At 35.7% G+C, this 72,089-nt stretch overlaps 1 long non-coding RNA gene across 1 annotated transcript; it reads right to left on the bottom strand.

The window, feature by feature from the left end:
* Positions 1 to 29,136: 29,136 nt before the first annotated feature.
* LOC140712484 (uncharacterized) lies at positions 29,137 to 53,125 on the bottom strand. The gene is made up of 3 exons (XR_012094090.1): positions 52,773 to 53,125; positions 30,109 to 30,246; positions 29,137 to 29,876 (listed from the first exon to the last, which is right to left on the bottom strand). It is a non-coding gene; the product is annotated as an uncharacterized lncRNA (long non-coding RNA).
* Between the last annotated feature and the right edge of the window lie 18,964 nt (positions 53,126 to 72,089).

Genomic DNA, 72,089 nt, shown 5'->3' on the forward strand with positions numbered 1-72,089 from the left:
TAGAATATTTAAAAATCATAAAAGCAGTTTGTTCCAGTTTGATCTTTAAAAAACAATTAGTGGGATTGTGAGTTAAGGTGAGAGTAGTAGGAGGTAAGATTAGAGAAGGAAGCAGAGAAACAAACCATGCAGAGACATATAGGTTTTTACGGTGAGGGTGATGAGAAGCCATTGAAGTGCTCTCAACAGAGGAATAAGGTGATGTGATATACTTTCAATAAGATTCCATTGGCTGCTCTACTGACAATAAACTGAAAAGGAGAAGGCGGGAGCAGAGAGATTAGTTAGGAGACTATTGATTATAACTATCCAGATTAAGAAATGATGATAGTTTGAACCATTCTTGGTCATGGAGGTGGGGAAAAGCGATTGGATTTAGAATGTATTTTGAAAAATAGAGCTGCCATGATTTGCTGGACAGTTGGATCTGGGGATGAGAGAATCATCAACAACGACTCCAAAATGTTTGTCCAGAGTGAGTAGAAACAAAGAGTTACCAGTCACAGTGCTTGAGATGCTTATTAGACATCTAAGAGATGATATCAATAAACAGTGGGATTTTCATTCTGTAGTTTAGGTTACAGGTCTAGGCTGGAAGTTTAGTTTTAAGGATCCCTATTACCTAGAAGGTACTTAAAACAGCGAGTCTAGAGAGGATATATAGACACCAACTACACATGGAAAATAGAAGAGACCAAAGGACTTACCCCTGGAATATGTCCAAGTTTAAAGTTAGGGAGATGAAGAAACAACATCAATGGAGCCTGACAAGGAATGATTAGAATAATAACCAGGTAAAAAATTTAAGAGTGACTCTTCCAAACTGGGAAATTTCAAAACAAAATAAGCCTGAAGAACTGTTAGAAGAATATAGTCAGTAAAAATGAAATAAAGAGTATTTTCAAAAATGCTTTATAGCACATCTATAATGGAAAAACAAACCCCCATGTCCAACTGTTCTCCTCACAGTGGGTCACCCAAAAAATATAAAGGGAGTGGAGAAGAACCGGAAATGAGAAGAAGACAAGTCCTAAAAGGTAGGTAAGTGGAGAATTAGGTAATTGTGTCTCGTTTCACAGGAAACAAGAAACCACGCAAGGGACAAGAATCTAATGAAGGATGGGTATGTACAATACAACTGTTTCCTATGTAAATCATTTTTAATAAAATCTCTCTATAGATCTTACTCAAGTTATGAACCTTTCAACTTCAAATAGTGAAGATATATACACATTCACAAGCTGTTTTATTTACAAACCTATGACATCTGCAGAACTTTTAAACAAAGGACTCCAGGGTAATAACACCTGGATTATGACTGGCTCATCAGCTCCGCTGCTTCAAGAGAGGAAATACCTCAGAGAATTAAGGGAACTCCTCGCCTTGGGTTCTAAGCAGTTCTGTCCCAGGTGTCTGGTTGTAGCATGAGATTCTTACTGGTAGAGCTTAGTACCCATCTGCTAATAAAGAGACAAACAAGAATCATCCCCGATGCCTGTGCCAACTGAACATTTCACCAAAAACAATTAAATCAAATTTTTGTTGCGAATTGTTAAAGTAGCTTGAGGCAGTGTCACTTACATGGCCTCAAATAATGTCTCCAGTGTTGCAGAAACAACTATTTTCTCTCTGCACTAGATGAAGAAGGGCTGGGTTTATTTTTTCCCCTTCTCTTCCCTGAGCAAATCCCCATAACAAATAAAGTTACACTTCAAGACCGGATTACTCAGACTATTGGCTTTGCATGCCAATGTTTAAGTAAAAATGATACTTCTGAGAATTCAAATAATGTTTAAGTATTTCCAGGCTACAGTTCTACTTGCATTTGTCTTGGCACCAGCTCACCATGAATGTGTCAGGCTTTCAAAAAGATGACTTTAGTCATAGTTGGACGTCTTCATCCAATGTCTCACACGTGCTGAACATGTTTCCATCGACTACTTGCCTACTGTCATCTGGTGAAGAGTTCACTGCACCTCTAGCTGTACAGTTTTTTTGATAGGAGCCTGCAGTCTCTTCTAGAAATGGTCTTATTTTGTTTAAGAGAGAAATATTTAAAAAGAGAATGAATGATAGAGACAAAAAGAGAAAGTTTAAAAATTCAACAAAATATATAAGATGTTACAAAATGTATGATAATGTAAATAATCGATCATTAATCAACTAACTCCCAAAAGCTTCAGCCCTGGGCTAGTTTTCATTTCAAGTGTGTTCATTTTACAAGTATCAGAAAATAACATTTTGTAAATGACATAGTAAATTACATTATCTTAAAGATTACACTCTTAATTTTTTTAAACTCTCAAAAACCATTCCTTCTTTTCTCCCCTCCACCCCAATTCTATGTCTTCTAAGGTGTATTATCAGATGAGCAGAAAAGTTCACATTCTTGTAGATAATCTTTTTTTACTTTTTGATGATTACCTACCTGAAGAAACGTATTATAGTCCACACATCTATCATCTAAGAACATATAAGAGGAGACACTGGTAACACACAAACTACCCTAGCATTATCTGAAGCTCAAACATTTCTTTTTTCATAAAAAAAAAACTATTTCAGGCCTTGTGGTCAAGACAGTATACTAGATATTTTAGGGCACTCAAAGGTGTCTTTAAATTTCATCACTCATTTCATGGTTTGGGAGCTACTGGTGCTAAGATTCTCTGTGATGGCGGGTATGGATTCAGTGGTGCATGGTTGCTGTCTCCTACCTGACAAGATTTCCAGCTATAAAATATGTGTGTAAATGACGTTGGATATTATACAATGGATATTAAAAAACTGGAAGGGAACTCTGATTTGAGATGTGTTTATTTTTCAGCCTTTAAAAAAACATAACTAACATTTTTTTTCCCTTTTTTTTCCCCCTCCCAGGTTCAAGCAATTCTCCTGTCTCAGCTTCCTAAATAGCTGGGACTACAGGCATGCACCACCATGCACCGCTAGTTTTTGTACTTCTTTTAGTAGAGTCGGGGTTTCACCATATTGGCCAGGCTGGTCTCAAACTCCTGACCTCATGATCCACCCTCCTCGGCATCCCAAATGCTGGGATTACAGATGTGAGCCACCGCGCCCGGCCTACTGACATATTTTTAATAAAAGATTTCTTAATTATCTTATATAATGCTCTAAACTATTTCACTAGGGATTAGGAAGTTATTTTTGTGTAACTAAAATTCTTCCTGGATAAATATATTTCTTATTATTTTGCCCTCAGTTGATATTGGGGACAACAATTTACTGTAGTTTTGAAATACAGGTTTATAAATTTTAGGGATACATTATTTTGTTTTTATATGCACAGGGGATGCCAAGATATTTAAAATTCCTGGAACAAAGCAATATTATAGATACAGAAAGCAGATCAGTGACTGCCTAGGCGTATCAGTATGTTTTCACACTGCTGATAAAGATGTACCTGAGACTGGGCAATTTACCAAAGAAAGAGTTTTATTGGACTCACAGTTCCACATGGCTGGGGAAGCCTCATAATCATGGTGAAAGACAAGTAGGAGCAAGTCACATCTTATATGGATGTCAGTAGTCAAACAGAGAGTTTGTGCAGGGAAACCTCCTTTTTAAAAACCATCAGATCTCACGAGACTCATTCATTATCACGAGAACAGAGCAGGAAAGACCCGCTCCCATATTTCAATCACCTACCACTAGGTTCCTCCTATGACACATGGGAATTGTGGGAATTATAATTCAAGGTGAGATTTGGGTGGGGACACATCCAAACCATATCACCAGGGCCATGGGTAGCAGCAGAAAAAGACTGTGAAGTGTCATGTGAAACTTCGTAAGGTTATAGAAGTGCTCTAAGACTGAATTGTGCTGATGCTTAAACAGCTGAATAAACTTAGTAAACAATCATTACTCTATATAGTTACATGGGGGGATTTTACAGTGTATATTCCTTAATCAAGCTGTACATGCATATATATAGATATATACATACATATATGTATTTATGTGTTTTATATATATATACAAGATGTGTGTGTGTATATATATATATACACATATATGTATTAAGCATAAACTCTATGAAGTTGAGTTTAACCTCTATGATTGAGCTGTCATATAATTACGACACCATTGGCGTACTATACGGCATACACTACAATCTGCTTCATGGTGAACCCGCTTATCCTTCTGAGCACTTTTATTAATCTGCAGTAAGTGCATGTTTTCGGAAATACATACAACTTTGTGATAGGTTAGGTATAGCTTACCCTGAAGTATTGTAAAACCTTAGATTAATTCTATACTTTTCAAAAATAATATTGCTTTTTTTTTTTTCAGTAGAATTTAGCTACCTTCACATAACCTTACAAGTTAACAAAATCTATTGCTTTTTGATGGCTTGTAAGTGCATTTCTTGGGACAATATATTAACCTGTTCATAATGGATTTACGTATTGGTAAAAGTTTAAAATAGTTTCAAGGTTACTTGTTTATGGCCAAAGAGCAATTCACCTTTTTCTTTGGTTAAGTTTAAAATGGGAACTTTTTCATCGAAGGCTTACGGCTCTCTGTCTTCTAGGCACATGCCAGGATGGCACATCCTGGATTCCACATGCTTGGATAGAGTCAGGTGATTGAAAACAGAGTCATGTCTGTCACCTGTCTGCTGGAGGATTTAATCTCTGTTGTGAGATTTGCTAAAACTCTCTTTGACATAGAGACTAGTTATACAGGAGGTTGTGGCTGCTCCAGCAGCTTGGATTCAGAGTGAGAAGGCATAAAGGAGAATCCCCAGCTGGCTTGTGCAGTGGTTACTTGAAAATATTCAGGCAAGAGATGATGGTGTCTTGGACCAGGTTGGTAACAAGGGAGGTGGTGAGGACGGGTCAGACATGGGATATGATTTGATGGTAAAGTTGACAAGATCTACTGATGAGTTGGATATACTTTATGAAAGAAGATGTAAACCAAGGATGAAGTAAAAACGTTTGGTAGGGCAATTGGAAGATTAAAGTTGCCATATACTGAGATGAAGAGGACTTGTAAAGAAACAAGTTTAGAGTGAAAGACAGAAAATTAGGTTTTGACACTATTAATTTTGAGAAGTCTATTAAAAATCCAAGTAGAAATGTCCATTAGCAGCTATATACATAAGTTTGTAGTTAAAGGGTGATGCCAGCATTGATCTGTGAATTTATAGTCTAAAATTTCTCCTTATTTCAGTATAATTCAACTTTTATCATGTAAATGTGATTATGAGTCTTTTAGAAAATGGAAAGTTTCTGAATGCAGTAAATACTTTCATGGAATAAAAATCTATCATATATGTGTAAAGGAACTATCTACATAATGAAGTATACAAATTAAACTCTTCATGTGGGTCTTATTCTGTCTTAAATAATGAATGAAAGGAAAAGTTGGTTAAGTTAATTAACACTTCGTTAAAGAATAAAAAGGCATGACGATAGTTTTAGGAATGGCGTGACACTGAGATAAAGCAGTAAGTTATCTTGTGGAGACCATGGGGAGAGTCCTCGCAAGGTTACTGTGACTTTGACAATGACCATGGTTGTACTTCACTCAGAAACTTTAAGGGGGAAAAAATATAAAGGAAGAGGGAGATAAGAAAATCGGATAGGTAATTATGCAAAGGTCTTCAGTGAGGGTCATGTGGTTTCCAGAAGGTCAAAAGGAGAATTGTGTAATCAAAATGGCTAAAATAATAGTTAACCCTAAATGTATTGTCACTTTTCAAACTAACATAAAAGAAAATTTAAAAGGCTGATAATGGTTGTGAGAAGATAATTAGAAGGATAGCCATAGACCATATTAAAGGTAGCTAGATAGCAACGCTAATTAAAAATGTTTACAATCTCGGAATACAAATGCCTCAAAGTAAGAACTACACTAAAACAAATGCAAAAAAAAAAAAAAAAAAAAAAGAAAAAGAAAGAAAGAAAGAAAGAAAGAAAGAAAGAAAAAAGAAAAGAAAAGAAAGAAAATCTAAAAGTAGTTATAATGAACATAATTTGAGCTTCTTGTACTACAAGTCAATATAAACATCACAATTTAAAATCTTTGGAAATAGTATATTTCTTAAACTGGCATCCTTCATTTTCTCACAAAAACTTTCTTAAGTTTTTAACATGAACATTCTTTGGTATTAGTTGAATTTTAGGATTGTTTAATGGGTTCTAGGCTCTGTTGTCACTACACAGAACGTTGGAAGATACTTTTGATGTATGAAAGACTAGCATAAACTTGTACCTGAAAACGGTGTTTTACTGTCTGAACTTCTAAGATGATGAACTGCAAGAGCTATCATCATGTTTATTAAATCAATGGTGCTACTTATTTGCCAAACCAATAATATAAAAGCAAATATGCTTGAGGCACTTGAGTAATTAAATCTGTTGGGAAAAAGTCCAAACGGAATGGCATACCCTACAATCTGCTTCATGGTGAACCCACTTATCCTTCTGAGCACTTTTATTAATCTGCAGGAAGTGCATGTTTTGGGAAATACGTACAACTCTGCGAGACGTTAGGTATAGCTTACCTTAAAATAGAGTAATTGACTAGTCCTTTTCCATATTTATAAAACATAGCACAAAAATAACTACCTGGAACGTTTTACATACTGGGGACAATCTTGAATTTTCTAAGCTTGCTGGAAATCTTAAAATGTGATTCCCTGTAACTTTAAGTTAAGAAAGACTTTTGTTTTGAGAATTTTAAAAATAATTTTTAACAGTTTTATGTAGTCATTTATATTGAAGTTTTCACATCCAATTACATTTAGGAATCAGCTGACATATTTTTACTTTTTCCTTAGCTTATTTCTATATCCTAGATGTTTAATTTTATTCTATGATAAAATAATTTGTACATTGATTTCATGCCATGATGAAATGAATTTTATATCTAGTCTCTTAAATATCATTATACCAAATTAAAATTTAGAGAGGGTAGTCGGCAAAAGGTCCTTCTTGAAAAACATTACTTTCACATTTTTAATGATGTTTTTGATCTCCAAAATAAACTTTTGGAAAGCATTTGCATGTACTCACAAATCCCCTTAATTTCAGGAATTGACTAGATCATGATAAGTCCATTGTGTTGTTTTCTGTTTATAGGTAAACACTTAAGAGCCTATTTTTCAAAAATAAATGTTTTCATGATAAAATGCATGGAAAGTATTATTTCTAGGTAATAATGAAATCTCTTGTCAAGCACTGGTTTCTACAGGAGTCTACGTCACTTATGATAAAAATGTTTAAAGATACTTAAATTGACAAACTGTAGGTTTCTATTCTAGAAATAGATTATTGGTCTTTACATTTTAAAGGCTCAACAGCAAACAACAACCTATAAAGTTAGCGTTACCAGTATTTTTTCCTAATTCTTGAATTACAATTAGAATTGGGCAACTGAGAAATCGGATACATTCAGAAATAAAGACAAGAATAATAATACTGGTTTTCTTAGTCACCTATCCTTATCCCTTCTTCCCATTTCTGCCCAAAGATTCGAGATCCTTCTATTAAAGCAATATATTCTTATATATTCTGATGTTGTCATTTCTACTTCAGGGGATGAAGAAGGCTACAAAATGTGTCTACTTGTATTCTGTGAGGAGAGTTTCTTCCCTGGCTTTAGATGCTGTGAAGATGGATCAGGAGAGAGTTTATCTAGACTGTCTGAGAAAGATGTTGTGATTCCTTCAGCTACATAGGATTGAAAGGAGACATTTCTGAAGGGGAAAAAGAAAATGAAAGAAAAGGTGTTTCAAATTGAGGATATGCTGTGTGGTGAACTTGTTCTTCACTCTAGCGTTCACAGATGACTCTTCACGGCCCTCTTGGATGAAATAAACTGGTTCCCATAGAAACGGACCATCTCTGATTTCACAGTCTAGGGCACACAAAGAACTCAACTTTCTGGAAGCAAGGGTGATGACTCGTGAGAGCTCAAGGACAAGTAGGAGTCTATAGAAGCACACCTGGACTCAGAGAAATTATTGACCTCTCATCCTGAATTAAGTAGCGCTTGAAAAGACTGTCTTTGAATCAGAAAAATAATGTGAGCACCTATCAAACTATCTTACGCAGCCAATTGAGTGATCATAGGCTTGGGTGGAAAAATGCAATTTATAGAACCTTTTAAGAGCTAAGATTCCTTAATCAACATGGATGCTGTCTTATTGAATGAGACTGAACTGTGCTGCACAGGATTCAGTTGCATGGGAGCTGGAGCTGCCTCTCTGGGACCCAAATCTCAGACCTGCTGCAAAGTCACTATATGATCTGCAAGTTGCTAACCCTTCTAGGCTTCTGTTTCATTATTTACGTAACGAAGCGAGGGAAATATGTTCCTTGTAAATTTGTTAAGAGGATTAAATTAGTTCATGTCAAATGATTTAGAACACTGTCTGCCACATATTAAGAACTCAACAAATACTACCTAGTATTAATAATGTGCCCCAAATCTGTGAATCACTCAGTAATACATGGTATTAGGCTAAATAGGGAAAACAGAAGGAAATAAATTGTCCAGAAGCTAAAAATGTGAAAGACTCTTCATATATTTAAAATATTTTCTCTTTTTCTTTTTCTTTTTCTTTTTTGAGACAGAGTCTTGCTCTGTCACTGAGGCTGGAGTCCAATGGCATGATCTTGACTTGCTGCAGCCTTCACTTCCTGGGTTCAAGTGATTCTCCTTCCTCAGCCTCCTAAGTAGCTGGAATTACAGGCGTGTGCCAACACACCCAGTTAATTTCTTTATTTTTAGTAGAAATGGGGTTTCACCATGTTGCCCAGACTGGTTTCAAACACGTGACCTCAAGTGAGCCACCCACCTTGGCCTCCCAAAGTGTTGAGATTACAGGCATGAGCCACCGTGCTCAGCCTGAAATATCTTCTTCACATCTCTTCATATGCATATTTGTTTTTATAGATACATAAATATACGTTTTTGATATAACTTGGAATCTTGCATTTTCTCACTCAATGTAAGTATTTTTCTTATCTTTTACCTATATAAATCTAAATATATACATATATATGCTTAGATGATATATTTATATACTTATTTTACTTAAGTATTTTTCTATTATCAATAGCTAAAATTCCACTAGGGTTTATGCCATTTATTGTCACTTTCCCTTCTCAGAAAAGTATCATACTGCTTAAAAACATTAAATTGTGTGTGTGTGTGTGTTAAAAACATTAAATTTTGTGTGTGTGTGTGTGTGTGTGTGTGTGTCTGCTTGGCATTCTCTTTGATTCCATTGATCTACCTCTTTAGTCTTGCAAGAAAATCTTCCTATTTTAGTGACTATAGCTTTGGTGCATTTGTTCACGTTTTATATTATTGGACTCTTGGACTCTATCACTTGATAACCATAATTTAGCTGTTCTCTTTTTATTTTATCTCTAGATGATTCATAAACAAATTTATGTAAGTTCTACAAACTAAACAAAAGCTCAAACAAAAAACAGAATACCACTATTGGAATTTTATTCCAGATTGAATTGGCATGTATTCATTTGTGAAGAAAATATAGTAACTATATTGAGTGCTGCCACCCAGAAACAACATATTATCTTCTTCTTCTTATCATTATTATTATTATCATCATTATTTTTAGTTTTGATCTTGCTCTGTTGCCTAGACTGGAGTGCAGTGCCAGGATCTCAGTTCACTGCAACCTCCACCTCTCAGGTTCAAGTGATTCTCCTGCCTCAGCCTCCCGAGTAGCTAGGATTACAGGCTTGTGCCACCACGCCTGGCTAATTTTTGTATTTTTAGTAGTGATGGGGTTTTGCCATGTTGGCCAGACTGGTCTCAAACTCCTGACCTCAAGTGATCCACCCACCTTGGCCTTCCAAGGTGCTGGGACTACAGGTGTGACCCACCACACCTGGCAATATGTATCTTAATTTCTTAAAATCTGTTTTCATGAATCCCTATAAACATTCCAGTAGTGTTTTCTATTTATTTATAGCTCCTTATTTTTATGTGTATAAGAAAAAATAATAAAGATAAGGTGGGGAGGGGTTTGTTTTTATTTATCTTCTGTGATCTTTTAAAAATTTATCATTTTTAGCTGGGTATTTTTGATGTACAGTCCTGCTGATGTTTTCACAAATTCATCTCATCCTCAGTTTATTCTCTGAACTCATTAGTCAATTTTAAGAACATCTGTCAGTGTTTTTAAAATACGTTTTTAATAGGCTTTTTCTTGTAGAGTAGTTTTAGGGTCACAGCAAAATGAATGAAAGGTACAGAAAGTTCCCATAGACTCCTGCTCCCCCCCCCCCCCACACACACACAGACTCTCCTAGAATATTGTAAAAGGATCTATCAGTCATTTTCCTCACGTCTCTTATAGATGTCTCTCTTCAACAATGAGGAGGTTTTTTCCATAAGTCTCTGTGGCAGGACTGGGCTTGTTTGCACTCAAATCCATGACTCATTGTTTCTGTGCCTTTCTGTGTGTTACAGGTGCGCTGATCCCCCTGCAGCCAGTTTCTCATAAGCCACTGACTTCCAACTGGGAATGTCTTGGGGGATACTGGGAGTGAAGATATGGAAGTATAGAGAAAGCATAAGAAAATACTGGGTGTATACACCTTTCCCTCTCTGAGTACGATGACAATGTGATAGTCAATGTTGCATCTGTGACTCCAGCTCGTGCCTGGCAGGTACACTCTAGCTCCAGCTTCTCCTGGAAGAACGTGCATTTCCTGGCTCCACTAACACCACCTTCTTCTGCCCTTCCAGCCTAGAGATGATGACCCTGCCAGTCTTGATGGGCTCTGGGTTGTCTCCCTATTCCTGTTTGCTTTGTAGCTTTTCCATTATGCGGTCACCCAACTCCCCAGCCTAAGCCCTCTCTATTTTCAGTTCTCAAGTGTGTTCTGTTCCTGATTAGTGTCCGACTGATATACCACTCTCCTCCTGATCTCTGATTAGTTTTCCTATTAGGTTGTTTCAGTTAAAAAAAAAAAAAGTTTTTTGCCAGGCGCGGTGGCTCATGCCTGTAATCCCAGCAATTTGGGAGGCCGAGGTGGGTGGATCACCTGAGGTCGGGAGTTCGAAACCAGCCTGACCAACATGGAGAAACCCTGTCTCTACTAAAAATACAAAAAATTAGCCGGGCGTGGTGGCACATGCCTATAATCCCAGCTACTATGGAGGCTGAGGCAGGAGAATTGCTTGAACCTGGGAGGCAGAGGTTGCGGTGAGCCAAGATCGTGCCATTGCACTCCAGCCTGGGCAACAAGAGTGAAACTCCGTCTCAAAAAAAAAAAAAAAAAGTTTTCAAACCAACTACCACCTACAAATAATTTACTGTGATCACCTAGAAAGATTTTCACAAAAGCCCTGCCAAGTGCAATGGTGAAGGAAGTTGTGGGTACCTTGGTGGAAGGGGTCATAGACATGACTTTTCATTGTAACATCATCTTTTTTCTCGAAGAGTGCCACTGTATGGCGATGACACAGAGTGATGTAGAGGGATAGATCTCGGACAATTTGATAAAATAATTTCCATTTTTTACAGGACTGAAAGGATGGCACTTAAAAATAGGAGGAATCATTTATTCACTGGTAAATTTGCTTCTGCCAATGCTCTATTGATTGTCCTTACAGGACAATATGAGATGCAAAGCATCACTCACTAGAGCATTTCCCTAATGTTGAACTGAAGACCTGGTCTACTAAACTTGTTATCAAAGCCAGTTTGTTGAGATTCAATGTGTCACTGATATGCCATCCTAGATACACAGAGTAAGAGCGGCTATGTTTCTGGGTGTACAAATCGTTCTATCTAAATGCCACATTACACAACAGACGATCAACTCCATAAAGCAAAGGCTGTGTTTGTGCTGTTAGCCACTGCATACCAGCCCTTCAAGGACCGCCTCATGTGGAAGAGATTCTCAAATATTTGTTGAACAAAAATGGATGAATACAAGAGTGGCCTTGAAGAACCCTACTTTGAAAATTATCTCATGACGGATGCTGGGGATATGGGAGGAGGGGGACACTTACCTGGTTGCCAGTGTGGAAGTTGTCTTTTTTCACCTTCTCACATTTAAAAGGAGTAGCTAGGCCATGCACAGTGGCTCACATCTGTAGTCCCAGAGCTTTGGAAGACCAAGGCGGGAGGAACATTTGAGCCTAGGAGTTGGAGGTTGCATGCCGTGGGCTGTGATTCCCGCCAATCACTCTAGCCTGGGCTACAGAGCCAAACTCTATCTCAAAAACTAGGCCACTTTAACTCTGCATGGTGACTCCTCACCAACTTCGCACACCCACAGTAATGTAATGATGAATTGTGCATTTGCAACAGAAGTTTCAGAAAGGATTCCATTTTGTAAGTTAAAAAACAAAACAAACTAAATAGTAATTAAAGCACTTAAACCTACTCCCAAAAGAGTGGTTTCTTATTTAATGGCTGGCACGAAGTAAAGTATTTGTTGAATAGAAAATGATACAAATTCTCTCAGAGTAGGAAAAAAAACATTTTTTCTCTTTTTCTTAAGAAACTTCAGAGCCAGTTGAAGTATTCATGAACAGAATAACTGATTTTCTACATGTGGGTAACACCTTTCAGTAGGCTAAAACTCAAATTTGGGTTTTATGAAAATACAGCAATTCTTTGTTGATTTATATGCATTAAAGCTTAGGAATATCTACAGCAGTTCAATTATTTACATCTTGGTTCTTCGGGTTTTTATTTTTTTGTTTAAAAGAAAGACTTAGACTTTGGGTTTTCCAACATGGAAGTTCCAACTTTTGAGCTGGACAGTTGCTTTGGAAATTCAGCCACAGACACGCTGGTGCCTCAATGCACAGTTTTTGTAATGACTTTCTCTGTTCTGTCTTCATTGTCCCATTTTCCATCATCTCCTTGGTGACCAGTAGAGACCTACTGTTGCTTTCCTTAGGTCTAACTAAGCAGCAGAACAGGATGTCGAATCCAGCACACTGCAATACTTGCCTATCAACAGAGGACGTGGCGAGTTTCCTCATCCATAAAACAGAGTTAATTAAACCTGTGTGTGCCCTTGCTAATCACAGGGATGCCTTTTGAATTAAAATAATCATATTTTTTTTAAAAAAAAATTGGGCTTCATAAAGAAAGAACTTGCATAAACACAAGCTATTATCATTATGAGTGGGTTGATTTATTACTGAAACCACACCTGCATCACTATAAACAACCCACCTGCTTGTTTTTGTTAATTTTTAAATTTTTTTGCGCAATACCAGCTTTCACCATGTCCTCTGCACTGCTTAGCCTTGGCTCTGCTGAGTTGCATAACACATTCTGAGAGATGCCATGCAATGCTCCAGGCAAACTTATAGAAAAACAGGAATGAGTGATTTTATACGGGATGTGTTTCAGCTGTCCAATTCAAAGTAAGTCACATCCAGGTGCATTCTTTCCTAACTTGTGAACCAAACTGCTTGCACTTTATACATTAACGAATTATTTTTTCAAAAGAAATTAGCTCTATCATGAAGACAATGCTATCTAACCCTTTGTGGTCTGTTTTTCTCCCTTAAACAGCAATTGTTGCCATTTTATAGGTGTTAGGTTTAATCTACATATTTGAATGGAGCTGCAAATGAACTAACGTATGTGAATCAGTAAAAGCAGCGCACTTAATGCTTCCATGAAAATATACATTGTGCATATGTAGGCTCTTTTTGGCATTACCAAATTTGCTAAGAATTTTCTTCTATAAATTAAATTCATTATCAAAAATACTTAGTGAGCCAGCCTTTAAAATTCCCATTAATTTTTTTGAACAACTTTAATTAAAATCTTCTGAATTCCTAGTGTGTTTCTCTTTCAATTTATGAAGAAAATACTTTAGTCTAAACCCACAGGATTACAAGCCTATGACACCATTTATAATCACAGGGCTTGAGATAGCTGTCACAGTTTTAAAGTCATCTCATCTTTAATGCAATGTTTTAAGCTGACAAAAATGGAAATGGTTCCAATCAGGAAAATAATATTTCATAGAAACGATGACTTATTCTTCCCTCCAATAGTGTTAATCAGATTTCATTTATTTTTATAGCATGCCAGGCATTAGTATTACCCTCTAGACACAGCCCCCTTTCTATTTGTCCTTGGATAAGTTATCTGCTGTATTAGGATAACTTTCTTCCTCAAGATAAATGTTTCCTGATAAAACATTATTATTAACCTGTAGCAATTGCAATGTGAAATAAATGCAGTTGTCAAGTCAACTTTGAAGTGGGGGAAGAACAGTGACAGATTTAAAAACCACAGTATTGTTCTCTGCTTTTCTTGAGTTCATTTGTCTTTCCAACTATCGTACATGATTGAATAGTAGAGAAGGCACCTGCAAGTAGAAGCCAATGGCAGAAGATTGATAAGCATCTTTCCGGGACTCTGGTGCTTTGGGGGTGCCAATAACTGCACTCTGAATAATCCTGGTCACTTTACTTTATTAGTTGAGAGAGTTTAAGTCAGGGGACTTAGGATTTCTTTCTCAACAAGACCGAGTGAATGTGTTTTTGCAGTTCTAACTATTATTTGCAAATTAAATAGTCATATATCTCTAAAGCTTCCTGAGCAACAACCAGAGGTACCCCTCTTGTTCCCTTTCAGTGTTATCCATGCTACATTGCGTTCACATCTCCCATCTGAATGTCCGTCACATCATAACATCATATCATTGTTGAGAGCTAATTACATGCTAATTGCATAAGCTCATTGAATTTTCACAACCAACACACAAGATACATATGGACTGATCACCTGCATTACACTTATGGTACAGATACAGCTAGTAAGCAGGGATCAATTATTTAGCTATTGGACTGCATTCTACTCTTTTGCCTGTGTCTGCCTTCACCAGTCTGTGAACTCCCAGAGTAGAGGAATTGTGCCTTATATGTTGCTGGCTTTGAATTTTTTCATCCCTGTTTTTTTTTTTGCACAGTGACCAGTGAATGCAAGGTGTACAGTGAAAGTTAGCTGAACTGATGGAAAGATGGGCTATCAGAATAGCACCTATTTTTCACTTTTGAGAAAGCCATTCAGTGTCCAGGCTCTTTAGAAAGCAGCTCTTACATAAAACAATTGCAACTCTCTGGGTGTGTGGGAGCAGGAATGGGACCTGGAGCATGACGGAGTGATGCTCCCACTAGATGAGGAAGCTCTTTCTTTTTTTAGCCAAAAAAAAAAAAAAAAAAGTAGATGGATACCATGTCAGCAATGCCCTCCTTATGTAAGTATTCTCAACTTGATTAAGAAAGCGATGACTTCAAAGAAGCAAAAGGGTGGGGTTGAAAAAGACAAAAGCCAAGAGGAAAAGCCAAGTTTGTGCAAGCGTAAGCAAACTAGCATCGTGATCTGTGAACACATTGCACAACCTGAAAACATGTCAGTAAATTAAAGTCCTTTTATATTAATTGGATAAAGCATAGATTATGCAAAGGTAGAACAGCAGTGTTCCTAGGTCTGTCTTATTTCATAGTACTGTACTTTTGGGGCCATTTTAATATAACAAATGGAATATCAATAACTCCATAGTTATCAGAAATGACTCCAATATACTAAGTAAATAAATGTATTCAATAAAATTACTCCAGAAATCCATACTAAGATCAAATAACATAACTTTCTACAACACAGAAAATGTTTATGTGACCTAAGATGAAGATGGTCAGATTGATGTATGAGAGTTTTTAAAAATAATTCTGACCTTGCCTTACAGCGCTCATAAACTAGACCCTTCAATGGTCTGATCCATGGACATCCTACTATGTGACCCACCTAAAGAAAATGGCCCCAGAAGGAAGTTTGGTCAGTGTCACAGGCCTCACTTTTCAGAACTTTATTCTAACCTGTTTCTTTTTCTTCCATGATCCCTTTCTCCGTTTTGAAGCGAGAAAGCCTGAGTTAGACACGTCATCATTTTAACATTGACAAGAATGTTAAATGGGAGTGAAGGACTGTATCCGTTCTGAAACTCCACACACATTTTCCCTATTGTGTTGTATTTTATTTATTGTGTGTTAACATCGACATTGTTGGGTAGACAGATATAGATATAAATGTACACAGATAATCTCCAAGTAAAAGAAAAAGACAATGAAGTTACTTGGGAGGCTGAAGTGAGAGGATTGCTTGAGGCCAAGATTTCCAGACAAGTCTTGGCAACGTAGTGAGACTCTGTCTTTAAAAATTGAAATAAAATAAAATAGCCGGGTTTGGTGGCAGCATATCATTGTAGTCCTAGCCTAATTAGGAGGCTGAGGTGCACATTATTCAGTTCAAACTTCCCTGTTTTAAATGATTGTGAATATAAATTTAGCCATTTCTTGCGCTGACATGTCCCTTCGAGTGGGAAACCATGGTGAGAGCCTGATTCCCTTCTGTGTCGTATTTTCCAAGCTAAGAAATGTGTGAGGTCTGTTACTAATGAAGTCACCAAAACACAGAGATTGTTAAAATTCTCAAACGTTTGAGCTGGTACTCAGTTTTCTTAGTATCCTCATACCTCTCAAAACTACCTAATTCTTTGCATAAGAAATTTATGTGTGTTTTTTCCCCATGTTTATCTTCTGTTTGTGGGTTTTGATTTTTTGTGTAAATTTTTTTTTTTTTTTTTTTTTTGAGGCGGAGTTTCACTCTTGTTGCCCAGACTGGAGTGCAATGGCACGATCTCGGCTCACTGCAACCTCCGCCTCCCAGGTTCAAGCAATTCTCCTGCCTCAGCCTCCCTAGTAGCTGGGATTACAGGCATGTGCCACCAGGCCCAGCTAATTTTGTGTTTTTAGTAGAGACGGGGTTTCTCCGTGTTGGTCAGGCTGGTCTCGAACTCTTGACCTCAGGTGATCCACCTGCCTCGGCCTCCCAAAGTGCTGAGATTACAGGCGTGAGCCACTGCGCCCGGCCTCTTTGTGTAAATTTTTACAATGAGATACACACAGGGAAAAGAAGTTCTGCTATTACTCGATAAATGATGTACCTACCGTTAAACGTTTTCAGAAGATAGTATACAAACTTTTTATGATTTTGTACATTCTACCAAATGATAGAATGATTTTAACCCAGTTCTTTGTAATATACCTGCTCCACAGTAAGTGCCCAGTAATCATTTACTAATTTTCCCTTGGAGGCACCTCCTGAAATATTTGTGTGATACCAGGTTTTTAAATATCGAACTCTCAAATACAAAAAATAAAAGAGAATGTATTTTTAACACAGTCTTTTTGTGTGAATGTATGTATTTGTGTTCAGTCTAGACTCACTTGACGCAAGAAAACAATGTCATTGCCTGATATTTGCTACTGAAATTTACTTCCTTCAGTTTCCCTTTGTTTTCTATGTGTATGTGGGAAAACTTGTTTTGAGCCATTTATTATTATTCAGTGTGCGCAGCTTTTGAGCTCTCAGCTTTTTAATATACTTGGAATTGAATTCAAAATTAAGAGAAAATGTTTTCACACCTTATTTTCAAAACGTAAGAACTGCGTTAAGACATCATATTGGATTAAACATTGTAATATTATTACTCCTAAATGATATAATTTTATGTTATGTTGAACTAGGTGATAGTTCACAGATAGATAGATAGATAGATAGATAGATAGATATACACACACACATATATCCCTCTATAGCTCAGTGAAAACTTTAAGGAGATATATTTGAGGACTGAAAATTATAATAATAATGAAAAATATGCCAAATGATCCAAATAAATCGGTTAAAAATTATTGGTTCAGAGAAATATGTAGTATGGAAATAAAGAACTTGCAAATCAACTGGAAGAAACATCTTCTAGAGCTTCGACTTTGGTGGTTTGCTTTTTTTTTTTTTTTTGAGACGGAGTCTTGCACTGTCACCCAGGCTGGAGTCCAATGGCATAATCTCAGCTCACTGCAACCTCCACCTCCCGGGTTCAAGTGATTCTCCTGTCTCAGCCTCCCTAGTAGTTGGGTTTACAGGTGCCCACCACCATGCCCAGCTCATTTTTTGTATTTTTAGTAGAGATGAGGTTTCACTCTGTTGGCCAGGCTGGTCTTGAACTCCTGACCTCGCGATCTGCCCACCTTGGCCTCCCAAAGTGCTGAGATTACAGGCGGGAACCACTGCACCTGGCCTGGTTTGGTTTACTTTAATGAATGACTATTTGGCACACACTTTTCTTCTGGTAAATTTGCTTTGATTTTCTCCTGAAACAACTTTGAATACCAGTCCAGGCTCTACTAAATCCACCAAAATAAATAAGAACACGTAAGGATATAAGCGCCCAGATAGATTTTGCTTTCTTGAAAGTAAGAAGACAATACACTTAGAAAACTCTTGATATACCTAAGAATGACTTAATTTTATGTTAATCCCTGGAATTGGATGGCTCAGCTAAAATTGGATTACTTCCAAATTAATAGGAGGCTGGCTGAGTTGACATGGCTATTTTGATTTTTTATTTTATAAGTTGAATTCTTTCTTTTCTCATCCTCGCTCTCCTTTACTGGGCTTTCAAATAATATTAGCGTTTACCCATCAATGCAGAGTATACCATAGATCCAATTATTTTCATTTTATTCATACGTACTCCACTTAACCCCCCTCAATACATCCTCCCACTGGAGCAAGCAAAAGGTAGTTTATTGGCAACACAGAGGAACATACTCTGGACCAATTCTCTCTTTTGTATGTTACAGCATAAGGTCACTGGAGCTAACCATCTTCCCAAGAAGGACATCTTTCTGAGGGTATCAAGGAAGTGTGCTCGTCAGGATTTCACGCTTCCTGTCACTCTTCACATCTTTGTTATCCTGTACTGCTGAAGCAGGTACAGTTTTTCATCCAGGAGCTCATCAACAGCTTATTCCTTTTAATCAAACAATGAAAGAAGAAAAGATAAATGAGTGAAGAAGCTAGCATTTCTCTATGCACATTGGGGCAATCTATAACGTTTCCTCTTTCTTTTTTAAAAATAATATATTTATAATTTTATTATCTATATTATATAGATTATCTCTCTCTCTATATATATGTATATATGTATGAAAAATATGCCAAATGATCCATATAAATTGGTTAAAAATTGTCCTTGGTTCAGAGCAATATGTAGTATGGAAATAAAGAATCTGCAAATCAACTAGAAGAATCATCTTCTAGATTTTTTATATATATATAAAATGTATATATATAATATAATATATAAAATGTATATATATAATCTATATATAATCTGTGTGTGTGTGTGTATGTGTGTGTGTGTATATATATAGAGAGAGAGAGAGACTGAGTCTTGCTCTGTTGCCCAGGTTGGAGTGCAGTGGCATAATCATGGTTCACTGCAGCCTCAACTTCTCAGGCTCAAGCAGTCCTCCCACACCAGCCTCCTAAGTAGCTGAGACTACAGGTGCATGCCACCATTCCTAGTTAATTTATTATTATTATTATTATTATTATTATTATTATTATTATCTGTAGAGACAGCATCTCACCATGTTTCCCAGGTTGGTCTCGAACTCCTGGGCTCAAGTGATCTGCCCCTTTTGGCCTCCCAAAGTCCTAGGATAATAGGCAAGAACCACTGTGTCCGGCCTAAATAATTTTTTGAAACTGCTAAGAAATCTTTCCACCCACAGGTTGTCAGATGAGGTAGAAGCCCTATCTCCTCAGTGAATATTCTTTAGGATTTTTAGTATGCTCTGTATGATTCATTGCTCTGGGCCAAGGTTGCCTTCTGGTGGCTTTCAGGGGTTCGTCCTTTTCATATAAGCAGAATTTGAATTGGGCTCCTAGGTTTAATTGGGCAGGCATTACTCACAAACATATCGGTTTTCAAAGTAGCCACATCCAGGACTCATAAATAAGTATCCTGATCACTTCACTAAATAAGTGAGCTTCTATAACCAGAATATCTCATGTCTTTTATTTTTTTCTTTTCTCTCTCTCTTCTTTATTCTATTTTCTATTCTATTTGAATAATGACATGCAGATAGGATGCCATTATTCTGGGATATTTTTCACGTTATTTGTGTAGGAATTTAAATGTATACTTGCAGGATAGAGTATGTAAATCATTCAATCTCTCTGTTATAAAAATAATGCAGAAAGTCTTCAGTGATCAGCTGTCTCACAACTACTATTGTTGGGTCTTCTGAAGTATGAATTTTATGTGTGAATTCCAAATCTACGTGCTCCTGTTTTGGATCAAATCACCACCAAAACAAAAACAGTAACAACACAAAAGTCTTTACTGTGACATCTGTCTTTTGCAGTTCTCATTATAACCTTGACTTCCTCTCCTTAACATTTTTAATGACAAAATGTGGAGTGGTCAAACACAAACGAAATAAGCTGTGTTGACTTCAGATAAGATTGAATTGGGTCACTTCAACTAAATAAAGTGAAGTTCAATTTTGCACTATGCAAAAAGCAACCTATTGAAGTTACTTATTTCTGAGAATCCCTCCCAAATTTCCAATCTGACACCTCATTACTTCTCACGTTTGTCTACTGAACATAGCGACATGAATTTTCTACTGGTAGTATTAGCTGTATTGTGAAGTCATATTTCAGTATTTTCACTTTTAAATATATGTATTTTGTGAGCAGTGAAATGGCGATAGAAGAGAGTTGACCGTGATTAAGCTAAAATACGTAAATGAGCATTTCCTGGTTTGTTTTATTGGGTGGGGGTAGGGGGTGAAGGAAAATATCTGCTTTAAATGATCGAAGGTTCCTCTCAATAATAAAAACAAAGTATGGTACAGTGAAACTCCCAAATACCATTTTCCAAGGTACCTTTGTCTGTAGTGAAACGCAAAGTGACTCATTTGAACAGGATCTATGCCTTGGCATATCACATGAAAGCAAGACCAACACAACAATTTCCCCCAGAAAAAGTGTTCTTTATTAATGCCACCAGGCAGTAGACAAGCTGTCACCAACAGAGTCATTATAATGCCCGAGACAGAGTATCCCGATAACTCTGCTTTATTCTGCTGGAGTCACTCTGTGCCACTGCATGACTGAGCGTCTCCCTCACGTTTAGAAAAGAGTCAGTTCATGTTACCACTGTAAACTCAATCCCTGAACATATCGCCTCACACCAACAGGACAAAATGCAAATGAGAACACTTTGCACTTTATAAAGAATGTTCCTGGAAAGATGGTCAAAGTGGTTTATTAACTAGAACTATCTTTTCTGAGAGTAAACAAAGGCACGGAGTGGTTAGATAACAGTGTCAATGGGATAACTTATTGGAAGACAAAGTAAGAAAAAAAAAGCTTTGAAGTGTATTATGACCAACAGGTATTATCTTTACGCAAGCATTCTGAAAACTATCATGAAAAACATGTGAAAACCTGATTTCTAGTTCAGCAGAGAAGGTGTTGTTTTCTCCAAAATGACAGGGTGACTCACTGATGAAAAGTGTTCAAATGTTAAACGTCAGTCTTTGGGTGGTCTATGAGTCCAATCTTTCATTTCTATCAATGTGTACACAAGTTGGGAATCTGACTTATTAATAATATTAACCTGATATTGAGAGGTAGTACATTTGGTTTTTCTCAAACCAGAGCCAGTCGTCTCAGGAATTTACCTGTCAGTAGAATGGTGATTCTATAAACTGCTTCACCTTTCCATCAGTTGCGTAGAAAGGTTTTCCAAGAAATTATTCTTCCTTCAGTAAGCCCAGAACTGATGCAATTTGGAGCAAAATTGACTAATGACAACATTTGAAGATTAACAACAGAGTTGTTTAGGAATAGTAATCCCATGTTTCTGTCATCCTAAGGGCTTAGTGGTTAATTTATTTAAATGACTATATTGAAAAGTTAAAAAACAAAACAAAAACAAAACTCAGCTTGGTAGACATGTTAGAAAGGGGAGCCTCTCCAGACTTTTAAGGGACGGAAAAAGTAGTTAAGAAGCTACTTTGCGAGCCCCTGAATGGGATGGTCAAGATTTCTACTCTCAAAGGCTAGTCAATCTGTTTTCTGTTTTATATCACGTGCTACCCTTGGTTAGTGACAGACTCTTTTTTTCTTGCTTTTCCCTGTTAAATTGTCATCCATGTAATTACTTATCAACAGGAATTATTTTCCTCTGGTCTCCAATTTTAATTCTGAGAAGCTTTTCTTATTTGTGTTTTTATATTTTTTACAAGACTTTTTTAATTTTTTAAAAAATTTTAATTTTTTAAAATGTTGTTCTTATAATTTTCAAGTTGCATGGTTTTACTGCAAAATAAAATGTCCCAGGAAAATTATAATCCAGGTAATCAGAATCACATAACAAATATATTTGCTTTTCCATTCAGTGGCTGTTCCCAAATGGAAACACACTTAACATACTTGATCTGCAGTCTTTTGACATTCTCCTTTGCCTTGGTAGTACAGGGCAGGTAATTTTGTCTTAGAAGAAAGAATGCAAAAGAAGCAATTGCTTTAAGCGAGTGACAATCTTAATTCCTCAAAGTCCAGGATGCCAGGTCAATAGCTCTATGAGGAGGGTGGCAGGGAAGCTCTTCTTTGAAAGTTTCTTTGAAATTGCTGGAGTTATACATCTCTATACTGTGAAAGAAAAAGAGAAAATGAGAGGTGGACAGAGAGAGAGAGAGAAAGAGAGGGAGTGTCATTACAGTTTGAACTAGTGCATACATGTACACATTAGGGTCACTAGAAAAGGCTTATATGAGCCACTCTTCTTAACAAAGTCATTAGGAATAGGTATCTTTTATAAATAATAATGGACAATAATTATTTATACTCTAGGTCCAATGGAGAAGATAGGACCCAGGTTAGACATTTTTGACTCAAAGAGTTGCAATCCTCTCAGGATAGATACTTTGAGGGTGAGCCCAGCCTCTCTATAATAAATATGTTATTTTTTAGTTTTCTTATTAATCTTTCCCAATGCTTCAAAGAAAAAATATTGGAAGGATGTTTTTTTCTTGTAGGATATTAAATGAAAAAACAAGAATAAAAAGATAAAAGACATTTTCAACTCCAACTCTTGGGGAGTAAATTAATTAGACAGTGTCATACAATGATAACTACTGCATTCACATTTTGTGAAATGTATAGAATATGTTGACCATCTAGCATCATAAACGAAGTGATTATAAATAAAAAAGATCACCTTCAATAAAAGCTTTAGGCAAGGGAGTGCTCAGGTTTGATTAACCATTTTCCACCAAAAGCAATCTCTTCTCAGTTGAAGATATGGACAACATTAATTGGGTAAACACTTGTTGTAACTTTGCTATATATATATTTTATATATATATACACTATATATAGTATATAGTATATACTATATATACACTATATATAGTATATACTATATACTATATATACATAGTATATACTATATACTATATATATACACTATATATACTATATATTATATACTATAAAATATATATACGCTATATTATATACTATAAAATATATATACGCTATATATTTGTGAAGAGCTAATCCACAATTTTAATCTGAGCAAAAGCAGTATCATTAACTAACAATAGTCACATATTTCCAGAATCGTAACAACACTGTTACTTGTAGCATCCACGAAACTCTCTACATTTAATGCCATCTAATTCCTGTAACAACAAACCAGGTAAAAATACTTTCCCATATTTTATAACTGTCATTTTTGATGTCTAAAGCACATTTCTAAAGATGACTGCTGACTGCATGAAAAAAAAAATACTTTCCCATATTTTATAACTGATCAGAAAACAAAGGCTCTGGGATGCTAAGTAATACTTGCAATTAAAAAGCTTAGATTGGTCTCATTATGCTAAATTATCATTATCTTTTATTCATTTATTTTTTGTTTCTTTTATCTAGATGTGTTTAGGAATATCTCTTAATTTTTAATTATTAGACTGAAACCTGATTAAAATAAAACTAAACAGTTGCAGGATAAAACTATGCCCTTAAGTACACTAGTGGGCTGGAGGCTAAGAGAGAGCTAAGGGTATGAGAACCAAGTTCAGGAATACACTAATGTAAAGCTACATGCATAGTCATGGTACAAAATTTCTTGAGTTGCATGGTGACATTTTCAGGGAAATAATTCACTTGCGTCACTAGCTCCAGAATTTCATGTGGAAAAAGTGGATAGCTGAGAATTCTTAGAATGCTTGAAAACTATTAAGACTCAAAATAAAACAATGCTACCTCCATTACACCTGTTTGACTGACATTTGGGAGTCAGCCACTCCCAACATTTAAAACATATGATTCTTTTAGGAAGCTTTTTTCAACATTTTTCAAATGTACTACTTTTTGTCAATAAAATTTTGAAATCACATTTCCTTGTCTACCTAATAATATACTGTTTCTTCCAGGCATAATTGAAAGCCTTTTTTTAATTAAAAATGGAAAATATCTTCTTTTACTTACTCATATTTCAGTACCATGATAATGTCTAACAGTGCATTTGTATATTGAAAAGTGCTGCATTTGGATTTACATGGCTTTAGGCTTCAGGTTAATCATCACATCCTCTTTGCATCTAAAAATAGCTCATGTCTTTCCAAATGGGTACCAAACCCTCTGATTTCTTAGAATTTGTTTTTCCCCCTACTTACATTTGAAGCCACCCACCCGTTTTTTTTTTTTTTTTTTTTTTTTTTTTTTTTTTTTTGTCTTTTCATGGCTAAAAAGTAGTATTCTGCAGAAATTTTCATTCACCTTCCCTAGGAACCAACGTTCCATTACTCCCATTACAGAATGTCTTTGATGTGCACATGGGTGAGAAAGAGCAAAAGAACCAAAGTCAGAGGAGGTTTGAATGTGTGGGGTATGACATTAATTTGCACTTTGAATAATCATCTCAGGATATGTCTACAGGATGTCAGCATATCTGCTTCAAAAGTGGGGAAAAAACCCTGAAGTCAATCAACTCATTGGTCTACCCAGTTTAAAACAACTGATTTGAATTTAAAAAGTAAGTTTATTATTGCTCTGTATTATATAGAGACAAATCTGTATGAATATGGTTATATAACCTTCTCATAGCTCTTAATATGTACACATTTAAACAATGTACTTATAATAAAAATCAGGGAGCTTTAAAAGTACTACCGTATTTATTTTTATTTCTTAGTATATATTTAGCTTTCCTAAACCAGTTTCGTTTTAATGATATTCCTATTTCAATAACTTTTGAAATGAAAGAAAGTGTTGTTCGTTTAACATTTATTTCAGATTAAACATTCTAATAATTTTCGTCACCTACACTTAGAGTTGAAAAATTTACATCAGCATTTTCAAAACCTTCAGAAAGTAAAAGAAAATAACTTTTAGAAAATGTTTAGTTTTCTTCTAGTATTAATGCAAAAGAAAGTTTTGGCGTGAATTGTAAGCATATCGTGCATTCAGAGTTTTACTTTGAACCTTTTGATTTAGATAAAATAAGGCCAAAATCTATCTATTACAGTGTCTCCTTATCTTTATGTTGCTTAGGACATTTTTCTACCACTGCATCTTGGGCACAATTTATTTGATAGCCTAATGAGGGCTTTTTCTGTTATATCCTGTCCACTGGGTAAGAATGAGAGAGAAAATCTGTTGAGTTGACTTGTGTGCCCCAAAATTCATATGTTGAAACCCTAACCTCCAGTGCCTCAGTCTGTGGTCTTATTTGGAAATAGGGTCATTGAAGAGGTAATTAGTTAGTATGGGGTCATATTTCATGGATGAGGGTGGGATCCTAATCCAGTAGGAGAGGTGTCCTTATTAAAGGAAGCAATTTGAACACAGAGACAAACTCCCACAGGAAGAACAACATGTGAAGGTAAGTCAGGAGTTGGAGCCATGATTCTATCAGCCAAGGAACACCAAAAATGGCCAGGATGTGACCAGAGAGCGGCATGAAACAGATTCCGCCCCCCACAGCTTCAGAGGCAACCAACCCCACTGACACCTTGATCTTCAACTTGTAGCCTCCAGAACCGTGAGACATTTCTTTTCTTTAAGTGTCCCTGTCTGTGGTACTTTGTGATGGCAGCCCTAGCAATCTACAAAATCTAATATAAATTCCAACCTGAGGAGGCTCATTTCCTTTCCTTTGAGAAAGAAAACAATATTTTATGTATCCTATGTGATTACTGTCCCCCCTTTCCTTACGTATCTTCATATATAGAAAAATATAGAGAGAGCCCATACGACAGACTAGTACATTATATAGAGACTTTGTTCATGCCCCAGAGATTCTCATTAAAAAGAAACTGGATCATCCATAATGACACATCATGGTTTTGCAAATCTGTTCTTGACTTTATGGTCCAAGGAGTGTAATTTAGTCCCAATCAACTCTGCACTAATGGCAATGCCATCCATTTCTCTACATAAGAAGGGAGCCTCAGTTTCCTCATGCAAAAAGAAGAATAAATTGCATTAAAATTATTTACTTTACTGTACACACTTTTACTTTATGTAAAAATCATTTTGAAATGAAAGTTATATCACTAAATATTTGACTTAATACAGATTTGGATCTTCAGTATTATTACTATCAAAGATTTTTTTGCTTTCACTAAATTGTACATGTACATATATTTAATAAGAAATTTGAAAAATGTATCTTCTGAACTAACATCTAATTAATCTCTATAGCCTCTTTAAAGGGTAAGAGCTTGTTAAATGAATGAAGAAGGAACAAGAATCAGTTCAAAGTTGGAAAGAATAAAACTGTGTGTGTGTGTGCGCGTATGTGTAGTTGATTGGCTGGTTTGAGAAGGTCTTTATTTTTCCTTCATTTATGTATAAATAAATGTTTTATGTTGAGGTAATCATAGATCCACATGGAGTTGTAAGAACTACGAGGGAGTGATCTCATATGCTTATGCCCAGTTTTCCCCAATGGTGACATCTTGCAAAAGCATAATACAATATTATAGCCAGGACGTTGACATTGATGCAGTCAAGATTCAGAGCATTTTCATCACAGCAAGGATTCCTCATGTTTCTCTTTTATCGTTACACCCACTTCCTTCCTGCATGGATTCCCACCTTAACCCCCTGGCAACCACTAGTCTCTTCTCCATTTCTGTCATTTTCTCATTTCAAGGATGTTATATAAAGGGAATCATACCATATGTAATCTTTGGAAACTGACTTTATTTTCAGTTGGCACAGTTCTTTGGTGATACATCCAGGTTGTGGAATGCATGGACAGTTTGTTCCTTGTTATTGGGAGTAGTAATCCATAGCAAGTTGTACTGTTTTGTTTAACCATGTATTCATGGAGAGATATCTGATTATTTCCAGTTTTTGGTTATTATAAGTAGATGTGCCACAATGTTCAAGTTTGTTCTCATTTCCCTGGAATAAATGCGAAAGAGAACAATTTCTGGGTCATATGTAAGTACGGTTGAATATTTAACTGTTTAAAAAACTGCCAAGCTGTTTACTATTAGAGAAATGCAAATTAAAACCACAGAAAAGTATTACTGCACATCTAGCAGAATGACGAAAATAAGGACAAAACCAAACACAGCGAGGATGCAGAGGACAGGTCACTGTCACATTACTGGTGCAAAACCAGTTTGAAGAGACATAGTTTATCTATATTTCCTGAGGTCATTTATTCTCCATTTTAGATCCACTCTTAGAGATCTCTTGAAATCTACTTGGTGAGCCTAACTTTAAATAAAGGTACCCCTCAGAATTAAGGCCAAGAATCTACAGTCAGTCCTCATTACTTACGGATTTCATGTTTACAGACCTGCCTATTCCCTAAAATTATCTGTAACTCCCAAATCAATAGCCACAGCCATTTCATGTCCCTTCACAGACATGTGGAGAGCAACAAAAAAACTGTCACCCAAAGTGCATGTTCCCAGATGAGGTTCAACAAGGCGACATTCTGCCCTTGCTCCTGTTTTATATCTCATACTGTACACAACTGTCCTTTTGGTGTGTGGTCTATTTAGTGCTACATTCTTCTCATTTTGTGCTTTTTGCTGCTGCTTTCACTACAGTGATATAGTACCATCTAGTATTCCTAAGTGCAAGAAGGCTTCAAGGTGCCATATGAAGAAAAGAGTTGTGTTTGATAAGCCTTGTTCAAGCATTAGTTACAGTGTTGTTGGCCATGAATTCAATGTTAATAAATCAATGATGTATGTTAAACAAGGTGTCCTTTAACAGAAACACACATAAAGCAAGGTCATGTATTGATCGTTTTATGACAATGTGTGACCAGAGGCTTGAAGGAACGTCCTCTGTGTTTCCCGTGGGAGCAATGGTTCAGTATTTGCTAATTCACGGCTCACAGCAATGACGTTCTTTAAAGAACATAATTACCACAAACAACAAGAATTGACTGCGTGTTACTCTATGGAGAAATCATGGTGAAATCATAACAGCAACAAAAACCAACCTAAAACAAGAACATGATTACCACAAACAACAAGAACTGACTGCATGTTACTCTATGGAGGAATCATGGTCAAATCATAACAGCAACACAAACCAACCTAAAACAAACCTCCCTCCAAAAAATACCTTCCTGATTCCCAACTCACTTTTCTTTTCCCCATCAGGTAGACTTAGGGGACCACACAGCCTAGTTTTGGGGAGAAAGTCTTGGTTTGTCAAATGTATCAAAAGTTTGTTTCTTTTCGTTGAGGGTAGTGGTCCATAGTAGACCACTTTTTCATGTATTATCAGTGTCTTATTTTGTAGTCAAAATACCACAGAGTCTGGTGCGGTGGCTCACACTTGTAATCTCAGCACTTTGGGAGGCCGAGGCAGGTGGATCACGAGGTCAGGAGTTTGAGACCATCCTGGCTAACATAGTGAAACCCCGTCTCTACTGAAAATTCAAATAAAGTATTATTTGGGAGTGGTGGCAGGCGCCTGTAGTCCCAGTTACCTGGGAGGTTGAAGCAGGATAATCACTTGAATCCCGCAGGCGGAGGTTGCAGTGAGCCGAGATCACACCACTGTACTCCAGCGTGGGCGACAAAGCGAGACTCTGTCTCAAAAAAAAAGGTACCATGGTTGGAATGACAAATGATACTGTCATTTTTGTTAGTGGTGAGGTGAGTGGCATCTGAAATACGTATTTTTTAAGGTATACAATGAAATTGTGCTTAGGGGAGTTATAATTTACTCTATGTGTTTTTATACATACTTAAATCAATACATTCTTACAGACTAGCTTCTTTACTGGTAACACACAGGCTGATTTTCTCACTGCATGGATGAATATGGACGAGAATCTAGGAGTGGAGGTCCCTTAGTCACCAGCTCACCGCAGCTGTCTTGCTCTTATCTTTCAGAGAGGAACGTTGGTTAGGGGTCTCTCTCCACCATGTGCTGTTCTCCAGGACTTTGGGTGAATCCAGGTGTGGGAAAGAAGGTAGCATCAGCTGTAAGATTCAATGATGTCTCTGGTGCAGCAGAATACAAACTGCAAACTTTGAAATGCCTTCGAAACTCCTTGGCTCCTCCTGGAGGCTCGAACTTGAAGGAAAGCACTGATTAGTTTGAGACTCTGGGCTTGAACGCTAGAATCATGAAGCCTCCCTCACAGCCCTCTTGCCAAGAGTACCTGGGGATATTCCCATGTGAGCCAAGGGGCTACTAGTGAGGATGCCATCAGGAGCTCCACAAGAGGGACAGGTCTCGGGGATCTCCTGGGCAGCAGAGGTAAAGTGGGGAGAGGAATTCTAGTGACCAGAGTGAGTTTCTGAACTCACAGTTTCTGATGATCAGCACTGTGATTCTCGACTTCCAGCAGTGAGACAGAAAGATGGCGTCGGATAGCCTTGCTGTGGCTCCCGGAACCTCAATCCTCAGCTCATAGTCCGTTACTCCAGAAAGCTACATGTGATTGAAATGTTTCATGCCACTGGATAATGAAAAAAAACAAAAACAACAAAACACAACAACAACAAAACTTTGCCACGTAATTCATGTCACTGGATAATAATAATAAAAAAAACACAACAACAACAAAACTTTGCCACATAATTCCAGTACTAGATTATGACAGTGAGAGAACACCTTTATTTCTATAGATCTTGTGGAGGTAAAAAATTATATTTTCCCAGATACTATTTAGAAGTCTATTATATAAATACCTTAAGACTTGACAACGGGGGTGAGAGGCAATTATCCGTGTAATAACAATGCCGAGAATGTAGAGAATTACTTCAAACTGCTATTACTTTGTAAAGACGAGCACAAAGGTTTACTGCTTTCACTCTGAAAAGGGATTTCTGTAAAGTAGACAAAATAAAATTTCAGTTAATGTTTGGCTTCACTCCACTGCCCAGACTGGAACCTTGCTTTGGTGTTACTGAAGTTAGGAAACTGATCGCAATGTTTGAAAATGTAAGTAAATTCATCAGTTTCAGAATCATTTTTGGCTTTCCATTGTTATAGAAGCCAGAAGTTAGTGAGAAATAATCTACCATTTCCTGGGAAATTTCATCAATGTATCTATATGCCAGAAATGACTACATGTTCATCAACTCTTTAAGTGTGTATTTTCCAAAACTCCAGTTAATATCTTTATGAATATTTAGGAAAGACTGATGCTGTATCGAGAAATTTTCTGTAATAGACAAGCTGTGAAATTGCTCTCTCCTTTCTCACCTTCAAATTTAGAGTGTGGCCCATTGACCAAACTCTAGGCATTGAAATACCTGTATCTGCACAATTTATAAGCAACTAGAATTACCAGCTTTTAGAAGTGGACCTATCCAGGTAGAATTGTGAATTTTATTTGCATGATACATAAACAATTTTTTAAAAATTACACACATTGTCACTTTTGAGTTTGGTCATTGCAGGTAAACTGGTTACAGCAAATTTTAAAATTCTTATTATGCAGATTAGGCAACTAGGTGTCAAGAACTTTAGTTCACTTGACTAGTCACACTATTACTAAGTACATAGCATGACTCAACGCATGCTATTGAAGTAAATGTCACTTTTCTCTCTATCTCTATAGCACAGATCCTTTTATCCCAAATGGGTGGTCTTTGTTGCTTTACTAATGTCCTCCCTTCCCCTCTTTTCATGGGCCTCTTCTCTTCTTGGTGTTTTGTTATGTTAGGATGTTCAGCTCTAGCTTGTCTCCTTAGGGGTGGGAAAACAAACAACTGATTGCTAAAGCTTTCGAGTCTCCAATGCTGTCATTTGTGGTGTTCTCCACATCTTTTTAAGAAGAGCATTAAATCGCAGCACCCACATGGTTATGTCCAAGTTCCTCCTAAACGGCCACCACCCATCCGTGCCGTGGTGTGTTGGGCTGGATGGGCAAATGGATCTGTTTTCAGATTTCAATGTCTAGGTCATATTGAAGTAACACCCTAAAACAAAATTTGGTTCAAATTTCCATAACCTTTAATCTTTTTGCAAAGCTAATAAAGTAACATAATCTTGCATTACATATAGACAGAGGAGGAAGGGAGGTGAGGAAATGAATAAGGGCTCATTTATCTTTATTTCTTCTTCTAGAAAGTAAGGGTGTTTATCTAGAAGCTACCTAAGGTGTCTTCTAGCTTTATGATTATATGTTTGATGATATTCTAAGGGTTGGGCTTATATTTACTCATATCCTTCAAATCAGACTTACTGTGATTGACCTTTATTTTGCATATTTCAGCCCCTCCTTCTATTTTTATATCCACCATTGATTTAATATTATAAAAATTTGATAGTTGATACTAACATTATTCAGAGAACAGTGGTTTTATGGGTTTATTTGGGAAAAGTTTATGTGTCCACTCACGGACTCCCCTCTCCCTTCTTCCCTCTCATTCTTTCTCTCTCTCTCTTCCTTCCTTTCTTTCTCTGTCCTTAGGATGCATTCTGAGCACATATTATATGCTCAGCACTCTGCTAGGGTCTGGGAACATGACTGTGAGTAGGATACAAGCTATCTTAAAACTTTTACTCTTTTTTCAGACAGAGTCTCACTCTGTCGCCCAGGCTGGAGCGCAGTGGTGTGATCTCAACTCACTGCACCCTCCACCTCCCAGGTTCAAGCATTTCTCGTGCTTCAGCCTCTCTAATAATTAGGATTACAGGCACGCATCACCACACGCGGCTATTTTTTGTATTTTTAGTAGAGTTGGGGTTTCTCCATGTTGGCCAGGCTGGTCTCGAACTCCTGACCTTAAGTGATCCAGCTGTCTTAGCTGCCCAAATTGCTGGGATTACAGGCGTGAGTCACTGTGACTGGCCCTAAAACTTTTACTCTTTTGGGTGTGAAAATGCCCAGTGAATAAAGAGTGTTCTAGGTGCAGAGGACATGCTTTGAGAAGACTAGAGGTAAAATAAGGAAATTAAAGGAAATGGTGTTCCCAGTGTTCCCATGATATGTACAGAGAAGAGATGTAAGGGATGGTGGTCATGTAGGTTACACAGATGACCATGGGCGAAGCTGGTGAACCATATTAAGGATTTTGATTTACTCGGAGGACGTGGAAAGCCATTAGAAGATTTTGAAATGAAGAGAGACAAGTTGAAATTTGTGTTTTTGAAAGATTATTTGGACAACTGTGGTGCCAATGAATTAAATGAGATTAAGACTAGGAAAAAGAAGAAAATGTAGGCAATATGAATGTAGTTTAGACATGAGTTTTTGAACTTGTTTTGGCAGGAGGGGTAAAGAACTTTAGGTGGGTTGTAGAGTATTTAGGAGACAGAATTCCTAAGATTGCATAATGTAGGTGATGTTCAGGCTGAGAAGGGGAAATTCTTCTCCCTCTGGCCCATAATTCTGCCAAGTTTTCAAGTGGGCAGCTGGGTAGATCATTAGTAGTCTTTACAGAGGTCAAAACCTGAAAAGGAGAAAAGATTGTTTTTAAGTAGGAGGAGGATGGTAGGAAGAGTGCAGGATTTTTTGGAAGGAAGAGTAAATGATAATGGAATTAGATGAGTTCTCTATTTGGTTATGCTGGATCTGAGCACTCAGACGGAGAAGTGCAGCCGGCAATTGAATATTTTGGTTTAAATATCAGGAAAGAGAGAAAGACTGGGGATGAACTTTTATAATGTTTCTGTATGGAAGCTGGTATATAAAAGGAGATTCAGGGCTTTTAAATCTCTTTTAGGCCTTTAGCTAACCACTTTTTTGTCTGTCTGATGAGTCATATGAGTCTATGAAATAGTTATTTAAAATATTTAAACTCTGAGGCACTTTTTAAACAAAGGTTTGACATAGGCATGATTTTTAACTGAGTAAAATATCTAGCCAAGTGTGATATAAAAGTTAAAACCACACCACAAGAATAGGCATTTCATTTTTTTTTTTTTACCCTGGGCAAAATATCATGATCTATTTTCAAATAATGTGTATATCTGTGTGGATGTGGATGGGAAGGGATTGGGTTTTATAAGCATATTTTAAAGGCTCAAAGGGCTTATACACATCAAATGTTCTTTCAAAAACAACAACGTGGTGATTGAAGTGTAAATGAATCATGAAATATATGGATTAAATATGCCTGGGTTTATTACTCATAATTAAAAATTTAAGACTTGCTTTGGGCAAAATATGACTGAAGTTTTCTATTGAACCTCAAACACTCAGAAACATTGAAACATTGTAATACCAAATCTTTCCAAGTTTGTAAGGCCTGAGATTTCTATAGATCATATTCTATATTTTCCCTTAGAAATATATCAACACTTACTTTAAGAAGTCTAAAATACAATGTCTTGGAAGAAATAACATTTCCTTGAAAATTCAAATACAAGTGGGTCTTTTTAGAAATAAAGTATGGAAATTAGAAAATTATTTGAGTAGAATTGGATCTGATTGACAGAATTTGGGTGTAGAATGAACCATACGTCTTGTAACAATGGACTACATCTAATCAGCTGAAGAAAAGCAAAGCTCAGGATCAAAACTCTATGACTTCACAGCCGCACACATGGGAAACAAAACACAATTTAGGGGTTTTCGTTGATTATGAAGTCGATACACATCTGCAATGTGATGGTGCTGCCATTGAGAAGCTATTTCTACTTCGGACTAAATAAAGAATTAAAGTGTCTGGACACTGCTCCAGGCCAGTCAAAACATGGTTTAGCACTGCGTCCATCACATACTCAGTGAGTTTTTCCAGGGCAATTGGTCTCCATCATGAATAGGTTCCAGATAACTCCTCACGTAGGAAACTATGAGCAAGCCCAGGAAAATAGCCAGTGCTAGAAGGAGATGAAAATTACTTAAAAATAACTGGAGGAAAATAACCTATAAGAGAGGGTCAAATTCTGATTCTTAACAAAGAACTTTCCGGCGGGGCACAGTGGCTCACCCCTGTTATCCCAACACTTTCAGAGGCCGAGGCTGGAGGGTCGCTTGAACTCAGGAGTTCAAGACCAGCCTGGGCAACATGGCAACATCCTATCTCTACTAAAAATGCAAAAATTAGCCGGGCATGGTGGTGCATGCCTGTAATCAACACTCAGGAGGCTGAGGCAGCAGAATCACTTGAACCCGGGAGGTGGAGGTTGCAGTGAGCCAAGACCACGTCACTGCACTCCAACCTAGGCAACAGTGTGAGACTCTAAAATAAATAAATTAAAAAGAACTTTCCATTGGTTGATGCTACCAAAATAGGAATGACACTATTGCCTACTGCTCAAGGAATAATTCCCCTTAATCAGAGGTCTTCAGGTAAATAATTTGGGTTGTTGTAAATACAATTGATTATCATGTGCAGATAAGTATTTACTAGTTGTCTGTACATTAGTGCACATGAATCATATGTCTTATGTAGTTTCCAAGGCAATCTTAGCTTCCTCAAATGAACCTTTCCTTTCCTTACCATCTAAACATTTTTCACAAGTTGTAATAAATTTGGTGCTCTTGTCTGATAAACCAGGAAGACATGTGACCTAATGCATTTCAGGATAATGTTTGCAAAGTTCTGCTAACTTTGCTCAATAATCATCTTGCATCCTTTTAATCATTTTTTAAAAAAATTTTCTCCATGACATCTACAATCCTACTGGTAAGTTACAAAGCCTATCTTTCTTTAGTTTTGAGGCATATTTTCAATAACCAATAGAATTACACTCAGATAGCCCCTAGATGTCAGAACTATAGGTTGTCGTAGCACTTTGAGCTTACATCCCTTGTGAAAGAGAAGTGGGTGTGTGACTAACAGGTTAATTGATATAGACATTACTCACAATGTATTCCATCCTAAACCCTGAACCATTTGTCATTTTGTTGCAAATCCCTTTTGCTGAGATTTTGCTGGAAAGAGTTCCTTTTCCCAAACCATATTCACATATTTTTAGATATAACCCCATCCCATATAACTCTGGTCAAGTGCTTGAAACAAACCAGTAAGCCAGCGGTGGGTTGTATGTCCTATGCTCCAGGCGGTGGCCAGAAGGGTGATAAAAGAACATGAACGGCCGGGCGTGGTGGCTCACGCCTGTAATCACAGCACCTTGGGAGGCCAAGGCAGATGGATCACGAGGTCAGGAGATCAAAACCATCCTGGCAAGCATGGTGAAACCCTGTCCCTACTAAAAATACAAAAAAAATAGCTGGGCGTGGTGGTGGGTGCCTGTAGTCCCAGCTACTCGGGAGATTGAGGCAGGAGAATGGCGTGAACCCAGGAGGCGGAGCTTGCAGTGAGCCGAGACTGTGCCACTGCACTCCAGCCTGGGCGACAGAGCGAGACTCTGTCTCAAAAAAAAGAAAGAAAGAGACAGAGAGAGAAAGGAAAGAAAGAAAGAAGGAAAGAAGAAAGAAAGAAAGAAAGAAAGAAAGAAAGAAAGAAAGAAAGAAAGAAAGAAAGAAAGAAAGAAGGAAGGAAGGAAGGAAGGAAGGAAGGAAGGAAGGAAGGAAGGAAGGAAGGAAGGAAGGAAGGAAGGAAGAAAGAAGAACATTTATGGAGAGTCTGTCCTATGTGTTAGGTGCTTTCAGGCATTTGATCCTGGTGGTAATATTGAGATACAGGAATTATGATCACCATTTTACAGATGAAGGAATGGATCTTAAGAGAAGTTAAGTAGACAGTACATAGTTCCAGTGGGGAACTTCATGTATGTTCCATTTGTCACACGAAAGGAGTAAAAAAAGTATGCTCTGGATCCTCTGTTAGCAGATATTTAATGTATCACTTCCTTTACTTATAATAATTTATTTTACAATTTATTAAGTAAAAGTGAATAAGTACTTACCCAGTTCAATTTGCACTTAGAAGATGTAGCATAATTCTTTGCCTAAACTAGGTGTCCTAAAATTATTTAAGAATTTGTAAGTAAATGAACATATGAATAACACATCTCACATACATTTAAATGACTGAGCAAGAATACTTGAATTCCACAGTTGCATGGACAAAAATTGTTGATGAAATTTCTAACTATAAGACCCCTAACAATTGTATAATAAGTTGACTGGCAATTATTCCACTAGAATGTGATGTGAAAGCCTGAAATCAAGTGTGTGTGTTTTGAGGGGGGTGGCGGGGGAAGGCTGGGCATTTCATTTTATTTTGTTTTGTTTTCTCACCTAACTAATCACCAGTATATATTCCCAATTACAAAGTGTTGCTTTAAATTCCAATTATTGCTTTTTTAATTAAAAACTGATTTATATTTTAAATTAATATTCATATTCAAATGAGTATTTTGGGGGAGATTGGGGACAGCAAATCTCTTCAGAAGACCTCTGAGAAATACTTTTCTTAGTGGACCAAATACCTTAGGAGTGAATGATGAGTATAGGCCACCGTGGTACATGTGCATCTGATCAAGTGGTCTCCCTGCCTCACCTTGGCCTCGTCCTCTCTCCCTCCCTCCCATCCTTCTCTTCCTTCTTTTTTTAGGGATGCAAAAATGTTTTTAAATAATAATTTTAAGGTTTTATTTTAAAGATGCAGCAAAGCATGTCATTTCTAACCACCTAAACGTTTCAAAGGAGAGCCAAGACAGGATAACTACAACGCAAAGAGAAACCCAAAGTAGCGGAAAGTGAGGAGGAGAGAGGATTCAGCAAACAAGAAAGTGAAAAACTGTTCTCGAATCAACCTCTACACAAATTACAGTGCATTGTGCTCAGTTCTCACAAACATGTTTTCTTCCGCAAAATTTTAACATCGAAGCCTTTTCTAGCTAAGCTGCATCTTGCTTTTTGACACGTACGTGTCCATCATTTACTTATTTTGCCTTATATTTTATACATGAGAGAGAAACCTCAGGATCTCTAGGTTTTATACAATGAATACAAGTTTTATATAATCATTGATCTTGCACTTTCTTCATTCCCCACATACCTGTGCTTAAATGAAATCTAAATTTTTATTGTCCAATAATTCGTGAAAGCACATATAAAGACAGTGTGAAAAAAAATAAGAGGCTGCATATTGCATAACATCATGGATAACTTTGAAGGTAGTTAAAACATTTTAATAGTTTCATCTGACTTCAAAATAAATGTGTGCAAAAGTTAGTAACAATGCTATGAACTTAGTTTATGTAGCAGCTAAACTGTAGCTATTAATATACCGTAGAGTAGTTGCTGCCAGTTGGAATAGAATGTTCCAGGTCAAATATTAATAGATGCATTTATTCCCACTGAGCAAGCTAAAAAACTAATAAAGTATTAGTTTGGTAATAAAGTAATTAGTAAAACTAATAAGTATTGCCCACAGATTACTCTTGCTAATTCAGGTTTATGAAAACATGAATTTGTATTCCACAAGAATATATTCACATGTGGTTACACTGCTTACCTAATTTGATTCAATCTAATGAATATTTCCATGTATGATTTATCCCTTATTCCCTATTTTTCTACATAGCATCTTTCCAGCTATGTATTCACCTACCTATCTATCCATTTTATATTTGACACCTAAACTCATTTGATATATTTCAAGAAAGTAAAATTAAACTGGTACGGCAGTTATTTGTTGGCAAAATAAAGATAGATTAGTAAAGTCACATTTTCCCAGAAATGTTGTTATTACAAGTAACTGTCATGATGTCCATACTATAGTTGAAGGTCATGGTCATTTACCAAAGTCATACATTTGGCAGGACAATATTATATCAATTGCTCAATATGAGTGACACTTTTACTCCTACACACCTCTAATAAAACTTTCCATCATGAGTTCTTACGATATTACTTGGTGATATAATGACAATGTGGGCATTTCCACAAAATCTCTGTAACTGCCGATGACATTTATACAGCTGTTGAAAATGCATAGAGAATACAACATACAAAATAACACAACATATTTTTACATGCTGTGCTCTGGGCGTTACTAAATTAAACCTATGATTTCCACAAGTTCCTTTTCTATGGCAGTGTCCTCTCTAGAAGAAAATTTAGACATGACGTAGAACACAGAAGTATCCTGCGTTTCAGTTTTTTTAATATGAAGCAAGTTTTATCACATGAAAAATATGACAGTCCTTGACATTTCTTGGTTGTGAAAAGCCAGTTGGTCAAGGAAGTCCTGTTCACCTGGAGAAAACTTAGGACATCACATTTCACATGTGTGCACTGAGCACAGCCACTGAGACCTCACTCGCATTCCTCCGATGCTGTTTGGCGTCTTCCCTCACCGCTTAAGTGATGGAGCTTTCTCTCATCAGGACTGCTCACATACCTGAGGCGGGTGACAGCAAACACTTGGGGAGGAGTCTCTTAAACTGAACTCTCCCTCCACTTGGTCTCTAAGGCATGGCCTTCTTCACAAAACCTTTAAATCTATCATTAAAACTAAGGATGAAGGAACAAAATGGCTCAGAGAATGCAGCAGGTAATGTAAATTCATACGGAGAAGCAAACAGCCATTGATAGCAGGTAGCTTTTTCTTGCAGGCAGCACATTAAACAGGTAACAGTAAAACACTTAGGGCCAAAGACAGGAGCTCAAATATCTCTCAAGTCACGTCATTCAGCCCCTTCTCCTGTCTAAATTTCTGCTTCCTCATCTCTAAAATAAGGATGGTAACACCAGCAGTTTTTAGAAGCTGAAGGAGATGAAAGTACTTCTAACTCCGAAAGGGCTAGCTGACTCTTATTTGATGCCTCGACTTCTATTAACCAATTTGAGAGAGTTCTCCAAGACGGCAGCATTCTGAAAAAGTGGTCAGAGTGGACAGAGAGAATTCACTGGGGGAGAAGTGTGGGGAACGGAACAAACAGGGAAACTTAGATTCCTTTCTAGATGGTTTCACTTTCTTCATGGTTTTCCTAAAGCACTTCTGTTTTTGACCTGCTGCAAGAAGTTTCACATAACCATTAGCAAATGGAAACTTTGTCAAACGTGGACACCAGAATGCAGTGTATCCAACTGTATCTTAACAGGCAGAAAAGCTGAACAAGCCTGACTGGCAGCAGACACCAGCTTCTATGGCGTAACTCACAAGTAACGAACACTCAATTGTATATTGATCATATACTCTATGCAAAAATGCATTCCATTCATTTATCATCATACCTCTAACTTGGAAGGTATGGAACATGCAGTGCACTGTGCACAGAGAATTGGGCTACAATTTAATCTACTTTGTAAATTTTATTCAATCTGTACATGTGCATGTGTGGGTAAACACAGCCAGTTAAAATGAAAAATAATTGAAATCAGCATTACATTAAACAGATTTGCTCTATAAATTGTGCTCATTACACATAACTAACATAGACTCTTTGATCAAAGAGAGATCAATGTAATTCAGTGACTCACCTTTCATAAAGAGTGTAATGAAGCAATTTTCACTATCGGCATAACAACTTCTTGCATAAAACCTATTTCAGTAATTTTAATCAAATATTTCTGAAAAATAAAGCATGTGCACCTTTCTTCTTTTGGATACTATTAAATTATGACCAACAGCCAAAGCAGCAAATATCTCTCTGTATTGGCTAGATATATGCAAAATTGAATAATCCAATAATTATTTCCATTTACTGAATTTATGAAAGAAATGGAAACAAAATGCAGTTTGTGGGTAAATGACAACAAAAATCTGAGATGCTTTTTGCTATTTTTGCCTTTTAACAATGCTGTCTGAGAATTTAATTATATTATTCAACTTAACGGAATTATATTATTCCATTTAATTCAACCCAATCCATTCTAACAAAAAAAATATTCAAATTTTGTTTGAGCACAGTGCCTACAGTTCGAGCAGGGCCTGGGTGATGTATCATAAGAGTGCATCCTAGAAACAAAACATTTTAGTAACATGAAACATTAAAAGTGAAAAATGTGACTGCCTTAAGTGGTGCATACATGTAGTTTAATATAAGATTCCTTTTAATCTTGATGATTTTGAACATAAACCCTTATACCGTAAAGGACATAGGGAGTCAGTAAAAACTTTGGGCTAAGCCTTAGACTTGTTGGCAATGCTGTAGTTTATTTAAAATCGGAAAGCATTCCCCATTAGTGAAAAAAGGGAAACAAAACAAACAAAAATTATACTCAATATGATTACCCAGCACTAGAACAGTAAACTTAATAACCTAATTCTACTCCCTTTATTCAGAGAAAATAGATTTCTTAAAAGTCAAACCCTACTAATATTAATCAGAACTGAGAGAACTATTATTAAATAACTATATTTAGGGAAATGTTCATTGAACTCACATGAAGTTCAACTTCATGGGAACAGAATTCGGTCTTGTTCCCTTCCGCTCCTTAGTGTATAGAACAGTAACCAACAAATAGTAAATACTAGATTGTTATTGAGTGAATCAGTGCGGTGGATTCAATACGCAGTCAAATATATGGAGGATGTTTTGGAGTCCTGAAAAATGTTTAGGTGAAAAAACAGTAAGTATTACATATATATCATGATCATAAATTATTTAGTGGTAAGGGAAATAATTAGAGGGAAATATCTCCAAAATATTAAGTTGTTTAAGGGGAAAAAAAAAACAGTGTTATTTCCCACTCCCACTCAATGTATCTCTACAGTTTCCAAATTTTCCTCAGTGGGTACAGATTATTTTCACAATAAAATAGTTTTTAACAACATCCTTTCACTTTCTAAAATAACTATTAATGTGAATGGTTGTGGCTACTGACTGGAAAAAAAGGGGCAGTTCAGAAAGGTGAGAATTTGGAAAAAGAAAATGGATCTTTCCTGTGTTTCACTGAAAACAAATGATTAAAATATGATTAATATAAAATAATAATTTGAACAGGCTCAGCTGTGCCTATTAACTCAGGAACATGACTTGCTGGAGACCAGCTTGGGTGAGCTGGGAAAGCCATGGGCTCAGTCTGTTTCAGTTGCTTAACCTAAAGTTACTTAAACCCAATTTCAGGTCTTTTTTGTTTGTTTGTTTTCTTAATCTGTGAGATGGGGTAACATTAGCACTCATATCCTATTCTGAGGATTACCAAAGTTAACACTTGTTAAAGCATGTTGAACAGTGCCTGGCATATGTTAAATGCTGTTAATGTAAGCTCTTATTATTAACCATTGTTCACCTTATACGAGGGACTGCAGAGAAACAAACACAAACATATTCAGCTTTATTCTGGACTTTTAACTCTGCCAAAACCCCTTCCTGTCTAGAGCAATACTTCCCTTTCCCCTTTTCTTGTTTTTCTCAGTGCTGTGTCTGGTCTGTGACATCAAATATTATCCTGCATATATGGCCACCAAGCCTGTATTCTCCCAGATATATATATATGTCTGTTTCCACTTCCTGCTGTGCAGCAGTACCACCAAGAACCCTTGCCTTATTTCTCAGCTTGATGTATTTTGCTTTAAATGATATACACAGGCTGGCTATTCAAAAACAGTTTCCCCCGCCCCTCTTTGAAATCAGTGCTGTGTTGATATTGAAATTGAGGTACATCTCATCTGAGCAGTGCTTTTGTTAGTTTACCACTTTGAATCAACTCATCTTGTTTTACGCTTTTGCCCAGGGCAGTATCACACAACATGTAGAAAATTAATAAATGTATATTGATAACTGTACTTACAGAATGCCTCTAGTGAATATTTAGAAAGCTTGCTAGGCCTAAATCCAGGAGCTAAAAGGTGAAAATTGTGTTTACTTTCAATGTATGGATAGTTACTGTCTCAGTAATGGCAGTTTGTAGCTTAAAAAAATAGCGCTATATATATATGTGTGTGTGTGTGTATATCGATCGATCGAGAGAGAGAGAGAGAGAGAGAGAGAGAGAGATGTCACTTAAGCCCCACATACTCTGAAGCTACCTGCAGGTATCACATGCAATTAGCCACGAAGTTGTAGTGAGACTTTCAATTCTTGGCCATAGATAGATTTTGCTGTATGTAGGAATACTCTACACAACTACCCAGACAAGCTTCTCAGTTATTCTTGGCATTCTATTTTAAAGATATAGAAAGAATGGACAATTGACTGAGCATAAATTAATTCCCTTATTTTTTGAAAGGTATATATCTTGTCTAACCAACAAGAGTCTTTTAGGGGGCCGGAAGTGGTCCTGAAACAGGCAGGCACTCACTGCTAACCATCTCCAAAACTTAAACCAACATCAAACCCATTGAAATCTCAGATCCTGTGAGGTTTCCCAGGTTAAGATAATTAAATATTATAGCTGTTTACCACGACCAGAAAGAGGCACCAAGTGTTAGTTCCCAAGTCCTTCCTAAATCTTTTACAGATTCTTACACTAAGAAAGCACACAATGCTCTTTAGATTAACACACCAAATTCTTAGCAGGATGTTAGAGTATTCCCAGTAAATCCCAAACAGGGCCAGAGGGAGCACAGGCTTTCATCTGTGTTTGACCCAAGGCTCTTTCTCTAGTGAAAATTATTTCTCTTTCACCATTAAGAAGAACCTACATAAAGAAGTGCTGAAGGAAAGAGATACCTGCCCATCCCAATCAAATAACCTAGTCTCAGTTATCAATGCAAATGGTGAATATCACCACCATTTTTTCCAACATCCAGGGCAGAGAAAGAATCTGTGTTTAGCTTCGATTAATTTAGGACTGACACTAGTGTTTCAACAAGGACAAAGATAACAAAAAGGTAAGTGTCTAAATACATCGTTCTTTAATGCAGATCAATGACTATTCCAGGAATCTTCCTCGCTCTCCAATTTCCAGGATTGAGAAACAGACTAAAATACTTAAGAAAGCAAGCCCAGATCGTCTGAGTAAGACATTATGCTTCAAGAATAGAAGATAACCTATCAACATTACCATACAACAAAACAAAAGCAAAGCTCACCTTAGGTTGAAGAAGGACATAAACAAAATATAGTGATGCATTCACTGGGTTTTGGGGAAAATCTACCCGGATGAAACTTGGTGATGCTGATGGCAGACTATTTAGTAAACCAACCAATTTTGTGAGACTATCTATCTTTTAACTTTATTTATTTATTTATTTATTTATTTATTTATTTATTTATTTGAGATGGAGTCTTGCTCTGTGTCCCAGGCTAGAGTGCAATGGCGCAATCTCGGCTCACTACAATCTTCACCTCCTGGGTTCAAGTGATTCTCCTGCCTCAGCCTCCCGAGTAGCTGGGATTATAGGCACCTGCCACTGCAACCAGCTAATTTTTGTATTTTTTAGTAGAGACAGGATTTTGCCATGTGGGCCAGGCTGGTCCTGAACTCCTGACCTCAGATGATCCACCCGCTTCAGCCTCCCAAAGCAATGGCATTACAAGCATAAGCCACCGCACCTGGTCAACCTTTTCTTTTGTCTTGAATGCTGTTCACGCTTTCAGACTTCCTGATGATTACTAAAGTGGCCTATATTCCTTCGTACAGTTGATTGTATGTTGAATATACCATTGAAAGAATGGCTAAGAAAAAAAAAAAATCCAGCGAGTCAATAAGAAAAAATGTTGAACTCTAAGATTATTCACTTTCTGGAGAATCCTTCTGTACCTCTTATTCTACTTCCTCAAGTAATATTAGCATATTTTTTTAACCAAGCAAGCAGGAATAAAACCTGTTGCTTCAAGTTTTCTGTTGCACAATTTATTTTGAAGGATGTTATTCTCTGATGTTATATCTAAATTTTGGAAAAGAATATTAAGAATGTGAATGCTCGAGAATCAGAATTTGAAAAAGCAAAACAAAAACAAGTCTTGTTTCCTTTTAAAAGTAATCTGTTGCAGGAGTTTTTTGTGTGTAATGGTATTGCTTTTGGAAGTATAATTCTTTTCATTTTAGACTGAAACAGTATTTGTTTTGGACAAAATTAGAAAGCACATTCATTTTATTCTTTCATTATGCCTTGATGTACATATGAACATCTATCTAGCTGTCAGTTTTGTTTTTTTTTTAAGTCTGTTCTGTGCCCTGAAAGGGAAGTTTGAAAAAAAAAGTTGTGGCATTTCACCACTCAACCCTCAAAGTGAGAGGTGAAAGACACACACACACACACAGTTTGCAGAGCAATCTCATCTGTTTCCACTTCCTGCTGTGCAGCAGTACCACCAAGAACCCTTGCCTTATTTCTCAGCTTGATGTATTTTGCTTTAAATGATATACACAGGCTGGCTATTCAAAAACAGTTTCCCCCGCCCCTCTTTGAAATCAGTGCTGTGTTGATATTGAAATTGAGGTACATCTTATCTGAGCAGTGCTTTGGTTAGTTTACCACTTCGAATCAACTCATCTTGTTCTATGCTTTTGCCCAGGGCAGTATCACACAACATGTAGAAAATTAATAAATGTATATTGATAACTGTACTTACAGAATGCCTCTAGTGAATATTTAGAAAGCTTACTAGGCTTAAATCCAGGAGCTAAAAGGCGAAAATTATGTTTACTTTCAACGTATGGACAGTGACTGTCCCAATAGTGGCAGTTTGTAGCTTAAAAAAATTGCGCCAAAATTCTAGGATTACATTTTTCTAAAGAAAAATCTTCAAGAAGTTTTAAGATCTTATTAATTGAATTACCAGAAAGATTAAAGCATAGAAAATTTCCTTTCATCTGATGTTCTATGAATCTTTGAAATGTTCATATTTTTGCTCAGTTTAATATTGTTTGAATAAATCCAAGAATATTTTATTAAAATAAAGATCGGCTCTGAAGAACAAATTCAGTGCAAAGTACTTCAAAACTTACGAGATAGTAAGGTAATTTTTATTGACAAGTAGCATGGTATATTGTGGGAAGGCAGATTTGGCAAGTCCACACAGTTATAATTCCAAGTATGCCATTAAAATAGCCACAGGAGAGGTAGGATCAACATGTTCTGAATTGTCAAATGAATGAGAGATCCTGAGTCATAAGTGAAGTTTTCTCATTAAGTTATAGTATGTTTATAAATTTCAAGACTGTGATTTTATAGTAGCTATGAAAGTATTTTAAGATAAATGAAATACATTAAAATAAGCTTAAACTCAAATAACTTAATCATTAATTATTATGGAAGGTATCTAGAACATTCTTTTTTGTTGTTTTTCTTTATTTTATTTTATTTTATTTTTTGAGACAGGGTTCTATTCTTTCACGCAGGCTGAAGTGCAGTGGCACAATCTCAGCTCACTGCAGCCTCCACCTGTTGGGCTAAAGCCATCCTCCCACCTTAGCCTCCTGAGTAGGGACCACAGGCATGCATCACCACTCCTGGCTAATTTTGTTTTTCATAGCCCATTACGTTACTGATTTCCCAGTGTATAAGTAACCAAGATGCTCAAACAAGCAAATATTTTCCTCGAGGGTGGCTTAGTATAAAAAAAGAGAAAGAACAAAGAAATTAGTTCTGAAGGTGCATTTTTCTAAAACCCATTTCAGTATTTGATAGCTCAGATCATACAGAAGTTTTAGCCAAAATGCTGCATCTTTTGTTAATATTCTTGTATTCCATCCTTGCCTTCACTGTTTCATAAATTATTTAGTTAAATGGCATTTTTTACCATGTTTCCTGAAATGTCATTGATTTTAATCCACCTGAGAAGTCATTACCTAAATCTGTATTGAGAAAGAAATTTGTCTTTAAGGATTAATAGTTGCCTTTATTATTTAATTTCCCTTTAACTGCTATACTTTGATGCACTTTATAGCGTTTTTGTTTGTTTTGTTTTGTTTTGTTTTTGTGAAAGAAGTAGATTCTGGCAATTGATTTCCATTTGCAACCTACCTCCCTGATTAAAAGAAAGTCATTTTAAGAGAACATATTTGCTTTGGATTCAAACAATTTAAGGGCCAGGAAGCGGGTTGGGGGCTTATATTTAAAGGTATCAGCTAGTCCAGATGGCCATCTAGCTTTTAAAACTGCCGCCAAGCAACTTAAATATGTTTTGTTCTTCAAGAGATTTGGAAGCAATACAAGACATATTCTACTAATGTTCTGAAAGAATAAAGAAAGGGAGAGTAAGGAAGGAAGGGAGGGAGGCAGGGAGGGAGGGAGGGAGGGAGGGAGGGAGGGAGGGAGGGAATGCTTATAAATGAAATAAGTATACGTCTATATTTTTCTTCCCAACATTTGCCCCACATTTTTAAAAATTTTAGCCATCGTCATATATGTGATCTTAAAAAGTCACTAGATATTTTTGGGACTTAGTTGGTTTACCTCTAAATACAAGAAGTTCAGTTGGTCTCTACAATGTCATCATAGCATAGAAATCTGCTCTGCATAATTTTATATCAAGGAATGCTATGTTGTCTACCAAGCATGAAACTTTGGAACTAAAGGAATTCATGAGCGTCTGGGGAACATGTTCTGAACTACACGATTCTGAATCACCTAGAGTTTGGTAGTAAGTGTTTTATGTTATATTCAGATATCTGCAAAATTAGTGATACATATAGCATGTGTCCAAATATTTAGCAAATAAAGATGTCTCATGTGTGCTGAGAATTTTACTCTTTTGGTAAAAGAATATTTTACAAAATTCCACTTAATGCAGATCTTGCAAATGAAAAGAAAAATTAACAAATCACTTCTATTGTGATTCCTGATTTTAATTTACATTGAAATTGATGGTCACATACAGATAATAGTCTAAAAACTCAACCACATACTCATATGTTTGCAAAGATTCAGGATTTGGGCATTATGTAGATAGAATGTATAAGGCTTACTAATCTAAGACTTTTCAGTCAGTATTCCAAATATGATAGCAGTCACCCAGTTGGGTTCCTCCAATAGACTTATTTATTCTCACCCAGTCTCCCTCTCATGACTTTAATAATCATTTCCATTGGAATTTAAATAGTATTAAATAAATTGTGAATCACACAGGAATAACTCCAACCTTTGTAGCAAGAATACGAGCTTAAATATGTTATATATTTTCCAGCTTATTATCCTCCTGGAATTTTTGACAGAGATGCCTATACAGGAAAATGCACTAGCCTCCTAAAATGTGAACGAACTCTTAAGAACTTACTATAGATTTAGATCATTTAATTACATTTTCAGTCACAGAGGCTTATGAGAAGTAGGTTATTAGATTCTGCTTCAATGCTCTATCTTTAAAATGTTTACTTTCCCAATTTCCGTTGTTCTTATGTTTTCCTCAGACTTCCACTGTTAGTATTCTAATGCGTCTTCACAATTACATCTCTCTCTATTAAAGCAAGACTTCTGGAGGTTTTCTCTGGAGTGGTGGTTTTTACCCCCAAGGTTAGTTATTTACTAGTTGACTTATATAGGGTCAAGTCAGTAGAGGAATCTCACTTTATTTTACATAAATATATGCAAGAAACACCTAAAAGAGATGTAACAGACTTTATATACTTGACACACCCTACTGGAAATGTCACTGCAGTACATATTAGATTCAAAATTACTAAACCTGCCTTCTCTAACCCTATCTTCCTGTTTTTATCTCTCAAAAGGAAAACTGTGAATCTCTTTTCTCTAAATGTAAAATAAAATAATGTATATCACATAAGTATAATTATATTTGACTAATATAAGCCAAACTAATTTATCATTTATAATTTTATCATAGCCATTTCTCTTTTAGTTGACAACTTTTGTTTTGACATGAACCACAGATCTTGGACATCAAGTTTTTAGATATTTTCACTCATGGGCTCTATATTTTTCTAACACTGCTATTTTAAACTTCTCAGATTTAACTTTTTGATTCCTCCCTTTAGGTAAATAAGTATTATTTTAAACTTTCAGACATTTTTATGTATCTATAAGTGTAAAATAAATGTGGAAAGAAGCACAAAAAAATTTCTTTTTCTTCCTCCTTTGTGCAACTCAAAATAGCTGAATTGATTTACCTCCAAATATCTACATAGAGTTTAACTTTGAACAGACTTGAAACACACACAAGGTTTTCAGAAACTTGTAAGTGACCAACGACATAGAGGAATAACAAAAGTCATCTTGAAACTTTAAATACACTGGTTTTTGCCACAGACATTTTAATTTACTAGCTGGAGATAGAAACCTCTGAAACAGCCATTTGTCTTTTAGGTAAAATGCAGCCTCGTAAATACACGCATCTGTCCTGTGTATGTTCTTTTTTTAATCCCAAGTAGTATCATTTGTAAAATAGATTTCATGATATGTTTTACCATTCACTAAAGTATTTCAACGTTCTTTCTTTAGAAAGTAGAATCTTGCAGATTAGAATAACTGTGTTGAAAGCATAAGAAATATCCCTTTACAACTGAGGAGATATCCTGTTTCATCCTTGGGTTTTATATGATTTAATAGAGGTAATGCTGTCATGCAGATAGTACCATTTAAATAACTTCATTTAAGGCCTTGATGGGCCTTTTGTAATCATTCTCAGGGGGAATCACTACTATATCCAGTTCAGTCATATATAATTTAAATATGGAATTATTTTAGCTAAATATTCAAGGTTTGTGTTTAGCCAGAGACAATTTAAGTTAAATTTAGGAAATACCTTTGAAAAGTTTAATTTCTCTTTTTCACCTTTAGTGATGTATTAATCACTAACCTTTGAATTGCTGGTGCGTTTAAGGAAGAATGTTATAGATGTGGGCCCAATACTTTCATGCAAGTGACACTATTGCTGCTCATAGCCTTAAACACGGTCTTCATATGTACTTATTTGAACTGCTTCCTCTCTACCAGAGCAGTTTTTCCATCCTTTTCTGTTATCAGTAGAAGAAAGATCTATTTTTGAAATTTGTTCCCATAACTAAAATGAGGTGGATTAACTTTGGCCATGAAGCCAAGCATTGTGAAGACGGAGATGTAAAAGTCAACACTATTAAAATCAACCACTCTCTGGGGGCCTGTTCTCCTTTTGATAGACTCAGAGTGTTCATTAGTTCTTTTGAATTTCTATGGGAGATCTGTGGGCAGAACCAAACCAGGAAATAGTTGCCTCCTAACTTTGAAAATACCGGGGGACCACATTGACACTTTCCACTATGTCATTCTGCTGACCCTTGAGCTCTGCTTTTATCTTCCTTCAATGAATCATTCCACTGTGGTTTTAATTAAGAAAAATCATGTTGTAGGGAGTGAAATGATCTGGAAAGGATCAAGCCAAAATTTATACCTAACTGGCTATCTTACAAACACAACGGATTTTTTTCCTGCATAATTCATTCCTTAAATTTTAAAAAATACCCTTAAGGATAGGGGGGAAACATCATTTTTATAAAAATATTTTAATTAAAATCGCACAATGTTCACTTACTAATTTTATCAGAGGTATACAATTAAGCAATTCATCATAGGCAATAAACACTCTGGATTGTCTAACACTGTCTAGAGTCCCCTAATCATTTAAAAAAAAATAGTTTCGCTTCTTTTGAAGCTCCTGTTTTTGTTTCCTGGGTGCTGTGATGAAAACCAAACAGAGCTGATATTTTCTTAGAATAATAAGCAACTTAAAATTTGAAGTTGTTTTGTAACTGTAGTGTCTTACCTGACTGTGATAGTCTAAAGAGATGGTTCTAGAAACTGAATTTGTTACTCTGAGAATTGTGTAGACTATTTTAAAGACATGACAATATGTTGGAAAAAAATGGTTATTTCCAGGGAGTTTCTTCAGATAAAAAATGGGTTAAATATAGTAATAAGCGTAATAAAGGACTTTAGTAAAACTAAACACTTTTTAACAGTTTTAAGAACTGGGTGAGCCCAAGAAGCTGAACTGGAGTCAAAAACAAACTCGTTCAACAATAGAGAAGAAAGGAAAACGGAAGCAACAGAGAATGGAGCTGTCTTCATTGCATGATTAGAGTTAAATGCAAATATGTGATGTTTGGTTTAAATGAATTTAATTGATCCTAGAAAATAGTCCAGACTTTAGATGCTACATCTTATACTATTTCTGTAGTAAGCCAGATATTGTTAAATGAACTTATATCAATGTAACTAACTAATAGAAGCTAAGTTTGAGAGGCCTAATATATTCAGGGAAATTTTTCATTATATAAGCAAGTGATTTGAAGAGACTTAAAATGGCTTTCATGTTTATGTTTTACAAGTTTTATAAGCTAATATCAGCTCCTGAAAATACAAACCACAACTACATTTTAACACCATGTATGTAAGTCTACTTTGTCTTAAAAAAAAAAAAAATCTACCTGAGGTAAGTAGAAATTTACCTCTGGTGCACAGTTCAGATGGGAATATTTCAAGGACATGATAATAATGGGTTTTTTTATTTTTTTAACCCAACCATGAAACATAAAGTCCTATTTTATAACTATGAAGACTAAAACAATTTAAGATGCTTATTATTGGCTCATTGATTATTTATTTAATTCTACCTTTTGATCAGATATTCTCTCCAAAGTGCAATGGTATGCTTGGGACACAATGTAGAGAAAATAAAAATTGTGGGTGGGTAGGCAAATAGTCTGATATAATTCAGTGACATTTACATTCATGAGCCCAGTTGGCAAAAGGCATCTTATTTTTCGTTAAGTGTAGGAAGAATCATAGAGTGATTCTTAGAGATCCCTGGTTCCATTTACAGTGGCCATGTAAATTCCTTAAATTCAAATGCAGTCCTTTTAAGGCCCACAGGGACGGGACGTTGAGAGAAGAGAAACAACTCTATCAGCCTCCCAGTGAACAGGAGAGTGCTCCCTGGCACAAGGCAGTGCCTGAACCTGGCCAGAGGAAAACTCAGCCCAGAAATGTGTACAGCGGGAAGGGGAGCACTGTGGGAGCCGCCTCCTAGGGATGAGGTCTGCAGTGCATCTAAAGAGTGTTAAAAGTAGAGGGGAGAGCGTGGACTTGGTTGGAGAGCTGGGTTAGCCTCAGACACTTTCCAATTATTTGGTAAATGATGTAACCAAGACTCTGTCTTCTCATTTATATTATGAAGATTACAGTCTCATGTTGGTTAAGAAAATCAAACATGCACAAAGCTAGGTGATGCCCCAAATGGACTGAACAGGTCTCACAAATAGGATTTTAGATTTGGCGAATCTCTCTTTACTAATTGTTTGCACACTTAAATACTAAAAACATTTTATGCTGATAGAATCTCCATGGAAAATTCATCTCTGGACACATCTTCAGGCCCCAGGGAACTTTCAAGGGAACATTTAACTTTTCCAGTAGGCAAGAAGGATGATACAAGAGAAGTTTAATTCCTTTGAAAAATCTATGGGTGATGGATATTATTTGAATTACAATGAATGATCAAGAAATATTTCCTTCTGTCTACGTTTGTTTCTGTCCATTTTCATAGCATCTAAAATATTTGGTTAATACAATTTGAGAATATCTAATTTACCACAAAGGATAAAAATCAACAGATTGTATATCCTGGAGTATGTTTACTGTAATTTCCAGTATAAAGTAAAAGGTTAGCCAAGTGCTAAGCCATTTGCCATGTAATTTTTAAAGTCCTCTACAACTGAAAAATTGTTTCCATTGCTTTATGGAAAAAGAGCTTCAGAATGATCAGAATGACTTCTCCATGGAAACTGATATACAATACAATCCATTTTTTTCTCTTTTCAATGAAATTGCTTTCTAGTTTCCAATGGCTAGCTCCACAAAAACTTACTTGCTCCAGTATAAAAATGAATATCATTGGGTAGCATCTGGAATTCTAGCAATTGAATACCTCAAGTATACCTCATCCTTAAGGTCTCAAGCTACATTGGAATATTACAAATAACACACTAGTAAAATATCCGGATGTTGGTTTTTCGATTGTGCTTTTGTTCTTTGAAAACATTGAATTAGCCAAAGTTGACTTTTTAATTTCGAAATAAGAAGTGCTTATAATGTACTTTTTGTCCTCTTCTTTTTCCATTTTTTTTCTTCATTTCTGGGACTCTAAACCAAGCCAAACATGATAATTTCAGAAGAGATTAACTTGATTTTTTTTCCTTTATCAGTAGCAGACTCTAACTTACCCACCTTTCCCACTATTTCTTTGAGTTAGGATTTGAACAATTTAAGCCTTCACATTTGGAATTTTATCTCTTTTAATCTTTGTAAATATTATGAGTAAAAATCAGGAAATGCCTCATTGGTACCCTGGGTTTCTCAGACAAGCCGCTGATTTATGGTCTTGAGACCATAAACTCGTTTTCCTTACATGAATGATATTTCCACATCCACAACAATACCACCAAATATATGTGTCTAGCACTGACTAACTGCAAATCCTCAAAGTGAACCGCATGCATTTTAATATTGCATAGTTTGCTGATTTATGATTTCCCTTAATGTACATAGTTCACATTTTTTGGAAGAATTCCACAAAAGAAGAAGAAAAGAAAATCTAATCTAAAGTTACTATTTTGAAGGGAATAGCAGATTGAAAATGAGAATTTTGAAAGTTTCAATACCAGTGGGGAAGGCATTTGCTAGAGTTTAGAAGGACAGCATATGGTACTTACAGGGGACCACCAGGGGCCTGGAGAACTGATATCCTGAGTCCTCTTGAAGAGCAATAAAGGTTGTTTCATTAAGTGCAAAAGCATCGTTCTTAATTTAAAAACTGTGGGCAGAAACAGAAGCCCAAGACTAATTTTTCCATTGCTAACTCTAGAGTCTCGGCCACTGAAGTCTGCAGATACTTTCTTTGAGAATGCATATTATTTTACTCACAACTAAAACATTTAAGTATCTTAGCTGATCAGTGGAGTGAGATTAAAAGGTTTCTTTTTTGAATCATCAGACAGAGATGCACAAGGGAGAGAGCACATAGGGTGTGTTCTGAAGGGCTTGCTAAAGTGCTCGGCTCTTAACATTAAAAGTGTGATGTTTATACACCATCCTGATAGAAAACACTGCTTTACCGGGGCCTATCATGGGGAGGGGGGAGGGGGGAGGGATTGCACTGGGAGTTATACCTGATGTAAATGATGAGTTGATGGGTGCTGACGAGTTGATGGCTGCAGCACACCAACATGGCACAAGTATACATATGTAACAAACCTGCACGTTATGCACATGTACCCTAGAACTCAAAGTATAATAATAATAATAATAATAATAATAAAAAAGAAAGAAAACACTGCTTTCCAAATCCTAGTCACATTTTAGGATTAAGTCACAAATTTTAGGATTTCCTAAAATCCTAGTTTTGTTTTAAAACACACACAAAAAAATGTGTTTTAAAAGTCACTGGATAGGAGGAAAGAAAGAACAGATTCAGTCAACCGCTACTCATTTATTATAATTGTCCCTATTGGGACAAAATTCGTAACATGCTAGTCTGAAACTGATTACCTTCTCAGTTCTGTCAATAGCAGAGAATTGAGCCTCAACAGCACCAATTCAAAATAGTTTAGGTCTTGCCCCTGCCTGATTATGTAACAGAAAAGCACAAAGTTTGAGGGGTGATGCGGGAGGTGGTTATTTTTCTAGGAAACTTCCTTCTCTTCTACGAATGTGTGAATGAGTAAGGACAGCGAATCTCTGTTTCTGATATAAATATTAGGGGTAGAGGCTGAGTAGAAGACCCTCTTTTTGTTTTCAGTAGCTCCTTCTCATTCACCAATGGTAAGGGAGACTTGGCTGTCAACTATAAGTGTACACATGTATATCTTTATAGAGTAGAGATACGTCTGCATATAAAAAAATCTGCCATAAGTGATAGAGTAGAAAATAATATCCTACATACCAGAATGTTCTCCTAAATTAGACATCTTGCAGGTATTCAGCATTCTTTCTATTTCCAAATTGCTCCCACTCCCTGTTTTTTCATCACCTTTTTTTTCCTCATTAGCTCATTGGAAATACATATTTTTAGTTTAATGTTTGTTTGCTTTTTTCTTTTTCTGCAGAGAAGCACATATGTATGAGATGTATGCAATGATTTCTCAAGGAAAAAAAATGTGTTTTAAAAGTACAGCATGGCTGGTGGTTTCAAAAAACGTAGTCATTCTTCTCACTACAACAGAGTAAGATAAGCAGGGTAGATCTGTTATTTCCAAATTAAAGGTGATTAAACTAAGATATATGGAGAGATGACATGGCATGTGAGGTTTATAGGGCTAGAAATTGCAGAACCATGTAGAACTCACATTTAACTACAGTACAGCAACAGCACACTCTATCCTTATAATGACATCCTGTATAATTTAGTATGCTCTGTACCTCACTTTAAATGTAGCATACGGATGAAGCAGTAGAAAACGAACGCCGGACCTTTTAATAATGAGGCTCCGGTTTGCTATCTTAATTTCAGGAATTAGGAATAGGAGGGACGCTAAGGAGACTGTTTAAATTTTTAAAAAGTTCTCTCTATGCCTGATACAGATGCAAATTGCTTGCTCATTACATTCTATCAACCTTTTTAAACAAGTTGACTAAAACAATCATTCTCTGGCAGTAAGACAACTTACCTGCCAAGCTTGACATTTCTCTAACCAAATCAATATTTCAATAGCTTCCAACTATAAATCTGATGTTGATTTGAATTCTAGGGAGTAATGAATGATCCAATTAGAAAACAAACAAAAAAAGTAAAAAAAAAAAAATAATTAGAGTGTTTATTCTTCCTTGATGATAAGGAGTCCTTGACAAGACAAAATGCTGTCGCCAGTAAGCCTCCTTCTTTACGTGTAATCGATCTTGGAAGTTAAAGGTTTGTTTGCATTTTTAACATTGAGAGTTAAATATATTCCTTTGATTGAGCTGTTAAGTGGCAGCTCACCTACCCCAGAGTTTATTATTCCTTTGTGTCTCAAATGTGCAGGAATTTTCTGCCACCTGAGGTACACTTACAGATGAACATAGACATGGTATAAAAAAAAAAAAAAAAAAAAAAGTACTCAATGCATTCCCTGCCATATAGGAGGACCCTTGAAAGGTCTGTTGAGCGAATAGTAAATGTTGTTGCACTTCTTTTACTTTTACAAGTTTCTTTTGGGGAGTCTAGAATTTGATAAACAATCAGACCCATTGTGTTGTTGATTGTGTACCTAATATGATCAAAACTCTTTTCGAAACAAACCAGATTGAGATTCCAACAGGTTAGGTCTATTAAGGACAAATGATTGAATAAATAGGTTTCTCTCTCTCTCTCTCTTTCTCTCTCTCTCTCCTCTCTCTCATACACACACACACACACACACACACACACATTTATTTATTTAAAGTTCATTTAAAATGCTAAGAATAAAGGATAAATGCTCAGGAGATGTCACAGTGTATTGTGTACATTAATTCCTTCCTTGCTTTATGAACTAGCAATTCCTGTGAAAGAGCCGAACCTAGAAGGCTCATGAAAATGTGGTTGTGCTGAGAGAATAACGCTGATTCACAAGTATGAGGAAGAACAGAAGATAGGAATGGATCCCCAGTGGGTCCTGCAAGGATATGCCCTAGCTTGCCTGGGACATTAGGGGAATGAGGTGACATGATTCAAAGATGTTATGGATACTAGGGTAAAGAGTTTTATTCCATACACAGTAGGATATCACTGAAGGTTTTGGGCAAGGGCTCAGAATTTAAATTTTGAAAATTTGCAACATGTTGTGACCAACTGAAGCTAAGGGATGATTGAAATAAGAGAAATGGTTAAGACACTTAGAAAAACCAGGGTCACGGTGTTGGAAGGTCTGGACAGGGGAAAGCTGCAGTAAATATGTAAAAGAGACAGGTGCAGAAAATAAATCTGGGTCTAGAATTAAAACAACTCCCATTTGCCTGACAAAGATACTTCATTTTTGACATAATTCTCAGGATGCTACAAGGAGCTAAGGACATTTGTACAAAGGACATTATATTTGTAAATATATAATAGTAGTATTTTCTCATGGGGCTCCAAAGTTGTATATTTTGTTTATCTTTGAACTAGTAAGATAAACAATAGTGCAGGTTAAAAGGCATTGTAGCATCAGAGATATGGCTGAGGTTTCAAGCCTGGATGGGGAAGATGATTAAAAACTCTGTCTTTGGAGTCAGAACCACTTTAGGTTGAAATTCCAGCTCCATTTCTTCTTTCCAAGTTGCTTTGGATCAGCTTCTCACCCATCCTTAAGTCTGTTTCCATTTCTGTAAAGCAACCACCATAATGTGTCCTTTGCTATTTGTTGTAAGAATTAAATGAGACAATGCATGTAAAGTGCTTATAATAAATAGTAGCTGGTTAGTGAGGAATTACCACTATAATTTGGTTTTAAAATGTAAAATTGGTGTCAGAATTTGGAGGGCATATGATGAGTTCAGAGTGATACATATCAAGTAAGTATTTAGAAATGTAGAACCAAAGAGAGCAAAAATCCCAAATGGGAAATGCTAAGTCTAGAGATGGTAGTTGAATCCAGAAACATGGATGATAGAGCCTTCCAAGGGGACATATGCAGAGATGACAGCCGGGGACAGATCCTTGGGAAATCCCTGAATTTAAGCAGTAGGAAGAAAAGCCAGAAAAAGAACACAGGAACTTTTAAACATAAGAGACACGTCTTTTAAATTTTCTCCTTAAATTAGTATCATTTGCTCTATTTATGAAAAAAATGCAAATGTGAATTTCATGAACTTCGTATTTGGTTTAATACCATCATGATTATAAATGGCTTCCCTAAGACACTTTTGGGATATGAACTCTATATTTTCTGAAGCTCAGAAATTTCTACTCTCCAATGACTGGTTTTTGGCACCATGTAATTGACTAGAAGCTCACCTGAGTTTTGTTAGATAAATGTTAACATCACGAACTTAGTGATTCAGCAAAATGCCTGTCAGGAGGAGTTCATGATTGCAGTGTGTGACACACGCCTGTCATGTGTCTTTTTTATGTTGTTAAAATGTCATTTTGTTAACATTTAAATCTATGAACAATTATTAGTAAAGATGTGACATATAACTAGCAAAGAAAAGTGAACTGATGATCTAATAATTCATTCATTTTCCCACTATTACAGGTGAATCAGGTCCATGAGAAATCTCACAGGATAAATTTTAACCCTATGAGGCAGCAAAGATTTTTAGCCTTCCAAATGAAATTTTCAGTACGCATGTTCCAGAAAGCAAGCTGGGTTTCAATAAATCTCAGTACATATCCAGAGCATGTATTTTAATAACTCAAAGTATTCAAATTACAGGGTTGCAATCAATTTCAAATTTTTAAACGGTAAAATTGTTTTCTTCATTGTTTCCAAACAAGAACTCCAGAATCTATAGTGTTTTGGGTAATAAAAGCAGCAGGTAGTTATACTTTATGAGCTTATTAAAGATAGAAACTCCATATACATCACCACACCCAATTTCCTCTTTCTCAAATATGGTCATTTATAAGAGCAAAACAAGAGACATGGAGAAAATTGTAAACTAAAATGACAGAACAGCGTCTCCTGGTATACAAAGCAGGTTACCTTTTTCCCCATGGGGTTGCAGTATAATTATTTATATTAGAAATAGGCTTGTTTTTTAGCCAGAGCTTCTGAGTTAAAATCATTTTAAGAAAACAACACTATGACTTCATTTAAGTAAGTGCTATGATACAAGAAATGCGTTACACGGTGAGGAGATAAGATTTTATCCTTTGTGATTTCCAACATTCATGAGCTTCTTGTTACTTTTAAAGAGATTTAAAGAAATATGATCTTAGAAACTGCTAGATTATTTAAGTTTCTGCAGCAAACTTTTATTTAAATATTACTATTTTTTCTACACAGCGAGATAAAATGAGGACTAAAAGTAGCTTTGCCCAAAGGACTTCTCAAAGGAAACATGGGGCAAATCAAACATATTTCTTCCTCCTGACATTTTTGGAATTGTTGAAGTAATTCAAACCTTGACCTCTCTCTATGGTCAAGAAGTTAATTTAAAGGCATCCTCTTAGAAATAATCACTTTAAAAGAATACAATTGAACAGATAGCATCCACTTATTCAGGTATAATTATTATTAAAGATATTGAAAGAAACTGACTTTGTTTCTGTTTCCACCAATCTTTTATGAACAAAGGATAAAACTATTGGTTAAAATGACGCTTTAGAATTGTCCATGAATATTGTTTCTTTCTCAGTACCAGGGCTGACTGCTTAACAATTAAGTAATAAAAGCATTCATTGTACATAATATTGTCCAAAAGACTTGGTCCTGAAAACCATGAAACCAGCTAGAAAATAGAACAGATATTGAAATAATGAAGTCAGTACACAACATTGTAATTTGGTTGTTTTAGTGATATTTGGAATCATATGGATTTTGCTTCACATTTCAACCCTGTCCCTTCCTCATAGCCATTTGGCCCTTGTCTTCTAGATTGATCTGTAGGGAATTGTGAGGATTAAATGATGTCTGTGGCACCCAACACAGCGTGTACATTTAAGAGCACTCTCTTGATTTCATAATCTCTTTCTTCCTTTATTTAGGATTTTGCTTTGTGGAGTAATGGTCAAGGACAACTTTACTTGGTTTTATGTCTACAAAACAGTCATGTGTGAACTAAAGAGTATGTTATTGACTCAAGAGTCATCATAATTGAACCATGAAGTCGATTTTCTATGGTTAAAAACACTGGTTTTAAAAATACGGAAAGTCATAAATGAGTCATGGCAATCTTGTGAAAAAAGCACAGATTATACAGAAATGTATGATTCATCTGTGTTTTCCTTAAACTTTTACCTGGTGAGAGAGAAGGTTTATTGATTTGCACATCTCCTTCTAGGATTATTAGAGCATATGCATGAACGGTGAAATTTACATTCAAAATAGAGAAGAATAACTGCCACAAAATCCTTCATTTTAAATTGAGGGACAAAATCTATTACAGATTTCCTGTCTTACACAATTTCTATAATAAGAATAGATTTTATGATCTGGAAAGAAGTTCAATAAAAATAAAAGTTGTCTATAATAATAAAAGCTATAGACCATAAAATATAAGAAATATGAATATATATGAAATTTAGAAAAAAATATGATGTCCCTCTCATTTCCAAATTATGTCCCTTCAATAAACACAAGAATAAATGGGTTCCATTTAGAGAGAACAATGATGGATTTTTCTTAAACATTATAAAACTGATGAAAATTTTGTGGGTTTTTTTGTTTGTTTTTTTCCTCTGTTTTATGAAGCGTTACCATAAATTACCTGGCATATGCACCCCCTCTCAATTGTGTGAATATATTTATAAGATACATGCCTAAAATTGTGATTGCTGAGTCACTGGATAGAAAATTTTAGATATTAAAAGAAAATGGCTAATTTCTCTTAAAAGTTGCACTAATTTATGTCGCCACCGAGGGCATATGAGTGTAAACATTTCACCACATCCTTACCAGCACCAGATGGTATCAACCCTTTCAATCTTTGCCAATGTCATAAGCCAAATGGCTTTCTATTGCTTTCATTTGAATTTTGTTATGATGAGTTAGGTTTAACCTTTTCTCATATTATTAATCATTCCTGTAAATTTTTCTCTGAATTTTATCCTCAAGATATTGGGCATTGTTCACGATCTCATTTACTTTTCGTACTGATCCTATAATATGATATGGGTATATTATTATGCACGTTTTACAAAAAGAAACGTTGGTCACATAGATACTTAGTATAAAGCCCTGTATTAGCTGACTGATAAACAGCACAGACAAAGTTTGAACAAGAGCCTGCTTAACGCCCAGATCACTGCCTAAGCTACCAGGCTACATTGCATTTGTCTCCAGCCTATAAAGAGAATTATGTGTTTTTTTACTTTTTATTTTTATTATGCTGTACTATTTCAATACTTCAGACACTTAGCCAAAAGGTACAAGCACCTGTTATGTGCCCGGCCCTGTGGCAGATTCTGTATTTACAGCTACACTAAAAAATGTATAACTAATAAATAAGCACATGAATCAAAACACATTTCCTCTCAGTAAGCTTACTATGTAGAGACATTAAAAACAATTTTACAAATTACAAATTAGTATCACAGCAAGTACCACAAAGGAGAATTGTGGGATGCTGTGTGTGGGACTAATGGGTTGACTGGCGTTATATTTAGGGAGCTTTGCATAAACATAATCAAGATGCATAATTCGTAAAAAGTAACAAGAGAGATAAAAGACAGATAATAAAGAAATGCTATGAAAAAATATGTTAAAATTTATTTTTATCCTAACAGAAATACCTTTATCCAAAATTTTAACTTGGTTTTCAAAAAAATCTTCTAAAATATGCGAACTTATTGACCATGTCTTTTCTTTATCTAAACCTTTACTCCTCCAATAAGCAGTAAAGAGTCAGTAAGAGGACTGAGATTTGCATAAAATGGAGACAGGTTAATATGCATATTTTGAGAGACTAGGGGAAGTGATAGATGAAGAGGTTGTTATAAGAGAAATTAACCATGAATAGAAAAAGGAACCCACACTCCCTTACTCACTCCTCCTCGGAATCAGCAACCAACATTTACCCACATTGTTTTAAAGGAACTAACTGCCATGGTAGTATACTGCCTTAACTGATGTAGTTAACCAGAAAATAGAACACAGCCAGCTTTATAACCCTGAACAGCTCAGCACATATTGAATACAGTTCCAAGCACCACAAGAAAAAGGAAACAATTTTACTATCATAGAACACTGTGGAAAGAGACCTGTGCTGTATTGGTTTGAGCCACATGAACTTGTCGCTGTTTCACCATTTTAACTTACAAAACAATGCAATTTTATAGACTCATGTATGTCTATAACACACATACAACAAACCGTGTTTGTTCCTAAATGTTTTCTTACAGATATGTGAATGAGAATGCCTATAGGTCATGGGATACTTTCTCATATACCTTTCTCTGTCATTCACTCATGTGAAGAGAGTAAGAGAGAGATATAAGAAAAAGAAAAAAAAGGGATCTGGAAAGAGATAAAAATACAAATACTTTAGGCGAGGTGCGGTGCCTCACGCCTGTGGTCCCAACATTTTGGGAGGTCGAGGTGGGCGGATCTCCTGAGGTCAGGAGCTTGAGACCAGCCTGGCCAACATGGCGAAATCCTGTTTCTACTAAAAACACAAAAATCAGCCAGGTGTGGTGGCGTGCACCTGTAATCCCAGCTACTCAGTAGGCTGAGACAGGAAAATTGCTTGAACCTGGAAGACAGAGGGTGCAGTGAGCCTGGGGAACAAAAGAGAAGCTCTGTCAAAAAAAAAAAAAAAAAAAAAAAAAAAAAAAAAAAAAAAGAAGGAAAGAGAAAGAAAGAAAGAAAAATAAGAAAGAAGAAACAAAGAAAGAAAGAAAGAGAAAGAAAGAAAGAAAGAAAGAAAGAAAGAAAGAAAGAAAGAAAGAAAGAAAGAAAGAAAGAAAGAAAGAAAGAAAGAAAGAAAGAAAGAAAAGAAAGAAAGAAAGAAAGAAAGAAAGAAAGAAAGAAAGAAAGAAAGAAAGAAAGAAAGAAAGAAAGAAAGAAAGAAAGAAAGGAAGGAAGGAAGGAAGGAAGGAAGGAAGGAAGGAAGGAAGGAAGGAAGGAAGGAAAGGAAGGAAGGAAGGAAAGAAGCCTCTTGGAAGTTTTGAGTTCACTGGGATTTATGCATTTTAAATATGTATCAAATTTGATCATATCAAACTTCTTTTAAAGGGCATTTTGGTATACTTACTTTTGAGTAAATAAATGGTTCAATTATAAATTCACAGATAATTAATTTTGTTTATTAACAAATATTTTTATTACTTTATTATAAAATTATTATAGAACTCATTTGCCTGGATGGTTCATATTTTTAAAAAAATTTTGAGTCTCAATAACTAAATTTATTGCTCTTGTAAAATCCGGCCAGACAACACCCAGTAATGGGACAAAAATGTCTGAGGATGGGGTAAGAATGGTGGCATCAGAGAGCCTATTTTTTTCCACAGGGTCTTTGATAAAAGCATCATTAATAACTTTGTTCACTAATGTTCCATTCTGGTACCATAACAGCGAGACACACCTTCTAAATCTAGGAGAAGTTTTAGCCATATCAAAATAAAAACAAAATACTTGCAAAATATTTTTCACCTCTTCAAATTCTACCTCTGCAGGAGTTACCACTTTTCATATCTGATGACATCTGTGAAGTACGAAGTTATGGATACCCGGTAACAAACCACTTCACTTTGGAAGAAGGAAATGTGATGCGGGGAAAAGACTTATTTAGAATTTCATTAGAACTCAGTATTAATTTTGGCTCTGCTTCTCATTGACTCTTACCTTTACATAACATACGAACTTCATGAATGTATTTAAATGCTCCAAACTTTAGTCTCTCATTTGTAGAATGGCAATATTATCTTCCTCACCAGGTTGTTCTGATAATTAAACCAGATAAAGTGTGTTAAGTGCTTAGCAATGAATAAACTGCATTTGATATTTGATTACCTCTTGCATTTTTTTGCCCCATCGATTACCATTTATTTTGTATTCTTCCTAACAGATTTTTTTTAAGTACATAGGGGGTAGATTTATGCAACCTTTTTTCCCAGGTAAGAATTAGCTGCCTAGAAGTCTTAGAAATAAATATATTTTGTGACTTAACAGTAAATGGATATCATTTTTTGCTCTTAGTATGTAACCATCATGGACAAAATCCTATCCCTCATCCGTGGCAGTCAGACCTTACCTTCATGCATCCATCTATGAAACAGCTACAGTATCCAACGCTCACTTTGTAGTTCCTTGTGGTATAATATACACAAGACTTTCTCAATGAAATGGGGCTGAGAGACATTGAAAGACACTTCTTAATAAGTGCCAATCTCCTTTTTTTAAAAAAGCAGTTTTTCAAAATGATGAAAGATACCAAGATCTCTTAGTAAGAGACTATAATGACTCACTTACAAGGAACTATATAGTTCAAAGAGTCATGGGAATATTGAAAAAACCTGCATGTTTTATTTTCCCATTAATCATTGACAATTTCGTATCATCCTTATTTCAACAGTACTACTGCATTACTGTAAAATTACAAATTATAAAAGGAGAGAGACAGACATAGAGTCAATGAATGCATCGGGGTGATTCATGACTAAAATGAACTGAACTCAGAAAATAGAGGTTCTAACTTTATTTCTTCTACAAATCATTTTGCATTTTTTGGTTTGGTAAAAGGATTCAAAATTCTTCCACATGCTATCCAAAATATATTTTCAACTAATGTCAGCATATTAAGAGGATAAATTTGTTTACTTTATAGAAAGAAAACAGAGAAGACCAGTCAACACAAGTAGTTTATGAAAGATTTAAGAAATGAATGAAAGTCTCCTTTTCTCATAGTTCATTTTATTTCTACAAAACCAACCAGCTCTCCTAGAAATAACTGCTACATGAGACTAATTATATTTACCTTTACAGAGTTTGTGAATGGCAGACATTAATACCATGCATTATTTTGTTTTACAGATTGCGGGAGAGTGAGGAGCAGAAAATAATACCCAGAATCGGTGGAATTAGAATCAAAAGTAGGTTATGACATTACAAGATGAAGGTGTAAACAGAGAAATCCTTAGTAACCAAATTGAAAATTTATCAGTGTTTTCTTAACCAGATGTAACAATTAAAATAGTATATGCTTTTTGGGGGTAAACTGCTGGTCTTTTAGTATGTCCATTGATCTTTCTAGGATTTAGTATGATATCTAAAAATAAATGGAAATTTAGCTAAATAGTTAATTATTTTACTTTCATCCCTACAATTGTAACTATAAATATCAAAATTATATTTTATTATCAACATAATTAAGCATATCAGTTGACTTGTTGAGCAATGGCAATCGATTTATGTTAGATATTTACAATTCAATTACATTATTTTTCATACTTGCATTTTACAATATTTGAAATAGACAAAATATTATTAAAATTTTTATTAAATCTGTAAATCTACCATTTAGTTTTAAAATTCTTAACTGTCCTATTTCATTCAAAATAAAAAAGAATTGAAGATGATACAATTGAAACCCCTGAGTAACACCCAACACCCCTGAAGCCTCCCTACTATTGGGTAACATGTATAATTGTTGTCATATGTGTTCTTATGCTGCTATATCTGTATTATACAGAATGTATCAGTCTTTTTATATTTTAAGAATTTATATAAGGAGTAATACATCACTTTATATTTAAAGTCATATTTTGGGACTATTTCTTCATTTGCGTAGTAGCTCTAATTCATTCTTTTTAATGACTCTACGGTATTTCATTGTATAAAATATGAGTCTATTTATCGATTCTCCCAGTAATGGACAAGGACATAAAGTTTTAATAAATATACTCACCAACAAAAAAAAGGGCCTGATCTGTAATACTGGCCAAGTGTTATACCATGACTGATTTCAGTATAACAATGGTTTAATGACTGGTTCACCAGATTCCTGAATATTTATCAGTTTGTTTCTTCACATGAGCCATCACAATGTGATTTTCCCATAGAAAGAGACATAGTAAGGAAACTAAGTTTCTCTCTTGCCCTCTTCCCAACTCCCTTTTCTTTTTCTTTTCACAAATACAGAACATATATTCACACTTTTTGAAAACATTTTCTAAAGGAAATTCCGACTTTCTAAATAGAATGCTATTCAGTAGTAAAAAAGTCAAATTAAACATTTTTTATGGAATATATTTTTGATGTCATACCAACAAAAACTTTTCCTAATACAAGGTCATGCAGATTTTCTCCCATGTAGTCATTCAGAAATTTTATAGTTTTAGACTTTATATTTAGGTCAATGATCTATTTTAAGTTAATTTTTGTACATGGTTTGAGAAGTGGATTGAAGTCCAGTTGTTTTGCATATAGATATCCAATTACTCCAACACTGTTTGTTGAAAATATGATCCTTTGTCCCCTGAATTACGCTTGTACATTTGTTAAAGGGTCCTTTGTTAAAGGAGAAAGAAAAGTCTATTCTATAACTGGTTATGAGAACTGGATATCTACATGCAATAAAGGAACTTGTTAGTTTATCTTACATCATACTCAAAAATCAACTCAAAATATATTTAAAAACCTAAATCTAAGACCTTATTATATCGAATTCATAAAAGAGAACATAGAAGAAAAGCTCCTGAACACTGGCCTTAGCAAACCTTTTTTCTTTTCTTTTTTCTTTTAATATATCACACCAAATGTTCAGGCTATAAAAGCAAAAATAAACATATGGGATTACATCAAATGGAAAAACTTCTGTACATCAAAGGAAACAATCATCAGAAAGAAGAAACAGCCTACTAAATGATAGAAAATATTTGCAAACTGTACATTTGACAAGAAGCTCATATCAGTATACACAAGGATCTCAAACAATAGTGCAAAGACAAATAATCTGATTAAAAATGAGCAAATGACCTGAATAGACATTTTTCAAACTAAGACATGCAAACGGCCAACAGTTGTACGAAAAAATGTTAACATCTGTAATCATCCAGGAGATGTAAGTTAAAACTATAGATTTCTACTGTACAGTAGGATGACTATGGTCAACAATTAGATACTGTATATCTCAAAACTGCTAGGAGAGGATTTAAAATGTTACCATCACAAAAAATATAAATGTTTGAGGTGATGAATATGTTAATTACCCAATGTATATATATATTAAAGCATCTCATTGTACTACATAAATATGTACAATCATTACGTGTCAATTAAAATAATTTTTAAAAGACTAGCAAAGGAGAAGGCTAAGGGATAGGAGAGAGGGTAGCCTTTCAGATTTTACAAGTCAAAGATTTTCCCTTCTGAAATGCAAATCAAAATCACAATGAGATATTACTTCACATCTGTTAGGATGGCTATTATCAAAAAGAAAAGAGATAGCAAGTGGAGAAGAGGGAACCTTTGTAAGCTGCTGATGGGAATGCAAATTGGAGCAGCCATTATGGAAGGCAGTATGGTGGTTCCTTAAAAAATTAAAAATAGAACCATCATATGTTCCAGCCATCCCACTTCTGGGTACATATCCAAAGGAAATGAAATCATTATTTCAAAGAAATATCTGCATTTTCACGTTTATTGCAGCATTTTTAAAATAGCCAAGATAAGGAATCAACCTGAATGTTTAAGATACTTATGATGTCCAATAATGGATGAATGGATAAAGAAATTGTGATATACATACACACATAAGCGCGCGCACACACACACGCAGAGCGGAATATTATTTAACCTTACAAAAGGAGATCCTGCCATTTGTAACAACATGGATGACCTGAACACGTTATGCTCAGTAAAATAGCCAGAAACAGAAAGAAAAATGCTACATGATCTCTCTTATATGTGGAATCTTAAAAGTTAACTATGTGGAAAGAGAAAGTAGAATAGTGGTTACCAGGGATGCAGAGGTGGGGAAAAGGGGAGGTGTTGTTCAAAGGGTACAAAGTTGTAGTTATGTAGGAGGCATAATGTACAGCATGAGGACTATAGTTAAGAATACTGTATTGTATACTGAAAATTTACTGAGACAGTAGATTTCAGGTGCTGTCATCACACACACACACGTAACTATGTGAGAGATATGTTAACTTGATTGGCTAAAGTATAATAATTTCACACAAGCAAATCAAAATATATTTTGATATACATTAGTAAATAATGTATATCAATTTATAAATGTAGTATAAAACTTAAATATGTACAATAAAATTAATAAAAATGAATTTAAGAAACAGTTCTGCATTTCAAAAGATCCCAATGAAGCAATTGGGTTTCAGGACATCCTACCCCAAAATATGGAAACTTTGCATAGATAAGATTTTAAGCAAAAGAAAGCTGTGAAATGCCAGGTGCGGAAAGGATTTTATGACTTCCCCCTGAACAGTTCATAAGACCCTCATGTGAAACGTACCCTTCATATACCTGCAGGAAAGAGAGGAATCTGAACAAACAGGACTTGCCACTTCCCCAGTTTTCTATGTTTATCTCATATTATTTTCATCCTATCACTTTCTTCCATGACTTTCCACTCTCAATCAAATCCCTAAAATGTAATTGACAAATTGCTGGAGGCTCAGTGCAGAACAAGTCTGAGCATTATTAACCACAGGGGGACCCAGTCATAGGAATGTCCCCAATTTTGGTGAGTTTTACCTCCAGGAGCTCAACCAGGTTCTTACTATAAACAAAGGAGTAAAAATTTCATATTCTCCTTTCAAGGGGAGAGAAAGTCATGACTTTAAAATACACTAGAGCACTCTGATTTTTTCTGACAAGATCTGTCCTCAGGAGAAACCATTTTATCAGAGCCTTGCCTGCTTGGGTTTTATGAGAGCCTAAGCCGTATGGGTGAAGGGAAATACCCAACAGCAGCCCTCTCTAAACTGCCACTTGGAGGGGAAGAAATATGTAACTCCAGCCCTCCAGCCACCCTGTCCTCCTAAGGGGGGCAAAAAACTGAGAAGTACTTGTGAAGTTCACAGTCCAGGGACATGGGCTCACTAAAGGACTAGTCTTACCACCATGTTACTAAAAGCCTATTTGTAGAAGTTCCTTTTACCCAATACATCATGCCCAAATTTCAACCCCCCCCCAAAAAAATGTCAAGGTAAACTAAAAGGCAAAAAGTAAAATAAAATAAAAGAGAGAGAGAGAGAGACCAAATAAGCATCAGAACCAAAGTCAATTATGGCAGAAATGTTGACATTATCAGACTAGGAATTAAAAAACAAACCATAATTAGTATGCTAAGGTTATTAATGGAAAAGGCAACAATGTACAAGAATGGAAGAATAAGGAGATGGAAATAGAACAGAAGAATAAGGAGATGGAAATTATAAGAAGAAATTTTAAAAGACTGGAGATACAAACTGCTGTAACACAAATTAAAAAAATGCCTTTGATGGGCTCATTAGTAGACTAGACACGGCTGCAGAAAGAATATCTGAGCTTCAGGATATGACAATAGAAACTTCTAAAATTGAAAAATTAAGAGGAAAAAAAGATGTAATGAGACAGAAGAGAATATTCAAGAATTGTGGGGCTACTGCAAAAGGTATAACACATGTGTCATGAGAATACCAGAAGAATAAGAAAGAGAGAAAGGAAACAAGGCAACATTTGAAACAGTGACTGATTATTTCCCCATATTAATGTGAGACACCAAATAACAGATCCAGGAAGCTCAGAGAACACCAAGGAAGATAACTGCCAAAATTACTACACCTAAGCGTATGATATTCAAACCTTGGATAATCAAAGACAAAGAAAAAGATCTCAGAAGAAGCCAGGAAGAAACAGTACCTAGAGAGGAGCAAAGAAAAAGAATTGCATCTGACTTCTGCAGAAAAAGCAATTGACAATATCTAGCATCCGCTTATAATAAAAGCTCCCAGCAGAATAGAAATAGAGAGTAATTTCCTCAACTTGATGGAGAACGTCTACAAGAAACCTGCATCCAGCAGCATACTTTAATAGTGAGAAATTCAAAGTTTTCCTGTGAGTTCAGGAACAAGGCAAGCATGGCTCCCTGTGGCATAGCTTTTCAACATCATCCTGGATGTCCTAGATTTCCTTCAAGGCTCTACTCACAACCGGCTTTCTCCATAATTTTGTATCTCCTCATGCATAAACGTATCACATAGCACACAAACTGGTCTTACATCATATTTTCTTTCTCTTAGCTCATTAAGCACTTTGTACATCTCATGGCCCTTTTCATTTTATAATGTGTATGCATTTTACCTTACAGGTGTCTCCTCTGACATAAGCCTTTGGAGAGACACAATAATCATGTCATTTTCTGCTCTGTCATTCACACGATGTATAGAACAATGATTTGACCCAGTAAGTGCTTGGATTTGTTGATTTTTAATAAGATACTATCAAGTGCTTATACCAGCACTGGGGATCAGAGAAAACATTTATGCAAAATACTTCAAACAGGAGAGAGGTTGCATGAGCGCAACAAGAGCCTTGTCACAAAAGAATGCTCCTTATTTGCACCCCATTTAGCTTCAGTGATGATTTTGATGACCTTTCTAAATTGACACAAACCTGACAATATTTGAGTACATTAATAACAGGAAACAGGATTTTTCTTACATCTCTATTTAAATAAAGTAATATAAAACAATAAGAAATATATATGATTTCTCCTGTCTCTTGGATCTAGCTGTGGAACGATTGTATTAATCACACTGGGTAAAGTAACAATAAATGAATGTCTCCTTGGAGATTTTACTGCATAATTTGCAAAAGTAAGCAATAATCTATTATCTCCTGGAGATGACTGTCAAGGAACCCAGAAGAATTCATTTACTTCATCTCTATTCAATACAGGTGGTAATTATAGCAGTTTTTATTACTAAATGAAGTATTTTCATTAAATCCTTTGCCACAATGAGATTTTAAAGTGAATTTTTTTTTATTTATAGCTGATGAAATATGGTCCCATTTATCATCAGTTCTAACTTCGTGTTACTAGTGTTGTTCTTAAGGTCCTTAAAGTAAATTTTAAGACTCAATCTAAGTGTTTCAGTGTTGATTACCATTCTATTTAGAAAGGCAGAATTTGTCTTAGAAGATATTTGTCTAAAGTGTGTGTTATGTATTTGTCAAAATAAATGGAGGGAGGGAGTGAGTGAGCTGGGATGGAGGGAGGGAGAAAGGAACAGAGACAGACAGAGTGGGAGAGAGGGAAAGAAAAAAACTCTACGTATCCTACCACACATCTTCTGGGGAGTTGTAAGTAGGACACTGACTCATCCCAGGAAGCCAACTGGTAAGTATTCAGAAATCCTGTGGGCCATTTGTTAAACCAATCGTAATTTGAAATCAGTCTAGGCATACAACTTTGCAAATGCGACAGATGAGGAACTTCTTTGTTTGTTCATTTGTTTGATAAGTCACTTTACCAGCACACCGACTGGATTCATCAACGTACTAACATATTATGTGATCTGAGAAAATACAACACTTTAAAGGTTCTGAGAAGTCCCACAGCTTAAAAAGAAGGTGTAGTACCTTCATTAAACCAAATATCTTCCAAGTTTTATGGAGGGGGGGGACACTTCTTAATCGAATAAGAAGCTGTGTTTATGGTGGTCCAAGAATTCAGGCTCTGAAGCCAGACTGCATGGGTTGAAATCTTTGCTCTGCCATTTGTTAGTGTCTTGAAGGGAAAATTGTTCAACTTCTCTGTGACCTGAATTCTTCATTTGTAGAGTTTGTCTGATCTTTACATACTTCATAAACTTGTTTTGAGGATGAAATGAGTTAATTTTTATAAAATACTTAGGATGGGATTTGAAACATAACACATTATCAATAGATAATAAGCTCTATTATTTTAAGAAAATAGTGCTCCTCAGACCTTATTTTAGACAACTCTCCTCTAGAGTATAAAATTGTCTATAGAAAGATAAACTAGGAATTCTATTATTCATTTTTAATTGCTTTACTTTTAATACATAACACTTAAAGCAGTTATGTATAGATTCTATAGCTTCTAGGTCAGTTTTTACTGTAAGAACACTAACATTAGGGCTTTGTTTTAATAGAATCACTTAGAAATTTTAAAAACTTTGAAATTGTCTCTGCTTCTCACAGAGCACTTCTTCCCTATACATTCTTAAAATATTCCCTCCATGAACATGCCTTTAGGTCATAGTTAAAATGTACTTTTACCAGAGAGACAAAGAAAATGGGTACAGCCTATATGCTTTAATTAGATTTTTTTTTTTTTTTTGAAAAACTTTCTGGGTGTATATAATCCAAAATAAGTAAATTTTTAGATAAACTTTTAATAACTTTCCCCCAGAGTCTGTGAGTTATAGGACCATTAGAAATCAAACACAAAACTGTAATCCTTTTGGCCTTTAGATTCAGAAAATGGAACTTAGGACACCCAGAGTGCCTGGAAATGGGAAGAATAACAGCCAGAATACTGAAGGAGTTGAGTAGAGATTTCAACTGCTGCTCACCACTGAGTAAGGGGACAAAGGTTATAATTTAAATCCTGCCCAGGATAAAAGAGCTTGGCCCTGAGACCTTTCGTTAGAACCCCAGAAGGGAAACACATTTGGGATAAAATCTATGTCCCAGGATGAAGGGATTCACTGTAGAAATAAGAATAAAACCGAAATAGACAAAGACTTAAAACCACAACGTTACAAGGTCAAAATGATCTACTAGTAATTACAGTGCCTGCTAGGGCAAAACTCAGTGCTTGCCAGAAGACAAAAAACAGAATCTGAGGAATATTTACTGCATTCAGTCACAAAGTCTAGCATGCAACCGAGAATTACTAGACACGAGGAAAAACAGAAGTATTGACACATGGTCCAGAGAAGAATTAGTTAATCAAGTGACCCACAAAGAATTCAGATGTAGGAGGTAGCGAAGAACTTTTAAATAACTGTAAGGAATGTGTTAACAAATTAAAAGTAAAATATAATGGGTGATAGGATGGAGAATTTCAGAAGAGATTTGGAAATTGTAACATACAAATAAGATGGAAATCTTTGAATTATAAAAATAATATATAAAATTAAAAATCCATTTGATGGGATTAACAGCAGATTAATCATAATAGAAGAAAGAAATTAAGCAATGTACATCTATTTAAGTTACTTATTGGTTAAAGAAGATATTTCAATAGAAATCAGAAAATATTTTAACTGAATTATTATGAAAACAAAATATATTGAAAGTGGTAGGATACAGCTAAAGAGGACAATTTTAGGTTTAAATGCTTCTGTTGGAAAAGATGACAAGTTAAAATCAATGATTAAAGATTACACTTAAAGAAGCTAGAAAAAGCAAAGCATATGACACTCTGGGTAAGTATAAGAAAGAAAAGAATAA

This window comes from Chlorocebus sabaeus, chromosome 9 (genome assembly GCF_047675955.1).
Source record: "Chlorocebus sabaeus isolate Y175 chromosome 9, mChlSab1.0.hap1, whole genome shotgun sequence".
NCBI lineage: Eukaryota > Metazoa > Chordata > Mammalia > Primates > Cercopithecidae > Chlorocebus > Chlorocebus sabaeus.